Source organism: Lactuca serriola, chromosome 1, assembly GCF_051521515.1.
Source record: "Lactuca serriola cultivar US96UC23 chromosome 1, Lser_US96UC23_V15, whole genome shotgun sequence".
Lineage (NCBI taxonomy): Eukaryota > Viridiplantae > Streptophyta > Magnoliopsida > Asterales > Asteraceae > Lactuca > Lactuca serriola.
The window spans coordinates 100476484-100548572 of NC_136408.1; the positions used below are offsets into that span (position 1 = coordinate 100476484).

At 36.2% G+C, this 72089-nt stretch overlaps 4 protein-coding genes across 5 annotated transcripts; 2 read left to right on the forward strand and 2 right to left on the reverse strand.

Moving 5' to 3' along the window:
- Positions 1 to 22868: 22868 nt before the first annotated feature.
- LOC145096119 (cytochrome C oxidase assembly protein) lies at positions 22869 to 24406 on the forward strand. 2 transcript variants are annotated; one of them, XM_079033895.1, is made up of 4 exons: positions 22869 to 23034; positions 23534 to 23762; positions 23840 to 23966; positions 24069 to 24406. In XM_079033895.1, exons 2-4 carry the CDS (start codon positions 23563 to 23565, stop codon positions 24138 to 24140), a joined length of 399 nt encoding a protein of 132 aa, XP_078890021.1. In that variant the 5' UTR covers positions 22869 to 23034; positions 23534 to 23562; the 3' UTR covers positions 24141 to 24406. The 2 variants fall into 2 exon arrangements, with proteins under 2 accessions (XP_078890021.1, XP_078890015.1); XM_079033889.1 differs by having other exon boundaries at positions 22871 to 23036; positions 23537 to 23762.
- Positions 24407 to 24933: 527 nt separating this feature from the next.
- LOC145096138 (NAD(P)-binding Rossmann-fold superfamily protein) lies at positions 24934 to 27023 on the forward strand. The gene is made up of 9 exons (XM_079033909.1): positions 24934 to 25264; positions 25462 to 25574; positions 25714 to 25767; positions 25848 to 25932; positions 26037 to 26142; positions 26266 to 26352; positions 26450 to 26547; positions 26637 to 26746; positions 26854 to 27023. Exons 1-9 carry the CDS (start codon positions 24976 to 24978, stop codon positions 26917 to 26919), a joined length of 1008 nt encoding a protein of 335 aa, XP_078890035.1. The 5' UTR covers positions 24934 to 24975; the 3' UTR covers positions 26920 to 27023.
- Positions 26995 to 30082, reverse strand: SETH2 (UDP-Glycosyltransferase superfamily protein). Its single transcript, XM_079033902.1, has 9 exons — positions 29739 to 30082; positions 29005 to 29129; positions 28355 to 28927; positions 28111 to 28265; positions 27910 to 28000; positions 27706 to 27822; positions 27536 to 27639; positions 27325 to 27415; positions 26995 to 27238 (listed from the first exon to the last, which is right to left on the reverse strand). The coding sequence occupies exons 2-9, from the start codon at positions 29125 to 29127 to the stop codon at positions 27149 to 27151; spliced, it is 1344 nt and encodes a 447-aa protein (XP_078890028.1). The 5' UTR covers positions 29128 to 29129; positions 29739 to 30082; the 3' UTR covers positions 26995 to 27148.
- Positions 30083 to 55038: 24956 nt separating this feature from the next.
- On the reverse strand, positions 55039 to 58497 carry LOC145096146 (NAD(H) kinase 1-like). Its single transcript, XM_079033917.1, has 10 exons — positions 58278 to 58497; positions 57613 to 57760; positions 57398 to 57517; positions 57146 to 57321; positions 56941 to 57054; positions 56768 to 56862; positions 56512 to 56686; positions 56194 to 56272; positions 55676 to 55983; positions 55039 to 55509 (listed from the first exon to the last, which is right to left on the reverse strand). The coding sequence occupies exons 1-10, from the start codon at positions 58302 to 58304 to the stop codon at positions 55198 to 55200; spliced, it is 1554 nt and encodes a 517-aa protein (XP_078890043.1). The 5' UTR covers positions 58305 to 58497; the 3' UTR covers positions 55039 to 55197.
- Between the last annotated feature and the right edge of the window lie 13592 nt (positions 58498 to 72089).

The window sequence follows — 72089 nt, forward strand, 5'->3', positions numbered from 1 at the left end:
CTCTAGCTGGCGAATCCTTGTTCCCACTCCCAATCTTGCAGTACTGTTGAACTCTAACCGAACACAACCCGTGTGAAAACACAATTCTCTTGAACATCCGATGAACAATAATTTATGCACCTAACACCCGTAACTGACACTACCCTCTTCATGTTACCAATCTTGTCCTAGCAACGGTAGTGCCTTGAACTCCAAAGTTTTTCCATAGACAACTAACGACCCTACCCAACAATGATGGAACCACTGAATGCTGACTTCACTGGAGAACTATCACTCTACTACTGACCGAGTGTCCTCTAAATAATACTCCCGCACAGATCCCGACAAAGATCCGGAATGATAATGGTACACGCGGAACCCACTCCGCAAGATACATCCCTCTATAGGTTCATCAAGGACTTTTCGACATGCAGGATGGCATATATGATCCTTGATAGCCCAGACACTAGTAGAAAAACCGATCCGAGGTCTGACTTATCCAAACTCACTCACAATTCCAAAGCGATACATATTCCCACCATCCATCTAGTAGCAGTAAAAGATGACATACCTGCAACATCTGGAGGAATCCGAGTCACCTCCAGCTAATATCATTAACCCTGCCACACTTGTAGCAGCCTAAACCTTTGGAGTGACAAACTCCCTCGTGCACTTTCTCGTATGCATAGCACTAACTCCGGCCCTGCTGACCTTTCACCCGATGATCAAAAGTCATGGGTCTCTTCCCGGGATCCTCTACTATACGCACCTGGCACGAACCGCTCCTTCCAGGGTGTTCCAAATCGATGTCGCATCTGTAACTTCTTGGAAATCATATCCTTCAGGGTTTGACACCCTATCATGCTCACTAGCTCGCTTGCCCATGGCTAAGTTGCAACAACTGGAACATCCTCTATCCCCAAACCGGGTCAGTAACTCCTTCCTGAAGCTTCTCAGATTCTCCAAGACTCTCACTAATTCGAGTATGGATCCTGTGCTTTCAGTAGTACGGGACCAATACTACCTTCCACACCTATCCATAATTTCCTCATCAATCCTCCCGAATCCTCCAAGTCACTTCCCCAAAATGGTACTACCAAGTCTCAATCATCCTCACTACTAACCCACTGAAACATATCCTAGGCTTCCCAAGGTTCCCGTACCCACCCGGTCCTCAGCTGCTGAAAAACTCTTCATGATGCCAATTAACCACTACATAAATATCATCACATGTGATGACGCTCGGATAATACTTCGAGTAAAGGACTCATCCCTTCAACGGTTAGACTCAAACGAGAGCTGCACAATAGGGTCAAATCCAACACTCTGTGATTATTCAACCCCAGTCACATGTGACTTAACGTATTTATCTAGTAGTTAACTCCCATCACTCGAAGTCCCACAAAGCACAAAACAAGCAGCATTCAGACAAATGGAAAATCAAACCAAACAAGCCATTTAATCCTCTTACCATGAATCTATACTAGCATGTAATTCAAAGGCTCATACAATCAGGCATAACCTAAACAGGCTATCCTGTCACTAACTTATCAGTACTAGCATGCAAGTGTACGAGCACACATAATAGGCATATAAGGAATCCTCCTAGATCCTTAGCCCTAATCTAGCATGCAGTTCACATAATCATATCATAACATGTATGGGTATCTTGGGGAAAACTTACTTGAGCTCGGCTAAGTGTACACATCATACACTGTTTTCTTTTCAAAGTTCTGTTCCTTTTTCAAATTCTTTTCACTTATTTTTATAAAAGGGTTTTACTTTGGAATTTTTTCATACCAAGTCCTTAGTTTGAGTTCAAACACACTAGGGAGGATGCCCGAATCCCTCAAACCAAGGCTCTGATACCAACTTGTAACATCCCAAAATTCAAGGCCAAAAATTTCATTTTTAAATGAGTTATTATAAAACCAACAGTATAAGAAAACATCCATAATAACATATCATGCCAAAACCAGTACGTCAATACTCAAAACATGTCATCATAAAATCATATCAGAGTATAATCCAAAAGATCTCATGTTCGGAAAACATAGTGTGATGCGCTACGATCGAGCCGACTCCTTTCCTTTGAAAACGAAGTACCTGAAACCAAAACTGTAAACTATAAGCACGAAGCTTAGTGAGTTCCCCCATCGTACCACATACCAGAAAATCACATAACATGCATATACTGTCAGGCATATATGGGTGCCCGACCTACCCCTTCGGTCCTGTCGACCGGATAATGCCTAGCATATCTGGGTGCTAGCCTCCCCTTCGGTCCTGTCGACCAGATACTTCCTATCATATCTGGGTGCTGGCCTCGCCTTCGGTCCTGTCAACCGAATACTGCCTAGCAAATCTGGGTGCTGGCCTCCCCTTCGGTCCTGTCGACCAGTAACCGGGGACTATTTCATCCCCTACTACTACCACATAATATCATATCACATATATGATAAACTGGCTAGCATGGTTGGGTACCAAACTACCGCTTCGTCCTATCAACCGGTAACCGTAGACTATTTCACCCCTTACTACTACCACATAATATCATAACATGCTAGCACATAAATCATAACAAGTAGCATCAAACCTAGATGAATATCACAAAGACAGTCATCTCACATACAACTCCTATTAGTGGGTCGGCATTGTGGCCGTAGACCCACCGCTACAGGAAGGTAACTCACCTCACACTGTTAAAGTCCCATAGATTCAACTCCACACAGCTGAAGTCTCGCAGACTCAACCCCAGCTGTTGGATGATAGATTCCCGAACTGTCAATATCAAAACATCACCCAATTAATAATTGGGTTCCAACACATAAACATAAATACATACTTAGGCTAAATACTACTTTACCCCTAACTTAGCTTTACTCAAGCCTAAGGCCCAATCCAAAGGCCCAAAATTCAACTATGAGTCAAAGCCTAACACATGGCCCAATTTTCCAAATTGGGCCCAAACCTTTACAAGTCTTACCATAAGGCCCGACCATTTAGTCTAGTCCAACATTCGACATTCTAATGGCCCAATATCGCATAATCATGAAGGCCCAATTATGGCCCATCTATGGCCTAATTTTCCAAATTGGGCCCAACTCCTCATATGGGCCTTGCCTTAAAGCCCATTAATTATTCTAGTCCATTTGCTTGATCTTGGATGGCCCATTAATAACCCAATCATCAAGGCCCAACAATAAACCCAAGTGAAATTAGAGTTTCTCATAAAATGATGATTAGGGTTAAATTTCCTACTTAACCCATTAAGGACTTAATCCATTAAGTCCCACATGGGCTTAGGTTAATTTGCAATGATTAATAATTAATATTTTAAGTTATTAAATAATTCCCGAACTTATACTTTAACATCCAAAATATCCAACTTAAGGCATTTGGCTTCCCAAAACCAACACCTTGGTATATAATTATTAATTTTAGGGCCACTATTCATTCATTATTTTATTTATTTATTTAATAAATAAACGGGTGTTACATGCTAGCTATCTTTGTGATACTTGCATGGAAGACCATGGGGGGAGCCCATGGCATCGGATGTAAGACCATGTGGAGAGCCCATAGCTTTCCTATTAAAGACCATGGAGGAGCCCATGACACTTGGATGTAAGACCATGTGGAGAGCCCATGACTTTCCTATTTAAGACCATGGGGGAACCCATGGCACTTACGTGTAAGACAATGGGAGGAGCCCATGGCATCCTGGAGTAAGACCTTGGGGGAAGTCCACTGCATCCATATATGTTTATATGTATGGCTATGTGATTGACATGGTTTATATAGTTGATATCGCCGATATAGATTATGTGGTTATATGGATTGTGTGGGGTATGCTATAGGGAACTCACTAAGCTTCGTGCTTATAGTTTTGTTTATTGTTTCAGGTATCATCGGTTTGGAAAAGGAGGGTCCGTGAAACATCCCATTTGAATGTAATAATTTAATAATAAACCCGGAACCCCAAGAAGCGATTTTATTATATCATATGTTATTATAGTCAAAATCTGATAATAATTATCTGGTAGTCGTTTTCGGGAAGCCAAATGACAAGATTTGAATCTCCAGGGGCTAAAGTATAATTTTGGGATTTAATTTGTAAAGATTTATGGAAGCGGGGACTAAATGGAAAGTTTTGGACCTAACTTGAAAAGGGATTTGCATAGGAAGGGCCATTTGGTAACAATTGGATCAAATTTGAAGGAAAAACAAGATGGAGGGGCTGGTTCTGTCGTTATGGGAAAATGTTATAAGGGAGTCGGGGTATAAAACCCGCCTCTCAAACCCTAATCCTAGATCAGATATGATGCAACCGTTACCACCCTCTCCACCCTTGTAACCCCCCCCCCCAGCCGCCATTACCCTCTTCTTCCTCCTTCTCCGACTCTGGCGCCGCACCACCCGTTGCTTTTGTGTTTCAGACCAACAAAGCCAACCAATGACGCATGTAGCTGCTTGTGATGCCGTCGGTGCTATTCCAGCGGCCCCTGTCGACGAATCCCTTCCAGCAGGTGGTTGTCTCCGCTGCACCGAACTGCCGCTAGTTGTAAAGCCATTGTTGCTGCCATGGCTGCCGATAACGGAGCTGCCGACGACAAGATCAATAGCCGCCAAGTCGAGGACCAACGACGGATGTCATGGCTACTGCTGTGATGGGCACGACAACCTCCCTATCGTGAATGGCATTTTCTCTCTCTCACTCTCTCTCTCTCTCTATCTATCTATCTCTCTCGCTCGTGCTCTCTCTCTCTCTCTCTTCATTCCGTTCTGGCTGCTGCTAGCGGTGGTTGCCGTCGATAATGGAGCTGTTGTTGAACTTCTCGTGCCACCCCCGCCAGGTGGGTGGCTGGGCTTATCTCACGATTAGAATAGTGTGTGTTTTGTGTGTGTGTGATTGCCTTGGCCGAAGTCACAAGAGCGCCACCACCACCACCGTGAGATGGTGGCTGCCACTCTCTACCACCGTTTTCTGCCACAAGGTGGTGGTGGGTGTAGTTATGTGAAGTTTATTTTGGGTTATTGTGTGTATTATTGTAATTGGTGCTTGAAATAATAATAGAAAAATCCATAACCACCACCGGCCGCCGTGTCGGGTGGCGGTGTGCTTTGCCTTGTTGTGTTGATTCGTTTGGGATGCATGAAACCCTAGTGGGCCCAAGGAAACCCTAATTGACCTAATAAAACCTTAATGGGCCCAATGAGGCCCAAATTCACCTAAAAGCCCAACCATTTGATTAATGGGATAGTATTGGGTTGGAAACCCTAATTAGGGTTTGGAAAACCCTAATGCCATGAAACCCAAATTTTGGAAATTGATCGGGACACACACATGAATTATTTAATAACTTGAAATATTAAATAATAATCATTGACAATTTAACCTAAGTTAATATTAGACATATTGGACTAAGTCCTTAATGGGTTAAGTAAGAAACACTTAACCCTAATCATCATTTCATGTGAAAACCCTAATTTTGGGATTATGGGCACGGACTTATCGAGACCCACATTTGGGCCATTGGAATGGAATTGTGTATTAAGCCCAATCACACCATATAACTTATTTTGTAAAGTAAACAACTTAATGGATTAAGTCCTTAATGGGTTAAGTGAGAAACACTTAACCCTAGTTGTCATTTTATGTGAAACCCTAATTTCACTTGGGCCTTGAGTTGGGCCTTACTATAGGGTTTTGGTGGTTAGACTATTGATGGATGTCACACCCCTAAACCAAGGATGGCGGAAACGTCCGGGGGTGGAGGACTTCATGTATAGTATCATAACCACAATTTCAATAATAATTTAAGCAAACACAACCAACATATATATAATTGAAAAAGTTACATCACTTGTATAAATTACATGTTTCAAAATCAATTACAATATGTTGACAAAATATGAAAAGTTTGACGCCTTAACGTCCCATCCTCAAGAGCACTTGATTACCAGTTTAGTGATTTCCTGAGAATACAAGTTGTTTGAAAAGTGTCAACACAAAGGTTGGTGAGTTCATAAGTTTTTGCTACAAAACCTAATAGAAGTCTTTCTCATGTAAGTGTCGCGTTTGTTTCAGAAAAATCCGATATTTTCCTTAAAATCCGTATAATGTAGCCTTATGACCAAAGACCAAAATGTATAAGAAATCATTCTTACTTAGTAGAATACTGTGAGTTTGAATTGATATAAAAATTGAATTTAAATCAACATAAAACCTACTTAGGTTTTATAAAATCCCATAAACTTTATGAATTGTTATCTCCCTTTGTGAGTCACTATAATCATACTATGACTATGTGAACCTGCCACGATGTTTCTCAGGCGTCGCGAAAATGAAATGACATTTGTCACCCGTAGACCTGCAGGTCCCACTGTAGCTAGCAGCAAGGTGTGGGGTGTCAAACCCAATATAGATCTATATACAAGTATCACGTTCTCCCTCCAGGAGACTCTGATTATAACTACCAGAAATTATATTCCGCACTCGGACGTACGGAAAGAGAATGTCTCACAATTTAGGGTAAAAAGTTTACGTATAATGTGTGTGAGTGTAAACCTTTTCTGTATGAATGTACCCTTTTTGTATGAGTGTGTTATGTAATGTATCATAAACTATACCTATTATAGTTTATCTAAAACGTTTGTAATATGTAAGAACTCTTTTATGGAAATGTATTAGTGATATGAATTCATTAAACTATACTTTTTATAGTTTATTATACATGTTCTAAAATGAATGAATAATATTTATTATGAATGACTTAGTTTCAGTTCATGATGATAAACTAACAAAGAAACACATTCAATAATTAGAACTTATGATTATACACTTTACCCAACATAATACAAAGTGTTATGATATTTACATGCTGTTGGCTAACTTTAACCATTCTGCACTGTTTTGGAAAAATCATAGAAACATCATACGAAGTCAAAAACTAGATCCGTAAATTCTGAGAGTTCCCAAAATGTGTCTAGTTTACTCATAATTTTTATCACGATTTTTAATGACCTCCAACTTGGGTGAAAAGGTCCATAATCACAGACTGGTCCGGATTGTTGTTTGAAATGATAGGCAGTTTTGTAAAAATCACCATAAATTGTAGAAAAATCGTATGGTGATGTGCAAGTAGTCATTTTAAAGCTAAGAACTTGAAATATTTGCACCTCATACAGTTTTGAAAACAAAAATGTTTGAGTTGCCCAAAACAGTCCGTGAATGGAATTGAACTTTTCTGATGAAGGCTGTTAGAAAAGTTTAGTTATGTTCTTGGTGTTTTAACTTGTATCCCCCCCCCCCCTAAAAACTTGAGAAAACATGAAAATGTAGGGGTATGAACTCACCTTAAGTGATTTCAGTAGATTATTGTTGAAGAATGGAAGTGTTTAACTCAAGAACACTTAGAGATACCTTGAAGATTTTTGAGAATCTAACATCATAGTTATGGAGTTTGTGTAAGCAATCAATGATTTGAGTAGAATGAAGTGAAATAATCATAAGGAGGATGAATTATACTTACTAAGAGTGGAAGAACACTTGAAAATCAGCCTTGAATCTCGAATTTGGTGGAGAAAAAGTTTGAGAGAAAAGTGGTGTTTGATACTTAGTGAAAGGAGAGAAAATGAGAGAAATGAGGAGAGAGGATGTTTGTTCCAGCTCTAAAAACGTGGGAATGAGTGGAAATTGAGTGTAAGGGACATTGAAGTGACCTAGGTAAGGTGGGGAGGTGTGGTTGGTCATAGAGTGGGTGTGGGAGTGGTTGCTTGTTTCATAAGGTAAAGCAAAGTCAACACTCCACTTCTTTGTACTTTACCCACTAACTTTTATTATTTAAATAAAGATTTTCATGAAAATATGATTAAATTGTGAATATTTAGGGTTCATTATGTTAAAATATAATTTTGGGTGAAAATCCCACGTTAAAATAATTAAAAACGGGCCTTAAACGCAAAACTACGCGAAAACCGGGAAGAAAAGCATTCCCAGCGAGACCTCTCAGTCCTAGGCCGAGGTTCGGTCCTTGCTGATGCTGAGCCGGAAACGAAGGGAGGCGAGGAAGCGAGAGGAGGCGAGGAAGCGAAGGGAAGGCTCGGTCCGGAGATAAGAGGCGAAGATGGTCAGACCCGAAATGAGCCGAATGAACAGTAGCCTTCGGGTTCGGTTCTTCCTGGGCGAGGTTCGGCCCTGAGAGGACCTTCGGGTTCGGTTCCTCCTTGGTCTCGGGTTTGGCTCCTCCTTGGTCTCAGGTTCGGCTCCTCCTTGGTCTCAGGTTCGGCTCCTCCTTGGTCTCGGTCCCTAAGAGGACTTTCGGGTCCTAAGAGGCTTCGGCTCTTATAAGGAGGTTTCGGTTCCTAAGGTCCATTTTTCTCGTTTTTATCCCGTTTTAAGCTGTTTTTGACCCGGTTAAGGGTCGGGATGGCCCAAAAGACTATAAAAAGTCCAAGGAACTTTTGAGAGAGATTTGGGAGAGATTTCACATGCTTAGAGAGATTTGGGAGAGATTTGACATTCTTGGAGAGATTCCTCATACAAAGAGATATTTGAGAGAGCTAGATTTCACATACTTGGAGAGATTTGGGAGAGATTTGACATTCTTGGAGAGATTCCTCATACAAAGAGATATTTGAGAGAGATTTCTTATGTGACAATTGTGAGTGTTTGGCTCCACAACGCAAGGTTCTTGAGCCCCGTTAAGTCATGATTAAGGATCCTACACACTCCTGATGAGTATGCAAGATGGTTTTATCAGTTTAGTTCATTGATTAGCACTAAGGCTCAGGAAATTTTAACACAAGAACTTTTCCCAAGTGATGTTTTCCCATTAATATAACAAGTTATACATTATGTACATAACACAAACCCTAATACACAAGGTTTAATCGAGTTGACCGGTTTGACTTGATGACTTGACTTGACTCTAGACTGACGATTGTCACAATGGACCATCCAAGAACAAGTTAATGGACCAAAGTAATTAGATGGGCTTAGGATAAGGCCCATGTGAGGACTTGGGCCCAATTTGGAAGATTGGGCCATATGTTGGGCTTTGGCCCATTACTTGACTTTTGGGCTTTTAGAGTGTGAGTTGGACTTTGGGCTTGGAACCCAATTATTAATTGGGTATTGTTTGATGTTGACAGTTCGGAAATCTGTCAATCAGCAGCTGGAATGTACCTGCGGGACTTCAGCAGTGCCAGGTGAGTTCTCCTCACTATATCAATAGGGTCTAAGGCACCAAGGCCGATCCTTTATGGATTGTATTCGGATTATTGCATGTTATGCTTACTGATTTATATCCTGATAGTTAGGATGGTGATATGTTATGCTTTAGTGACCTGGTTGGGTCGGTATCCTGGTATATAGGATTATACTATGTTAGTGACCTGTTAGGTCGATATCTTGGTTATAGGATTGTTGCTATGCTTTTTGATCTGTTAGATCGGTTTGACTGTTATATATATATATATATATATATATATATATATATATATACATGCTAGTGTTATATGATGTCTATGTGCACATGATTGTCCTGGTTATAGGATGATGCAATGTTAGTAACCGTTTAGGTCTGTATCCCGGTTATTGGGATGTTGCTATGATTGGTGATCTGTTAGATCGGTTTGACTATTATATGAAATGAGCTAGCGTATGATATTTATGTGCACATATTTGTTTGATTGATGGTTGGGTTGAGGCGGTCCTGCTTTGTGCTGTAGGCCAACATACCCGGCGAGCAGTCCGGATAGGCTGTAGGCCCTGCGTGGCGATCCAAACGTGTCGAAGGCTCGAAGAGCAGTCCAGATAGACTGAAGGCTTGTGAGGCGGTCCAGTCAGGCTGTTGACTCATTATGCATGTTGTTCTGTATTGGTTATATGATATGGTTATGTTTGTATGGCATTGGTATTTTGGGGAAACTCACTAAGCTTCGGGCTTACAGTTGTTGATTTTGTTTCAGGAACTTCGGATGATTACGGGAAGGCAAAGGCGTGATCGTGCACCTCCTCGTATTTTCATGATTGATTTTGGGAATACTCTGATGTCTAAACTATTTGAAAACAACCTGTAATAACTTAATGGTTTTAAAATGTGTTAAAAAGTTTAAATTTGGCTTGAATTTTATGGGTGTTACAAGTTGGTATCAGAGCCTTGGTTTGAGTGAATTAGAGGAACACTCGTGTAAATCTAGTCTCAAATCAAGGAAAGGCTTTTAAAATGAATATTTTAATGGTTTTCAAAATAAGTAAAGGAGGATGCAGGGTGTACGATCAGCCAGAGCCAGTAAGTAGACCCCAAAATACCATACAGTTATTTGATTATGTGATATGTTAGAACAAAATGCTAGTACTAGGCTAGGGATCTTCAGGAATTGCATGATAGAATTGTCTGATTACATGATGCATGCTAGCCTAGGATTTCTTTATATGAGATTGACATCATTACTGTAGTTACTTGTGTATACATCACGGCTGTATATAATTAAGATCTTATAGCCTGAGAATGTTTGATTTGGCCTTATGTTCTATTCTTATTGATTAGGGCTTAGGGTAAGATCGAATATTCAAAAGTCTATGCGGTCCAGCGTTATGTATGGCTAGCATACACTAGTACTGCAGGGTTGATGGAAGTTTCATGGATGGGTGGGTTGTGTGAGGCCGGGAGGCTAGTTATGAGATATTTAGCATTCCTCTAGGAGTGAGGATTAAGCGCTTGCTATGTTTATGTATATTGTTAGGGCGTTGTGATGATACTTGAGACAAATATGGGTAGGTGTAGAAGTTAGTATGGGCCCGTACTACTGAAAGCATAGGACCCATACGCGTAGCAAGGAAGTCACAACCCCTAGGGTTTGGTTGGGAATTGGCTCTTTGTCATTATATGGGTTATCAGAGACCTTTCTGGTGTGTTACCAGAATGGTGGTTACGAGACGTCTTGAGAGCGGACTCGAGTTAGGATCGGGAGCTGGCAGCCAGGATAGGCCAGCATTGTCAGTGGATCGTGTCAGTGAGATAATCCGAGAGGAGATGATCGGGATTTGTCCGGGGTCAGATTTTGGAGATGTTTGGGTCTATCAAGACCGCCATGGTTGAATACCTTGATGAGCGCTATGTAGCCATTGATGAGACGGTTGCCGCAACAGCTTCAATAGCTGTAACGATGGCAGGGGGAGGAGCTGGTCGAGCTTTTCAGTACCGGGACTTGTTACTGGGACATATTCTGATGAGCAGAGGGCTACAGTTATCTAGGATCGGGAAGGCGATTTGTACTTGTTATATTTCTGCAGGTGAGCGGGAGAGGATAACACCTTAGTTTCTAGATTTGAGGCTCGGGGGTTTTGCTCGAGGCCGGATGTGAGTTGCGGGGACTCCGGAAAGGAGTAATGAGTGTGTTCAGTTGGAGTTATGCAACTGGAATTAAAAATGGTTTATTGACAGGATTGGAATGTCGTTTTCTAGGGCAAGGATTGTGCCCTTTCAGTTTACGAGCTCGAAGGATTAAGCAGGCTTGTGACCCCAGGATCAGGTTGTATTCTAACTCAGGGTTAGTTGGTCGTCGGGATTAGCGACCGTGGTTTAGCGCGGGTAAGCGCAGGTAGGTCGATGTGGCATAAGTATTTTGGAGGTCCATTTCGCCTTGGATCTCTTGTATCGGACGGTAAGGACTGATTGTGTGATATATTGCACTTTCGGGATTGTAGACTATGTCTTGGGAGTGGTTGTAGCCTGGTTTAGGGCAAAGGTTGTTTCAGCTACTGCAGGTCAGTTGTGGATGATTGAGCTAGTGAGTGAGTCAGGGTACGAGGCCCTAAATGATATGATTTCTAGAGTCGAGAGCGGGAGATTTGTTGGAGCACCTTGGGAAGAAGGGTATTATATGGGAGGTCTGTGGACATGGTCCTGCATGATGGTTATTCAACATTGTCAGGATTCAGTGGTTTTAGTAGGCGTTATTGATTGGCAGAGGAAAGCACCAAGGGAAGTAGCTCATTGTTGAGACATTAATTGGAGTATCTATCTTTGGACTTTAAGATTTGGGAGTGGGATCGTTCGAGCATTGGGGACTGTTGGTGTCCCTGGGATTCAGAACGTGTTCAGCTAGTTGTTAGAAGTGTGTGATCACTGGGGATTGGCTGGTAATGGAGCACTAATTGTTAAGAGTTGGTTGTATTTGGATCAATCGTTGGTAGTGAGAAAGATTGGAAATTCTCCAATTTTCATGTATGGTGGAGACTTAGTCGAATCTAAGTGGGGGAGAATTTTCCCGTGATATAGAGGCAGGATTAGTTTTGGAAATAGGATAAGTTTCGCATCATTGTCATGAAGAAAGACAACCTAAGTGGCTGTTTGGTTTGTGGGTTGTGTGAATTGGGAGTTCGGTAAAACTCCTGAGCATATGTATCACGTTTTCCTGGTGATTGATAGCAGAAGTTGAGAAACCAGGTTGGAGTTCTGGTCATGAATGGTGTTCAGTTCGAGTATTCGGCCGAGGGTGTGCTCGACTCTGAAGGTTATGGATTGATAGGTTGAGGTTTTTGATAGCTTCCAGGACTCGGCCGTACATTCAGCACAGTTGTGTGGGTTATTAGCATATGCGGTAGACACGTAGGTAAGGGAACAAACCATGGATTTCCGAGGGAATGGAAGATCGACATGAGGCCTAAGGTTAGGCCGGGGTTAGAGTCCACGAAATGGATTAGGAGTTCGGAACCTTAAGCGGGCGAGAACAATCTGCATGGGAAAGATCACCAGGGGTGGTCCAAGGAGATGTTCAATAGTTTAGAGTGGTCCAGATGACTGAAGGCCTAGTGAGGCGGTCCAGTCATGCTGAAGACTTTTTATGTGTTTGTAGATGTATGTGCGTGTATTGAGTATGTTGCTATGCTATATCAATTAGTAGGTCTGTTCCCAAGTATCGAACATGTTGACGGAGTAGGCTGAAGACTCCGGTATATTTTGGGTTGATCGGGGGTTGTTATTAGAAATCGGATAAAGTACAGTGGATATTGGTGATATCATCAGTTCGGAGTGTCTCATGGGATTAATCTGTTTGGATCAGGTAATACTCCAGTTAGGTGACCGGGAGTACATCTGAATGGGTATCCGTCAGTTTCAGGAAGGCTTGGGATTAGAATGTTCTGTCGTTCAAGCTCTGGGAACCGGATTAGACCTGGTTAAGCTAGTGATTAGACTGTAGTAATGTCACTAGAGTTATGAGGTCAAGGAAGCAATAGATTTCTTAAGATTGCTTGTGATGTAAGGCTACCATTAGTCATGTAGTAATTCCTTTTTTAACCGTGGATTTGGTAACGACGGGATTTGATGCATGGATCCAATCGGTTGGATCAAGAGGTTGTTAGAGCCGCAGTGACATGATAACTAGTGGCAACTAGTTCAAGGGAAGGATTTCATTCGGAGGTCATGTGAGGCAACTATGTGGGAGTCCTTTAGCTCCGTGACCGGGCCGGAACCCGGTATTTCAGATGAGTGGTACTCGGTTGTGATGAATCAAAGGATTTTATATGGGATGCAAAGATAGGTCCTTTGATTTCAAGTTATGGGTTAGAACCGAGTTATGTATATAGTGGTATTCCAATCTAACATATTCCATCGTTAGGATGACCGGACCCTATGATTGATTGGATATGGTGTGTTTGGTATTCCAACCCGCGGATTGATTGGACCAAACATGTGCGTGATATGAGGGTATTCCATCCTAGGGATGACTAGACCCGTTGTAGGCATGCCTGGTATTCCAGCCCGATGCTGATTGGGCCAGGTATGAGTATTTGTGCTTATGAGCCGGTTATTATATGTATGTGGTTTGGGAACTAAAGGATCACAGTTAGCAGTGTGGGGTTCGCGATTCTGTTTTTTTTTTTGTGGAAACCTCAGATTATCAGAAGATGTCACACCCCCAAACCAAGGATGGCGGAAACGTTCGGGGGTGGAGGACTTCATGTACAGTATCACAACAACGTGTATAATAGTGCTCAAAGTAAAAACAACCACCATAAATATAATTGCAAAAGTTACACCAAAGTATATGTTTACATGTTTCAAAAGCAATTACATTATGATGACAAAATAAATTTGTTGACGGTTTAACGTCTCATCCTCAAAGCGATGAAGTTTTCCTGTTTCACTGATTTCCTGAGAATACAAGTAGTTTTAAAAAGTGTCAACACAAAGGTTGGTGAGTTCATAAGAGTTTTGTTTGAAGTAGAAACCACTTTTCCTTGTAAAATCGATATAGTTTGATTTCCAGAAAATCCAATATTTTCTTAGTTAAGTATGAATAGAAATATTCCTATATGATGCATTAATGAACCCTAGAATGACCCGTAGAGTTCCTCTATAATCGTCCAGTGTATATAAGTTATATAAGATTTAAATTAGATAAAACGTTGAATATAGTGGGTCTGCCCTAGGTCCACAACCCAACGAGGAACAGGAGATGAGGCGGGCACCACCAATTCTAGGCCAATCAAGACTAAATTCTTATATGACTCAAACATATACGCTCAGCGACTATAGTTGAAGTCTAACAGTTTTAGATGAAGAATAGTTTGATTTCCAGAAAATCCAATATTTTCTTAGTTAAGTGTGAATAGAAATATTCCTACATGATGCATTAATGAACCCTAGAGTAACCCGTAGAGTTCCTCTATAATCGTCCAGCGTATAAAAGTTATATAAGGTTTAAATTAGATAAAACGTTGAATATAGTGGGTCTGCCCTAGGTCCACAACCCAACGAGGAACAGGAGATGAGGCGGGCACCACCAATTCTAGGCCAATCAAGACTAAATTCTTATATGACTCAAACATATACGCTCAGCGACTATAGTTGAAGTCTAACCATTCTAGAGGAAGTAAAATTTTAATATCATAATAACTTTGTATAGAGACCCGACACTTTGTATTTGTACCCCTTTTTGTATAGAGACCCGGTACTTTGTATTTGTACCCCTTTTTATATAGAGACCCGGTACTTTGTATTTGTACCCCTTTTTGTATAGAGACCCGGTACTTTGCATTTGTACCCCTTTTTGTATAGAGACCCGGTACTTTGTATTTGTACCCCTTTTTGTATAGAGACCCGGTACTTTGCATTTGTACCCCTTTTTGTATAGAGACCCGGTACTTTGTATTTGTACCCCTTTTTGTATAGAGACCCGGTACTTTGTATTTGTACCCCTTTTTGTATAGAGACCCGGTACTTTGTATTTGTACCCCTTTTTGTATAGAGACCCGGTACTTTGTATTTGTACCCCTTTTTGTATAGAGTGTGTTGAGTGATGTATCATAAACTATACCTATTATAGTTTATCTAAAATGTATCTAATATGTATGAATTCTTTTATGGAAATGTATTAGTGTTGTGAATTTATCAAACTATACTTTTATAGTTACATAATACGTGTTCTAAATGAATGAATAATATTTAATATGAATGACTTAGTTTCAATTCATAATGATAAACTAGCAAAGAAACACATTCAAAAATTAGAACTTATGATTACACACTTTGCTCAACATAATACAAAGTGTTATGATATTTACAAGCTGTTGGCTAAATTTAGCAATTCTGCCCTGTTTTGGAAAAATCATAGAAAAATCATACGAAGTCGAAAACTAGATCCGTAAATTCTGAGAGTTCACAAAATGTGTCTATTTTACTCATAATTTTTATCACGATTTTTAATGACCTCCAACTTGGGTGAAAAAGTCCAAAATCACAGACTGGTCCGGATTGTTGTTTGAAATGATAGGCAGTTTTGTAAAAATCACCATAAATTGTAGAAAAATCGTATGGAGTTGTGCAAGTAGCCATTTTAAATCTAAAAACTTGAACTATTTGCACCTTGTACAGTTTTGAAAACAAAAATGTTTAAGATGCCCAAAACAGTCCGTGAATGGAGTTGAACTTTTCTGATGAAGGCTGTTAGAAAAATTTAGTTATGTTCTTAGTGTTTTAACTTGTATTCCCCCCCTGAAAACTTGAGATAACATGAAAATGTAGGGGTATGAACTCACCTTGAGTGATTTCAGTAGGTAAGTGTTGAAGAAGAGAAGTGTTCAACCCAAGAACACTTGAAGAATCACTTGAAGATTCGAAGCTCTAACGCTAATATGATGGAGTTTGTGTAAGATATTCATGATTTGAGTATAATGAAGTGAAATAATCATAAGGAGGATGAATTTTACTTACTAAGAGTGGAAGAACACGTGAAGATCAGCCTTGAATCTCGAGTTTGGAATGGGAAAAGTTTGAGAGAAAGTGGTGTTTGATACTTAGTGAAATGAGGGCAAATGAGAGAAAATGAGGAGAGAGGATGTTTGTTCCAGCTCTAAAAACGTGGGAATGAGTGTAAATTGGGTGGAAAGGACTTTGATGTGACCTAGGTAAGGTGGAGAGGTGTGGTTAGTCAAAGAGTGGGTGTGGGGTGGTTGCTTGTGACATTGGATAAGGCAAAGTCAACACTCCACCTTTAATAATTCACCCATTTGATTTTTATTATTTAAATAATGATTTTCATCAAAATATGTTTAAATTATGAATATTTAGAGTTTATTATGTTAAAATATAATTTCTGGAGAAAATCCCGCTTTAAAATCACGAAAACGGGCTTAAAATGTTAAAAATATCAAAAATGGGCTAAAAGTGACAAAAATGCGAGTTCTGGCCGAGGCTCGGCCTTCTGGTGCTGAACCGAGAGAGAGAGGGAGGCGGAACCGAGAGGGAAGAAGGAGAGAAAGGAAGGAACCGAGAGGGGGAAGGAGAGAACAGAGGGCGCGAGACAGAGGCAGAGCGAGAAGAAGGGAACAGAGGGCGCGAACAGAGACAGAGGGGCGGAGTAGCGAACCGAGACCGAGAGAAGCAGAGCGTGAGGCGACAGAGGCAGAGGCTCGGTCTCTGGTCTCTTAGCCACCAGAGGCTCGGTCTCTGGTCTCTTAGCCACCAGAGGCTCGGTCTCTGGTCCTAAGAGGCCTCTCACTCCGGTTTCGGTTCCTAAAGCCTATTTTTCTCGTTTTCGCCCCGTTTCAAGCCGTTTTTGACCCGGTTAAGGGCCGGAATGACCCGAATGATTCCAAAAAGTTACGGGAAACTTTTGAGAGAGATTTGGGAGAGATTTCTCACACTTGGAGAGATTTGGGAGAGATTTGACATTCTTGGAGAGATTTCTCATACAAAGAGATATTTGAGAGAGGTTTCACATACTTGGAGAGATTTGGGAGAGATTTGACATTCTTGGAGAGATTTCTCATACAGAGAGATATTTGAGAGAGATTTCACATACTTGGAGAGATTTGGGAGAGATTTGACATTCTTGGAGAGATTTCTCATACAAAGAGATATTTGAGAAAGATTTCACATACTTGGAGAGATTAGGGAGAGATTTGACATAGAGAGGGATAGAGTGAAAACGATTGAGAGAGGATCCATGTGTGACAATTGTGAGTGTCCGGCATCGCAATGCATGGTTCGTAAACCCTGTTAAGCCTTGTTTAAGGATCTTACACACTCCCGATGAGTATGCATCATTGTTTTATCAGTTTGGCTCACCACGTACTACAGTTTTTAGGTTAAAGAGATCTAGTTGTACGTATTTTTCGATTTATGTTTTCTTATTAGAATAGTGGGTTGTTTAGTAAATACGGAACGTAAGTCCAGGTACACAAGGGTTAGTTGAGTTGACCGGTTTGACTTGTTGACTTTATTTGACTTTGAATTGACCAGAATTTGACGGTTGTCACAGAAGATGAGTAGCCAGTTGGGAGTTAAGTGCAGTGCATTCGACAATGATCCAGTGTGGGTAGCCTGTCAGGGAGCCAAACCATCTCGAGACTTCAGATTACGAATTGAGTTGGGCCTTCCTATATGGTTTTGGAGGTTAAACTATTGATGGACCATCCAATAACAAGTTAATGGACCAAAGTAATTAGATGGGCTTTAGGATAAGGCCCATGTGAGGACTTGGGCCCAATTTGGAAGATTGGGCCATATGTTGGGCCTTAGCCCATTACTTGACTTTTAGGCTTTTGGAGTGTGAGTTGGACTTTGGGCTTGGAACCCAATTATTAATTGGGTATTGTTTGATGTTGACAGTTCGAAAATCTGTCAATCAGCAGCTGGAGTGTACCTGTGGGACTTCAGCAGTGCCAAGTGAGTTCTCCTCACTATATCAACAGCATCTAAGGCACCAAGGTCGACCCTTTATGGATTGTATTCGGATTATTGCATGTTATGCTTACTGATTTATATCAAGATAGTTAGGATAGTGATGTGCTATGCTTTAGTGACCCGGTTGGGTCGATATCCTGGTATATAGGATTATACTATGTTAGTGACCTGTTAGGTCGATATCCTGGTTATAGGATTGTTGTTATGCTTTGTGGTCTGTTAGATCGGTTTGAGTGTTATAAATATATATATATATATATATATATATACATACACACATGATAGTGTTATATGATGTCTATGTGCACATGATTGTCCTGGTTATAGGATGATGCTATGTTAGTGACCGGTTAGGTCTGTATCCCGGTTGTTGGGTGATATGGGCATATTTAGCTATAAAATCCATGCATTATCTTAAGACTTTATGTTGTTTTTGTCTCATTTAATGAACAAAAGGTGCTTAATTAGCTTAAATATTTCATTTTTAGTATCAAAGACATGCTCGGATGGAAAAGGAAGCGGAACTGGCGATTGGACGCTTGGATCTTGGATTTTGAAGAAAGAAGGATGTTGTTGGACAGTTTGACCCCTCGTCAGTGTTTTGGCCATATCTCATGAACCGTAACTCCGATTGACGAGATTCAAAATGTTCTGAAAAGTAGACACAATTTCGGAAGACTTTCGTGTTTTGAGAAAATGCTGATTCGAAACGTACTCAGCGAGTAGGGTCGATTACTCGGCGAGTTGTATCGAACTTTCGCGATTCTGGACGCGCTGACTTGCCATACACGGGTTTTAAGTGATGTACTCGGCGAGTAGGTCACTGGACTCGCCGAGTAGCCCCTGTTTTGTGAAAATCTATATAAAGGGACTTTCAGATCGATACCCTAGCATAGAGGTGAACCCTTGGAGGCCAATTGTCGACTAAAGGTGCTGCTGGAGCGTGGGAAGCAAGGGAATCAACCCTACATTCAATTTTAAGGAGAATCAAGTCAAAATCAAGTTTACTCTTACCTAGTCTCTTGTTTGAACTATGTTTTTACCAATTGATTTCGTTTTTGTGCTTGTTTCTGTTGTAATCATGAGCTAAAAACTCATAACTTCTGTTTAGGTAGATGAATTTGTGAACATGGATTGATTATTTGATTAGGATTAATTTTAATTGGTGATTATGTTTTATTAAGCTTGTTAAAGAACCTTATGTGTTAACAATAACTATTCTTCTGTTAATAAATTAGTAATTAAGTTGTATGAACATCTCTTAGTTGCTAATTTCATATGATTTACGTGACCACATAGTTGTATGTCTAGGAATAACGAATGTGAAACTATAATTAACTTGAAGATAGGTAAGTTAATGTGTGAGCTTGTGTGATACACCATTAACAAGAGGTTAATTGAATCACCAATTTGATTAACTATTACAAGTCTTATTTAACCCGAATCAATAACTAGGAAATTCGTTGATTTAGACAACTGGTCACTGCTTGAGTTAATTTGTTTCCTAAGGATTAGTAATAGCGAATGTGGAACTAATCATCTTAGTCGGTAGCTAATGAGGAATTAATCTGATACATCGAAATCATCCATGGGAACAAATGAGTCGAACCTAAACAGAAGTCATCTTTATTATTGAATTTAGTTGATTTTTATTTGCTTAGCTCTTAGTTTCTTAGTTTAAGTTTTAGTTAATTGTTTAAGTTTCTAGTCTTGCAAAACTAGAGAAAACTCTTTCTCTTACTTGTTTTATTTAGATAATATTAGCATCTATTTTAATTGTTTACCGTTCCCTGTGTTCGATACCCTACTTACCTGAACTAAACTGCTAATCGATAGGTACCCTGCCTTTCGTGTGTTTGTCTTTGTGTTTAAGTTAGTAGGATTAAAACTAGTTGGTTTTACACACATCATTGGGATGTTGCTATGATTGGTGATCTGTTAGATCGGTTTGACTGTTATATGAAATGAGCTAGCGTATGATATTTATGTGCACATGTTTGTTTTATTGAGGGTTGGGTTGAGGCGGTCCTGCTTTGTGTTGTAGGCCAACATACCTGGCAAGCGGTCCGAATAGGCTGTAGGCCCTGCGTGGCGGTCTAGACGTGTCGAAGGCTCGAAGAGCAGTCCAGATAGACTGAAGGCCTGTGAGGCGGTCCAGTCAAGCTAATGACTCATTATGCATGATGTTCTGTATTAGTTATATGATATGGTTATTTTTGTATGTCGTTGGTATTTTGGGGAAACTCACTAAGCTTCGGGCTTACAGTTGTTGATTTTGTTTCAGGCACTTCGGATGATTGCGGGAAGGCGAAGGCGTGATCGTGCACCTTCTCATACTTTCATGATTGATTCTGGGAATTCTCTGATGTCTAAACTATTTTGAAAACAACATGTAATAACTTAATGGTTTTAAAATGTGTTACAAAGTTTAAATTTGGCTTGAATTTTATGGGTGTTACAGTCCGGATTGATCGCAGTACACATACCCATGCTTTCCGCATTGAATGATTTTGGGATGGACTCTGATAAATGTTTTAATTAATAATGTTCTGGATGTTTGGAAATAATGATATCTATGTGTTGACTATATTAAAAATGAAATTTTTACCTTTGATTTTTGGGTCGTTACATAATTACAGTAACTGACTTAGCTGTGCTAGAGAACATAAATTGTGATCATATTTGTGTTTATTTGGATTAATCTTACATAGCTTGTCTGCCTCTTATATCTCTGTTTCTATGTTTGCTAGTGTATGATCATACATAGTTTTACATGAATTTGAGAAAATATTAGTAAATTTGGACTAGAGTTGCTAATTACATAATAATATAATAACCATCATTAATAATCCATAATTAGTAGTTAACCATAAAGGAGAAGTGGATTCGAACTAAACAGAAGTGTTTTTAATATATTGATTAAATTCATTAGTTAAGTGATTGAGTTTGTTTGAACCCGCAAAATTAGATAAAGACCAATTTAACTTTTGCTAATTTTAGGTTAATTTTTAGTAGTTAAATTAGTTAATTAAATTTGTTTCTTGTGTTCGATACCCGACTTACTTTACTATACTATAAACTTACTAGATACACTACCTATAGGTGCATTAGTAGATAAGTAGTTAGGTTATAAATTTAAAGCTAGAAACTTGATATGTATTGCACATATCAAGTTTTTGGCGTCGTTGCCGGAGAACGGCTAATTTAGTTTTTAATTTATTTGCTTTAGGTTAATCGATCATTTTTGTGGGGTTAAAAAGTGAGACACATGGAAGCTATGGCTTTCTTCCCATTTTAAGAGGTTCGCCTGATCTCTGAAAAACCTATTATAGTGTAGCTAGATTCATCAAGCTCGCTGGAATCTATGTGGTTAGAAGCTTAAGAACTCAACCATTGATCAAAATTGAGTTATGAGATGTTTATTTCAATTGACCTTCTTACTAGATCTATCACTTCCCCTGCTCCCATCCTTTCTTTTATAGTAATTCATTTGATTCTGGACATACTGAAGCTGCTGGTGAACTTTCAGGCTGTTGATGGAGTTTGAAATATCATCTGCTTCATTGTTCTTCTTCTCATATAGAGTTTCAAACATTTCGATCTCTAATTTATGGGTTTCATTTTGTTTTCCAACATGCCAACGCCATCACCCTTCACCCTATGTTCTAAATTCCAACCAACCCCTTTCTCTTCTACCATCGCTAACCTAAAAGCATGAAATCGACAAGCATTACGTTAAATAATGACTTTTTTCAAGTCACGGAGGACCAAGGAGGCAATGGCCCTGGACGAGTTCCAATTTAGTGATTTTCAATTCTTATTTGGGATTTGAGACATACAATAAGGACGAAAGGTAGTGAATTGCGACAAAGAAAGAATGAGATTCGGAGTGTGAGAGAAAGTGAGTTTAAAATTACGATTATGGTGAGGGTTGAGGGGTAAGGCAATATCTGTGCTGCCAGGTTGATGACAATTGCTTATCTCATCGTCTTCATTGATGAATCGTGTATGGGGATGAATTGGTGGTCATATCTACAAATTGGTTGTTGTGGGGATCTACAAACCAACGTTTGTGTAGGGCTCAATACCTGAATACATAAATTAGTGCAAGTTGTATGAAGGAACAAGAACGGCGTAGTTTTATGGAAACAAGAGATGCAAGTTTATGTTCTTCTATATGTGTAGGGAAAAAAAGGAAGGGTGTGTGATGCAGGTTTCAAATGAAGAGTGAGAAGGGAGGATGAAGAAGGGTGGTGGTGGTGGAGATGGGAGTGTCCGTAGAAAAAAAAGCAAGAAGGGAGGCTTGTTTTCACGTCTTTAGTATATGGAAAGAGAAAAGAAAGGGCTCGTATATTTCTATTTTTAATAAAATTAATAAATATAAAAGGGCGTAAATAAATAGTAAGGAGAATATGATCTTTTTAGGTCTAATAAATACTAAGCTCATAACAAAAAAATATAAACTATTCGAGAGATCATATTCTCTCTCGAGAAAGAATATAAATATAAACTATTGAAGAGAGAATATGATATTTTTAGGTCTAATAAATACTAAGCGATTGTGAAAATTACCGGAAACCAATGGACGTGTAATTTACTTCATTTTTTATAAGTTTCCCTTCCCCGATTTATCAAAAACTCTATGCTTCACCTAATTTGTCAATTGACCAATATACCCATTAAACTAATAAAACCTTACCTTTATTGTTACGACTCCGTTACAGCGTCGCCTCTCTCCCGACTGCTCTCACGTCGACTCCCTCCCTGCTCGCCGCCGTATGCCGTCGCCGCTCCTGTGAAGCCACCGGAAGGAGACCTTCGATAGCCACAGCTACACCGTCGCACCCCACCCAGGTTCTATTTTTCTTCCTTTTTTTTTTTCTGTTTTCTTTTGAAATCGCCAATCTTGATATCTTGATACCAATTTCAAGGTTATCAATTAATGCTAGTGTTATTATGAATTGATGTTGGTCTGATTCCTTCCTTTTTTTTCTGCATTCGATAGCCACAACTTGTTTGCTGCTACTGATTTGCTACTTGTTTGTTGTTCATATATGAAAACTGTAAAGAAGGGAATGTGTTTGCTGATCATGTATGATATTTGATTGTGTACATCCTTCTGTATCTTAAATTAGATGCTTGAATTTGTGTTCTTAAGGCTCATATGTGTGATGGTTTTTGTCTTTCGATCTTATTTGGGATGGTTGGCCTCGCAGGCAAGCTGTTTGATCAAATGCCTGAGAGGGATGTATAATTGTATATAGTACTATCTTAAGATGCATGTTTTCACTGATCAATTCTAATATACATGTTTTATCAAAACTATTTCATGTTTTCATATTTTGTCATTACAGTACATGTCATTTTGTGGTGTTCAAGGATGACAACAATTGGAACAATAATGGATCAACAATCTAATACTACTAACAAACCTGAATCTACAAATGTTGCTAAAATTCAGAATTCAGCTTCAGGGTTCAAAAGATGGGGAAGAAAAGGTCCATTTATCAGATATGGGCTTCCTATGATTTCACTCACTGTGTTTGGAGCACTTGGGTTAGGTCATCTTTTACAGGGAAGGTGAGTTAACTCAGTTACTAAATCAAATAAAGTCATTACCTTTTTCCATCATATTGATGTCAACTTTTGTACTTTAGCAAGGATATAGCTAAGGTGAAAGATGATCAAGAGTGGGAGATTCTTGAAACTAAAAAAGCCCTTTCAAGAACAGGGCCCATTGAAGCTTACAAGCCTAAAAACTTGTCAATAGAGGAGGAGCTAAAGGTGATATTAACATATCCAATAAACTAATCCATTGGTATAACATATAATTTAATATAAATATAATTTCATTGAAGCTTATCAATGGGGTTATTTTGGTTGTAGGCTTTACAGCAGAGTGTTGACATAAACAACTATGAATATAAGAAAATTCCTAAGCCAAATGAAGGTACATGAGCTTGAAGGAATGAAGTCTAGTTCTTTTTCACTTTTCCCTAAATAAGCCACATATCTTTGAGCCTTTTTGTGTAATTTTGTGCCTTGGATACAGTGTTTGTAACATTTATAAGATGCATAAAAAGGAGTGGAACAAAACCTTTTTTTTTTCTGTTGAATTTTGGTGATGATGAATGTAATTTTCATGAGGTAGATGTTATTTGGATCATTGGATATGTGTTGTTATAGTTTTAAAAGCTTAGCATAATAAAAATGATGTTATTTTAGATGGGTAATTTCAACGAATAGTCTTGAAGTTAGTTTATCATGACATGCTTTCATGTTTATTACTCTATGTATATATAGCAATGCCATTAAATACAAATCAATCTTTATTGCTATAATTAGAAAGATTTTTCAAATATAAGTTAAAGAAATTGTAACCTCACATAATCTAAAGTGATTCGGCATGTCTTTCTCAAGTTATGAATTTATAAAATGTGTTAACTGGACAATAATATAAGTGTGAATTAAATGTTGCTAACATATTATTGCTTTTTTTTAATGAATGAATTAATACATCATTTGAATATGAATAAATAACTATTCTATCTTGATGTTTATAAGTGATCAATAACAAATAGTCATATCTACAACAGCCAAAAATAGTTAGATTTAACGTTCGATAGGCCAACGGTGAAGATAAATAAAGCTGTCTGTGTCATGTTTTTAAAATTGGACTAAAACTGAAAATTTAATCAAAAAACAGGTACCACTTCTGTAACTTACTCTTTAGTTAAAAACCAAACCATAACGACCACCCAAAAAAGAGCTCCCATCTATCTCTCACTCTTCCATGGCTTCCAAGCTATCATCACTCACTCCCATTACAGACCTTACAATCCACAGAAGCCCGAAATTCCACACACAATTTCTTCAAACCAGCCTTGTTTTCCGTTCCTTTTCATCATCATCATCATCGCTTCATACAAAACTTCATAGTTCAGAGCTCAATTCAAGGCGGAATTCATTTGTTTGTAGCAATTCACTGAAACAGGAAACAGTTCAGAATCCTACCGAATCTCCTTCACCTCTTACTTCGTCTAATAAGCTTGTTCTTGTCACCGGAGGCACCGGAGGAGTTGGTACGATTAATTCCTTTAACCTAGTGTTCTTGTTATTAGCATCGGTGGTTGTTCAATGTAATGATGATATTAATATTGCGCAATTTGCACATGTTTGGTTGCCTCGATTCAAAATTAGGGTTGAATTTGGACTTTTTTGGTTCGATTGATCGTTCTGAATCTTACAATTAGTGTTCTGTTGGTCTTGTTCTCTACAGGACAATTAGTGGTAGCGTCATTGCTAAATCGGAATGTTAGATTGCGCCTGTTACTCCGAGATCCAGAGAAAGCAAAAACCCTATTTGGAGAACATGAAAAGGAGAAATTGCAGGTATATTTTTTTATTTTTTTTAAGTGATATGTAAGAAATGAAATGGGATGCTAGTATTTATTTTGACTTTCTTCCTTTCTCATTAGTGAAACCAATTCAGGATATGAATTTTTTTTATTTAAAAAAAGGATTTTGGTAGGTGATGAAAGGTGACACTCGAAATGCAGGGGATCTTGATCCATCAATGTTTGAGGTTTATACTTTATACTCTCATTTCTTTTACTAATCATTAATTTTTATAACATTGGCTTGATTATATGTTTTGATTCATAGGGTGTGACTCATGTTATTTGCTGCACAGGCACTACTGCCTTTCCATCAAGGCGATGGGATGGAGATAACACCCCCGAAAGAGTAGGTCTGATATATGTTTAACTTTATACATATATAGTTTAACAAGTCCTTGACTAATGATTAAATACCTAAAATACCCCCTTCATTCTATCCCATTTGTGATTGAAGATTGGGAAGGCGTGAGAAACCTTGTGTCAACACTGCCTCAATCCTTATCAAGAATCATCCTCGTTTCATCAGTAGGAGTAACCAAGTCTAATGAACTACCATGGAGGTATGACATAACAATAACACTAACAGGTTTAACTGTGTTTGACATACATTAGACTGAATGCCCTTAATTGTAAGTTTGACTTTGACTTTGAGTTTGACTTGACCCTTGATTGATATGACTCAGCATCATGAATCTTTTTGGTGTTCTGAAATATAAGAAGATGGGGGAGGATTTTGTTCGTAACTCTGGCATTCCTTACACAATAATAAGGTTTGTTTGTGGCTTATGGGTTTTATTTATGTTTTAAATTTGAGGAATCTTTATAGAAATATACTGATAATGTAATATTATATTTTGTTGAAACTAGACCTGGTAGGTTGACGGATGGACCTTACACGTCATATGATCTAAATACTTTGCTCAAAGCTACAGCAGGAGAAAGACGAGCTGTCCTTATTGGTCAAGGTTGACTTGACTGACTCACAACCTTAAAAAGTCAAATTTAGTCAAAATTATTTGTTTGAAATTAGAGTTATTTGGTTGTGGTTTCCCAGGAGATAAACTGGTAGGAGAGGTTAGCAGGCTGGTAGTTGCTGAAGCTTGCATACAAGCATTGGATATAGATTTTACTGAAGGTCAAATATACGAAATCAATTCAGTCCCAGTGAGTAAAATCTAAAATCCCATTAAGTGGCTTTCTGTGTTAAGTCGTTCTTTTTCCATTAAGTCAAAAGGAATGAATTGTGGTTGAAGTTTTCTTATGGTTTACAGGGTGATGGACCTGGAAGCAACACAGAAAAATGGAAAGAATTATTTAAAGCTGCTCAAATCCAATAACAAGTGTTATTTACCTTGTTTGGTTATGTTGTAATTAAGTTTTAAAATTGTATATTGGTACAAGTTATATACATATTTATAAAAAATGTAAAGAATTAAAATTATTCGGTTGGTGGAGATGATTGTTTAACTTTTACATAAATGGTCCCCATGGTTTACACAAAATTGCAAGTTTTGTCAAGTTTTTGAAATCTTCACCTTTTCTTTTACAGATTATATATTTGTGAATTTAACTAGATACATTAGAGGGGTGAACTTGTGTAACACGATTGGATCTGCTTAGGTTTAAATCAGGAACCACCTCAACTTCCGTATCCGGCTACAAAAATTTACACAAATGCCATTCATTACCACAAAGCAAAAACCAAAACAGGGGTAGTTTCGTAAATTGACATGAAAACATACCTGCCACACTTGTAATAATCGCCATAAGATATAATCAACAATCATAACTAAACAAAAAAGCTTCCCAGCCCAAGCACCACATGTAAGATACCTACAACAAATTCACAATAAAATAGTGAAACTAAGTTATGCTTTATGTAAGAGCAAATTAAAACTTTGTGGCAAAAATTGAAAACATCAGCTAAACTCAGGGACTAAACATGTAATTTACCGAGAGAGTCTTTCCAAGAGGCTTTGATCGGGACATTTTAAGGCACGATCATACACAATCTCTGTTCTTTTGGCAACATCTTGCCAGCTGTACATTCCTTTGATCTAATAATATATAATTCAAATTATAATTTTTTACAAAAAAAAAATATTTATTTTGCAAAAACTTACACGAAGATGCATTTCTTGTGGATCAATTTGAGGAAGAATCTTGATTGCTTTTTTGATTGCATGAACCATATCACTAGGATCTGGCTTAGCAAGAACTATCATATCATCTGGTAGAACCTAAAAATCAACATAAATATTAAATTATTAATTATTCATTTTTTGTCCCACTTAAAAAAAAAACGAAAAATATTTTTGAATTCACACCTCAGGTACACCCCCAACACATGTACTCACTGTTAATAATCCACAACTAGCAGCCTCTAGTATTGCTATGCAGAATGCCTCTGTAAGAGAACTATCAAATAAAAATAATCATTCATTTGTTTACTATAGTTATAACTTATAGCATCCTACTTTCTAAATATAGAAAGATTTTCCAAAGTATAAAAATATAAATAAACATACCTGTTCAAGAATATATGACCAGAGTTCAAAACAGATCTCACTTTAGCATGTGGAACAGCACCTAACATATCAACTCTATCTTGAAGAGAATGTTTTTCCCTCATTTCTTCCAATCTTACCCTTTTGGGTCCATCTCCTCCAATAATGAATCGCACCTGAAAATATATATTTTGTGACATCAAAACCAAAATATAAGTTTTTGTTTCTTTTTTCACATAAGGGTAAAATGGTCATTTAAACTTACATTGGGGTACAAACGGCATATTTCAGGAATAACTTCAACCAATAAATCTGCACCTTTTCTATAAACCAATCTACTAATGACAACAATAACAATCGGATCCATAACAAGTCTTTCTGAAGCAGGTTTGAACATGGTTGTGTCTACAGCATTTGGGATAACAAAAACCTTTTCGGGTGGAAGCCCTGATCTTAAAACTGTGTTTTCTTTACTTGTATGTGAGACACAAATGGCTTGACTCACATCTGCTAAAGTAAATTGAAGTACTTTGTTCATATGAATGCTTCCAATATCAGCAAAACCATATAATGAATGATCAGTGAATAAAACTTTGTAGCCCATTGTTCTTGCATGCATTAAAGCTTCATGACAAAGAGTTGAAAAAGCTTGATGACCATGGATTAATGAGATGTTTTCACGAATGATGATTGTTCTCACAATTGGAAGTGTTCCATAGAATGTTGGTAATGTGTTTTGCATTAGAAATGGTTTCCAAGGGACATAATAGACTTTTAATCCGTTTGTCATGTATCTTACCCCTGAACGATTTGCATATGCATGAGTCATGACCACAACCTGAAAAAGTAAAGTGATTGATTGGTTTGAAGTTTGAAGTTTGAATAGAGGTGATGAATTTATTAGATTTTTCTAACCTTGTGGCCAAGTTTAAGCAAGCATTGTGATAAGAGATAGATGTGATTCTCTACACCACCGAAATTTGGGTAAAAAAAGTCTGATACCATTAAGATGCTGTGTTTTACATGGTTGGATTCCATAGCTACAAAGAAAAAAGAATTGTTTATCATCATCAAGTTGATTCACAGATATGCAAGTATTAACAGAGTATTAACCAAAATTAGTGAGGTTGAGATTTGATCATTCTAGCTAATGTTTACAAATTGGACCAAGTAACGTCATATTCTATCTACATCCTATCAATAATTTCCATGTTTACAAGAAAATCTCACTCAGGCATATCAACAAACAGTTCATACGCATGTAAAATACAAAGTTTTCACATGAATCAGTTTGATGCAAATGAACTGGAATTGATTGGAGTTTGATAAAAAGAAATAAAATTGATGCAACAAACCAAAACATAAGCTCATGAACCAACAAGCCAAATTCTGCAACAATTTATCTAACATAACAATGCTCCTAACCAAAATTCTGCAATATTAATCTAACATGAGCAAAATTCTGCAATAATTTATCTAACAATCTGAAATCTGAAATCAATTAACTAACAATGCTCCTAACAATCTGAAATCTGAAATCAATTAACTAAGAATTTTATGAGAAAACAGAACTGAGAACACTGATTCACATTCACCGAAAGAGAAGAGAGAAATAGAGAGAACTAAGATTCTGATTTCTGAGAACATACCTGACAGCGCTGAGCTGATTGGCGATTCCAGGCTTCCAGAGTTCCAGCGGGGAGAGGAGCGGTGATCAGTTGATCACTGATCAGCGTCCAGCGATAGGCAAATGGCGAAGGAATAAGGATCGAGCGAGGTTTAGCACTAAGCGGGAAGGACTAACGAGGGTAGGAACGATGAGTCGATGATGATGCCAAGAGTCGCCAAATGATATGCAGCAAATTTGGTGTCGACAACCAGTGACGTACTGACGTTGCTCCGTGGTTAGTGAAAATGGCGATGGCCGAGAAAAAATAAAACTGCGATCGCTGCTCACTGCAAAAGTTGAATTTTGACCAAAAACATTGGTCAAAACTCAAAACCATACGTTTTAAAACACACACACAAAAAAAAATATAAATAAATAAATAAATAAATAATACGCAAGATTCAATCCAGATAATAAACATTTTATTTATTGTATTTTGGAAGAATCATATTAAAATTTCTACTTGTAACAACAAAAATATTGAAATCTGACAGCATATTTTAAATAGGTGAAAATTTGTGAAATGACCAAAATGGAGGGGCTATTTGAAGAAAATGATTAAGAATTAATATATGTCGACTTAAAACCATACTTCATGAAAGAAACTCGGATTTTACTTTTCCCTTTTTACCCATTTGCTTCAAAGCACAAATTGAAGACTTAAATCACTCATTCCAACATTATCAACATCGGAAAGAGTCTAGACTCTATTCCCTTGAAGACCAAAACATTTACTCAATCCATTTACGGCTTGCTATCCCGATATCTGAAACATCGTAAAACTAAGTGTTACACATCTTTACTTTTTTTTAATAGTGTGTGAAGCCGAGCCCATTCGTTTATGTCGAAATTGTCTTATTGATATTTTATAATTTTTAACTTTTCATTTGTTTCAATTGTTTGCTTTATTCCTTCGAAATTTCCAAATTAGGTGTGATTTAGTGGTTAGAAGTTGGATAATCATGTGTGACTTATATTGTGTAAGCTTTTTTAAACCTGTTTTTTGTTTAATTGGTTACACTGGAGCATTCTATTAGTTTATTTTAAAAAAGACTAAATCTAATTTTTTTACACAGGGTAAAAAAAAATAGATACTTTTTTAACATAGTACACCTCTCAATTTTTATTTGTTTACCTTTTTGCTAACACCCAACCCAATGAATACCATCTATGATAATAGATACTTTTTAAACCTTTTTCTATTAAATTGTTTTACCAAGGACCATTTCTAAATTTTTATTTACACAGGGACCAATTCTGAAAACTGATGCTATTTGTTTACCTTTTTTGCCACTGATTATTGTGCGTCTAAAATTCCCTTGGTTTCCTCATTCTGCCATTCATGGATATATGACCACATCAAATATGACGAATAACAGCTTTTATGTTAATTCCATGTGATGTTCGATACAGTTGGTGCTGAGATGTTGGTTGTAAATAAGAGTGACAAAGCTGCCATTTCACTTCAAAAAGATGATGTTGTGACTTCATGTCAGAGTCCTAGAGGTAATTTTACCATTTTACCCCTTTGCATACCATCCATATCCTTCATCGTCTCTCTCTCAATTAGATTGATTACTACACTGCTTCCACCATTCTTCCAACCCTTTTCATTTACCGTTTACCTTACCATTAGCTATTTTGGTCCTTTTCATTTACAGTTTACCTTACCATTACCATATAGTTATATGTTTAATCATTGACATCTTTGTTTATGAGCACCAACAGTTCCAATTGGGGGAATATTTGCTCATTTTTGTATAAAACGACATGTGAATTTTAGTTATGGTAATTATTTTAGTGGAACCAAACAAGAAATCAGTTTTAGGCTTCCATTTGATGTTGGATTTAAGGTATATAATAATACTTTTTGAATTTTTCTTTTTAGGCCAGATTTCGTAGAAACCAAAATAATATTTCTCTAATTCATTTACCTGTTAACGTCCCGAATCTGCTAACCATTTTATTAAAAGGGTCGGGTATGGATTATCACTGATCTCATCCATTTATAACCCGCCCCGTATAAATTTTAGAATTATACGTTTATATTTTATCATGTTTAAAGTTTAATTTTAATTCTAATTGAAAGTCCAAAGGGGAAAAGCCAAAGACCAAACTATTTTTATTTTTACATAGAACTTGAAGAGTCAACTTCTAGATGGTTTATTAACAAGAATCATGGTATAATTTCATTAATATTTCATCACGCAATCACTACTTTCATTTATAAATCAATAAAGTCATTATCAACTTGAAGAAAGTTTGCAATTGCTATTCTCTATCACCGCATTCGACCTTTAAATATCAACCGAAAGTTATTACAATAGTGAATTTAATTCCAATCGAAAGTCCTTGAGTATGTAATGTGTTTTCTAAATAAACATTTTTGTTTGATTATTCAAAAAACCTACGGGTTATGGGGCGGGTTTGGATATCTATTGATTCAGTGGATAAGGGTATGGGTTTGATTATTCAAAACCCTACGGGTTACGGAGCGGGTTTGGATTAGATTTTGAAATTTGTTAAACGGGTTTGGATCAAGGTCGATTCGCTTCAAACCCGCCCCATTGACAGGTCTAAATTTGGTTGATGATCCATACGTTGCCGTCAATCATGTCAGACAAGAAGGGAATGAACCAGTACCCATCAGGTTCGTGATTCGTCCCAATCCACCACACATATTTCGTTTTTTGCGTATCAACGAATCTTCCATGGAGGAAGAAAAGTACCCGGTCATGGAGCTTGGGTGTAACGAATCATTGTTGGTGGTTATGGTTCGTGGTTGTTGCAATTGGCTGCTTTATTTATCTTTAGCACAAAACCATAGTCGGGATCTCGGCACCACTTTGGTTGTGGTCAATCCTCTAAGGAAAGAATGTTATCAATTGCCACCCATCGATATTAGGTTAGGTAAATGAAAGTTGATAAATGGTGTGGAGGTTTGTTGTCCCCAAAAGTCAAAGACAACATCAAGGAAGTCAGAAGATTTCTTGATAGGCTCATTTTGATCAAGGTAGTCATAGAGGAAGTAGTGATGAACGTGTGTGTGCTAGTTTGGAAGCGGTGGAAAACAAAGGTTTCAGGAAGTAGTTGGATGATATGGTTGAAGAATCCAAGAGGACCAATGATTTCTCTTGGGTAAGACTTTAATGAGTATATAGGAAGAGAGTCTAAGGGGGTACCATATGGGTGTTGCTTTTGGTACTAAAAACCTAGAAACATCGTCTGCTTATTGTGTTTTCCTCTACATATGCTTTGGTGGTCTTAGACATGCTCTTCATTTCTTCGGTTCTACCTTCTTCTTTCCAAGGGACCCTTCGACGAATGAATGAAGTTATGCTATGATCATACCTAGATAGAGATGATAGTTTTTCTATGATGTCTCCAAGTTCTATGACGACTAATAACCTTGTCTTGTGTTGTCGAGCATTTCTTAAAAAAGGGATTCGTATTTGATTACTTTGCATAGTTAGGGGCATTTGAGTCGAATTAATTACCTCGTTTAGTGAAATATACCTTTAGGTGTGTAGAGGTTGTATGGTGTTTCCAAGGGAGAACTATGTTTTCCAACATAATTTTTGGCTTTAGACGTTCACATGAGGAGGATATCTTAAATAGGGGTCAAGAAAGATATACCAATGATTCTTTGATTTTCATTAGAAAGAGAACATCATAGGCTTTTAGGGATAAGGCTGTTATTGAAATATGTATTATTCATCAAGCAATTTTGTAACTAGATCGGAATAGGAAAAAAAATATACACAGAGGCCAATCGAGAGACAAATGTAGTACAATTGTAGTGTTAGGTTGTTTGAGTGAGATGGTTACGATGGGAATGTGATCGTCATGACGACCAATAATGGGGTTACCTTGGAAGGCATTGCAAATGTAGGTTTGTTGGATTATGGTGTATGGTTTAAAACATTTAAATGCAATGGAAGCAATTAGCACCTAAATCCATCAAGATTACAGATTCAATGATTTCTTGCAACTAAAAGAACCAGAAGGTTAAGATCAAAAAGCATACATTTATTGTGTATAATGCCTTCCCTTTCTTCTTGTATGATTAGAGATTGTAAACCAAAGATCATTTTTCGTAATTGCACCTAAAGACCACAATCCAATAATACTTGACAATTTCTTGCTCTTTCATTTTAGCAAAATAAAACCCTAGCTACCTAGGAGAGAGTGTTGGAAAGAATGTCCAAGGTTATTAACTATTGTTACTATTTTTAAGTCAAAATTGCAAGAATAGTCCCTATGTTATGTCAAAGCTCGCAAGTTTGGTCCAAAAAAGTTTGGACTCGCACTAGTGGTCCAAACTTTTCATTTTGTTGCGAATTTGGTCCAAAATTTTCAACTTTTTATAAAGACAGATTTGCACATGTCATTTTCCTTTTCCTTTTTTTTTAATTACTTTGCTATTTTTCTAAATAAAAAAGACAAAAAAACACCCACCCACTCTCTCTCCCTCTCTCTCTCTCTCTCTCTTTCTTTCTTTCTCTCTCTCTCTCTCTCTCTACAAAACACGTCTCATTTGTTCTGAGAAGAGGGTTCCGTCGACTGAGGCTTTTGTCAGAACGTCGTTGTTGTCGTCACAGATATGAAACGTCGTCGCTACTATCCTCACTCCCAAATGACGATGGTTGTGAGAGTTTGATAGTTTCATTTTATTTACTTCTTTTTATAGTTTTTTTAGCAAATTTCATTCGCATTTTAGTTAATTTCCATGCATATTTTCCTTTTTGTTATTTTTATGACCATTTCGGGTACTTTCTAGTTTCTTGAGCATTATTGCAGATTTTATGGAGACTAGCGGAGCAGGATTTTTGGGAGGCGATTGGACTTGAAGAGCAATGGGGATTTTGTGCTTGATGGTTGTGGAGGTGATTCATGGAGTGGGCTTGTCAATTACTTGAACGTGTGGAAGTGTTGAACTTTAGATTTGAAAGGGCACGAGAGAATTCTTGGGTGTGAAAGATCGATGTTTAGGAGTTTGCGGAAGTTTTGAGTGATGTGGAGAGACAAATTGGGCTCAAATTGAAGAAATATTGAAGAAAAATGGGCTAGAAGCTGATTGGACTCTAACTAGGCCAATGGAATAGCTGTTGGGGCCCAAGACATAAAGGAACCCAAAAACCCATCAAAGTCACGCGGCCCGCATAAGATTCCCCGCGGCCTGCGTGGATTCCTAACAAGGGCAATTTCGGGATTTTACTTAGAGCTCTATATTGGGAAGGTTGGTGTGCCTCTTCAGCCTTATCTTGGAGGTCCGAGTTTGACACTTTCTCTCTGGAGTTTGGAGCACTTTTGAAGGCCAAGAACACCTCAAGAACATCTTCTTTTCATCTCTTGATTCTTGTCAAATGTTTGGTACAATCTTATCTTACCTTGTTTACTTGAGTTTAGCCATGCTTGGCTAAGCAAATCTTGATTGACTTTTGTTGAATCCTTTGAACTTTTGTTGAATATTGAAGAATCCATGAATTTGCTCTTAAGTCTTTATGGAAATGTTTATGTTTTAATATATTATCACTACTTGTATGTTTTAGTTCATGAGTTCAAATGTATTTGTGGTGATTAGTTGGCTAATTTCTTGATTAAGTAAAGGATCCTCAAATTAGCAAGCAACAAATGATCTTTGTATTGTTTTTGCTTCACACAATCATAAAAACATTTCCTCCAACATGGTGGTGAAAGCAATTGACCCCTCTTGGATTTGGTGACTTTTTGGTTCTTAATGCTAGTTGACTTTCACTAATCACATGCTTAATGGAAATTGTGACTTTGACTAAGGAAATTGTTATGAGCTTCTCTAACCATTTTAACAACTAAGAAAAGTATAGGTAATCTCAAGCTTCTTGGATTACTATAGTCAAATTAAGGATTTAAATCAAGTATTGCACCATTGGATTCTAATGATATGTTCATCAAAAGTCAAAGTGAGGAAACCTTAAGTCAACCATCTCTTCCTTATTAATTTTACATCACACTCTTATTTTTGTTGCAATTGTCTATTTTAATTATAGTTAATTCTAGCTTGTTTTAAGTATTTCAAAACATCAAAACCCCTATTTTTAATTTATTGTCATTTTCCAAGGATTTTTACAAAGAGATTTTTCATAGAGTTATCAAATTGAACCAATCTCCGTGGATTCGATCCCTTTACCACTATACACTATTTTAGTGTGTAATAATTAGGGTTATTAATTTTGTTAGCCTCGACAACCACTAGGGTTTTTAGATATGCTTCATCGGTGTCTCGTCGTGGCGGCAAGATTAGGGTTTCGTTGGTTCGTGCTTCTTTTCCTTCGACTGATACTGTTGCAGCTAGATTAGGGTTTAGGGTAGCGATTGTATTAGGGTTCTTATACCTAAGTACTTGTGAAGCCTAAGGTGTAACATATTAGGGTTTTTATACCCAAGTTCTTGCGAAGCCTAAGGTGTAATTGCCACTGTCACCTCCATACAGGCTACGATTTCGTGTTTGTGGCGACTCTGGCTCCAACGACGTTTCAGGTGACTCCAACGACGTTGAATGCTGAAATGAAAACGAGAAGGGTTTCTTGGAGGTACACCTCTGCTGAAACAAGAGGACCTTGCTAGGGTTTCTTGGATTGTGAAGTTGCAGATCAGGAAAAATGTGATGTTTTATTTTTTAGATTTAGAAAAAATATGTTTAAATTCATCAGATGGTGGTAGTTCTTGAGTTTCAATTTGAAATTGTAGATCTGGAATTATATGATAGGGGTGGAAAAAATATGTTTGAATTCATCGGATGGTGTTGGTGGTGACCGACGGTGACGGTGACGGTGGCAGTGGTGATTATTGTTGACCAACAGTGATAGTAGCGGTGGCGCTCGTAACTAACGTTGGTAGTGATAGCATAACCAGTAGTTGTATGCTAGAGAGAGGGTAGGGTGGGGTAGGGATGGGGGTAGTATTTTTTTTGTTTAAATATGTAAATTATAAAATGTATTTAAATAAATAAATAAAACTAAAAAAACAAAAAGTGAGGACAAAATCCTCATTATAAAAAAGTTCAAAGAAAATTGGATCAAACTTGCGAGTTTTGACATAACACATGGAACATTCTTGCAATTTTGTCTATTTCTAATAAATAGTAAGGTCCTCTTGGGTTGCCTTCAAGACTCAAATTAAGTAAAATAAATAAATAAGAAATTAGTTTATTAATTATTATGGTTTAATAATTAATTATAAACTAATTGGAAAATATTTTGGGGATTAATTAAAGGTTTAATTATTTAAAAGGTTGAATATCAATTAATCAATAATTGATTATTCAAGAGTCTTTTAGAACCCTATGTTAGATTAGGGTTGGACGAAATCTGTAACACCCCTCGATATGGCCTAGTTGTAAAATGATTTTCAAACAAAATGTAAAATCTTTTAAGTTCAAAAGTTTCAAATTGATGCAGAAAAGTTCAACGGTCCCGAAAAGTTAAATAAAATTTTTAAGCAGCAAGGTTGTTCATTAGGTATTATAAAAAAGGTTCAAGTTCCCCATAAGTCGGTGCCTTCTAAAATTCATGTTATCTCCTAAGCACCAAGACTCTCAATCTGAACATACATTCAAAATAAGCTGGATAATGAAATGTCTAGTGAGTTACTTGAGGATCAACTCATTTTGAGTAAGTAATAACAATCCCAATACTCGAATTAATTGTAACGCCCGCAGATCCGGGCTAGTCAATTTAGAGGCAATAGGGGTCGAAAACGACTTTTTGACAAAAAGATTATTTAGAATAAATAATCTTAACCAATCTGTAGAATATGTCACAAGGTTTCCGTACATATAAAGAACGCTGAAATCCGAGTTATAACGAAGAAGTTATGACCCGTCGAAGTTTCGCGTCGGAACCGGCACGGCGCCGGGAAGCGTAAATAGTAAATTTATGATATATAGAGATTTAGCCTTAGCGCTCTAAACAAAAGTCGTATAATATGTTAAACTAATAACATCGATAAAAAGAACGCCCAAATCTGACTTCGTATGAAGAAGTTATGATTTTTCGAAGTTTCGGATTAGCGGTGTACAGCCCGAAATTCGAATTTTAGATCGATTGATTTTTAGCCGACACAACCTAAACAAGAATCGAAGATCTCGTTATTAGTAGCGTAACGATAAAAATACAGACGAAAATGGACATCGAATAAAGAAGTTATGAGATTTTAACGGACCAATCCTGTCCTGGCCTGTTAAAAATATAACTTTAAAAATAAAGTCAAAATTAACCAACGGAGTCTAAACGAAAGTTGTAGAGTATGTCTCCACCTACGCGTGGATATAAATAACGTCAAAAACGGAGTTCGTATGAGCGAGTTACAAATTATAGTAGTATATTTACGTATTAAAATAAAGTATAAATCATGTATACGTACACATATATATACATATGTATATATCATTAGAAAGGTATCGACGATGCGGTTATTATAAAACTAATGTTGAGTTCTTTCGACATTAGTTTAGTACAAAGATCATTAAATCCATTTAAAATAGTATTATAGAGGGGTGTTTAGTTGTTTATATAACTAAAAGGTCATTAAGTAATTATGGAGGGTAGTTTTTGAAAATTCAATTAGTATAAATAAGAGCCTTGGGCTCTCATATTTCTTGCACCATTCTCTTGATTCAAGAGTCTTTCTCTCCTTATCCCCCGAGCATTTCGGTCCCTCGTGATTCGACTTCTCTTTCTGTAGTTTTAGTATAGTAAGGTGAGCGCTGAAGCGCTGCACGAATCTTTCTTAGAAAGATTCAGCGACGAAGTTCTGCCCCTGCAGAGCCCGACTCCTAGCTAAAATCCCCTTGAAAGTAAGTTATGTTTACCCTATTTTAAATATAGTTTATATTTAAAATTAGTATTGTTATTATAAATTTATAATAAATATTTGGGCTATTATTATGACTTATATAAGTGTCGTTATAATATCTTTTAACTACTCGCGGTACGGGGAATCTGGTTTAAAGGGCCGCATAGGGTTGTTGGATTTCAGAAGTGCTATACGCCAAAATGGTCCTGCCCTCCGGTGTTTTATGTCTGGCCCCTGTCTGTACATAGTAGTTGGAAAGTATTGTTTAAACGCTTATATAATAATAATAATAATAATAATAATAATAATAATAATAATAATAAGACTAATAATTAGTCACGGTAATATTAGACTAAAATCTAGTGGTGATAATACTAGGTTTCGTCAAAGGAAATTATTTTAAAGAAAAACGAAGCGCTGTCCGAGTACCGAGTCACCACCTTCTCAGGTGAGTGCATAGTTACTTTCAGCTTACACATAGATATGAAGTATTTTATATAAATTACGTGTTGTGTGTGTATATTATCTGTATACTTGCTATCTATGCTGGATGAACGTTTTATACATGTTTTCAATGATTTAAACTGTATATGTATTTTATATCTACAAAATGTGTTGGGTAAAACATGGGTAGATGTATTAGTTGCTGTGTGATAAAATGAAATAATGAGATGCCTCGTTATAGATGTTCTTGATGATCTAGTCATCTAGCGGAGTATAGATGACGACCACGGACTATTCTAGACAGTCCAGTGGAACACTAACAGGCTCGCAACCTGTAGGTGTTTATTCGAACTTTGTGTTTAACCGAACTGTGTGTTTATTCGAACTGTGTGTTTATTCGAACTGTGTGAACTGTGTGCTCACCAGATATACTCCATCCCAATGATAGTCCTTTGACTAGGTCCCTTGTGTTAGATGTTTTAGGGACGTAATGCGAGGATAACGGGAATGAGTAATTGGGTTGATTGTTTGATGTTTAAAAATAATAATTATATTATTGTGGGTTGAAAACCCTATGTGCTCACCAGGTTTCCCAACCTGACCCACTCAGTTTATTTTTATCACAGGTGTTGATATGAAGTCACAATACACTGAGAGATTTAAAGAGATGTAGATCACTAGTGTAAATAATTGTAAGTTCTGTTTATGCTTATGTTTCTGTATTAACGATGACATCCCAAATGTTTTAAAATGAAATAAATACGTTTCATCGGAAATGTTTTAATAACGTATTTACCATGTTTTTCTGGGAACAAATTCCGCAACATTTTTATAAAATGAAGTACTCTGATTTTTATAAAGCATAAACAAAATCGGTCTTTTCTGGCCGTGAAAATGGGGATGTCACATTAATCCTCCCAAAAATTTATGATTAACATTTTAGTTGAAAAAGGGCAGAAATATTATATTCCAACAATGTCAAAAGATAGATAAGATTTTCATGCTAAATGCAATGTTATGCATGCATCTATTCCCAACCTCATGTCAATCTCAAAGTCCAACTCACAAGTTGATGGTCGGATGTGAAGAACATATGACAGAAGAAATTGTATGATTTACCCATACATTCACAATCAAGGAACCAAGGTGTAGAGAATTGTTATCGAGAATTAAGATACGAAACAATAGATTTGAATGATGAATGATAAAGAACACACGAAGTAAATATTAATCAGATCTCGTTTTATTAAGACTGATTACAGAGTAAGCTGAAGAGAGTTTTTGTGTTTCGATATCGTTCTCTCTACTTCAAGCCTAAGTCCCTATTTATAGGGAACTTACAAAAAGTATACTAAGTCTTATACTATGAAACTTCGCATGCTACACTTCGCATATAAAATAGACTTAGTAAAATAACATACAAAATGCGAATCATTACAAGACACACTATTCGACTTTTACAACTAACATCTACATTCTCCCCCTTTGTAAACAGTCGATACAATTCAACTTAAAAGCTTTTGAATTGCAGAGTGAATCGTTCTTCGCACTTCTCCATACCAGGAGATCACCTTCTTCAAGTCCTTCTTGTCACCTTCGTTATTTTTCTTGCAATTATTCATACGTACAATGAAGTGCGTATATTGCGAAGAATTGTATCTTTCAATCTCTGAAGCTTTGAACAAGAACTTCTTCAGTTTGCCCTTAGTGTCTCTTCCCGAAAACACCATGCCGAATGGTTTAAGGCATATCTCACCCACAACATACTTCGACAAAGCTGATTGAGTCAAAGTATCTTCCCATGGAACTTTCACTTCTCTTCCAAGCACATTCGCTAACTCCTCATCAGTAAGTGCAAGACAATCGAAGTAGTTGTCGATATAAGTCTTCACATGTGCGAATCTGACTTTAAAAACATCTGTTTCTGAGCCTTTAAGTTTGTTCTCTTCCATGTGCTTCAGAATAAGAGCTACTTGAATGAGATCGTTGCAGTTCATCAATGGAAAGTCAGCAACAGTGAAGTCGTATTGTTTGTTGTCTGCCCTGATGACAAAATATCGAAAATTTTGAAGCATGTCTTCAAACAAAACATCCTTCTTTATCGTGAGCACCTTCTTGATCTTCATCAGGTACCAGACTTCATCAGGATTCTTCCCAAGAACAACATGAAATCTGATTTTCATGTGAGTGTAGTCATCCGGATTATCGAATTTCTCACTGATCTTGTATTGAGCCGTAATGAACAACATTTCATTAATAGGGAAGTCCAGCTGACAGTGATCTGAGTTCGCAATGTCGTAACTTCTTTTGGGCTTCTTCTCGAACTCATACATCTCCCTTCCTACAACTTTAGACTCTATCGTTTCGTAAGAGTAAAGTTTCGCAGGATCACCTTTGTTCATTGAGGGAGGATCACTTGCTCGTTGTCTCATTATGCTCTGGACTTGTCTCATTCTTTCAAGCTCAGCCTCAGCATCAGCTTTTATCTCTTCTTTCGACTTTTCATACAGGATGCCCTTTCCTTTTCCTGTTACATCTTTCTGAGGTTGAGAACTCGAACCTCCTTCATTTCCTCCAATAACAATTCCCTTTGAAATTGTTTTTGTAGTTATTGTTGTTGAAGAAATTGGTTTAGTAGGAATTGGAAGAGTTGCAACCAGTTGAGTCGAGATGACTTTTCCCACTGTTTTGGCATCAGCTTCTTTGCTTCGACTTTTCTTTCCCCCTTGCGCCCCTGTGAAAACAGGTGGAGCACCCTTCGGAAGTAAAGAACTGAAGTTTGAAATCGGAGAAAGAGCCTTCTGAATGGCTTGTTCTAAAGTGTTAATCTTTAGAGACAAGAATTCGGGAGTAAGGATTTGCGAAGTGGAAGATTGCGAAACTGCTGATTTGATCTCCGTAACCAATTTGATCAGGTGATCAAACTTCTCCATGGTAGCAACTTTGTGATCATCAGCAACAGGAATGTTGTTGAGTTTGTGGATTTGAGGCGAAATTTCCACAACCTGCTTGTGAAGATCTTCCTGTCTTGTATTTACTGCTTGAATATCCTTCGCAAAGTCAGACTTCAACTCCTGAATTTTGAAGTTGACGTCCTCACGAACTTTCTTGACGTCTTGTACAAAAAGAAGATGTCTTTCTTTTGTAGCAGCTTTAAAGTCTTTAACTGCAGACGTGAAATTATTCCCTTGTGCTTGCACTCGGAGTTCGTTATTTTTGTCGGACTGATCGACTTTCTCCATGATTCTCTTCTCAGCCCCTTTAATCATCACATCCACCTCCATTGCTGAGATTGAAGACATTCTTCCAGAATTGGCTTGCGATTGGATAATAGCCTTCAATTTTTGATTGAGTATTTTGAACTGCTTTCCTGTCATCAGCATATGATCAGGAATGTCTTCTTCATCGGAATCAAACGAAATATCATCAAGAACACCACCAAAAGCACCTCCTTCGATTTCTGGATCAGACGTTTGTTGTGAAGGTGTAGGATTTTTAGGTGATTGGGATGGAAAAAGGGTGGTGAATGGGTTTTGTAGAGCATGATCGAAAATGGATGAAGTGGTGGATAATGTGGTGATAGGTAAGGATGTTTGAATTGTGGATGCAACACTCAGGATAGGTGCCCCCGTATCAGATACGTTGACAACCATATCCGAAATAGGTACCTCCTCAGTAACTGACTTGGTAAGAACTATTTCGAGTGGTTGGGATTGAGAAATGGTAGTTGAAATTTGCGAAGGTTGAGAGATTGGTAAAGAAACAGTTACCATTGTTGTGACAGGTGGAGTTTCAGGGACAACTTCTTCGTCTGATGATTCATTGCGAATCACCATCTTCCTCTTCTTGCCCAGCGTGCGTTGCATATTTTTCACAACGTCTTCTGCCCTTTGTCTTTTCTTTCCAGGAGATACTGGAGCAGGAATGCTGCGAATAGTAACTCCCTTACTACTCACCTTTGCCTTGCGAATTTGTTTTAACACTCCAGACTTTGAAGGTAAAACATCTTTCTTCACTACTTCTTCTTGAATGGTTGGTGAAGATGAACCCTTCGCAGGTTTCTTGCTCCCCTTCTTCTTCTTCGATGGAGTAGCTACTTCAGGTAATACACCCGACTGATCAGCTGTGTCAATGTTTCGCAAATACCTCACCAACATTTTGTGAGTGGGAGACACTTTGCGAAGCATCGCATCCGGAATGCGAGCTACCCAGGTGAATATGGCTTCATCATCTTCTACCACTTTGGGAAATTGGTAAAGCGAAAACTCAGCAACTTCGACATCTGATACGATCGGAATTGCTTCTTTCTCGTAGACTTTCTCCAGGACCAGACTCCAGTACCTGGCACAGGATATCCCCTTCTCCGAATTCGTGTTTTCCGGACTTTTAACGAATTCCTTCCAAAGCTGAGTCGCATAGTCGACATTGATGTCATAGTAGATACCCATTACCATGGCATACACTTCGACTCTTCCTCTGTCTAAGCCGACTGATCTTCCTGTAAGACACTTTAGGAAAATTCCAAACAGAAAATTCCAGATACATGGTAATCCCGACTTCCGGAAATCACTAATCTTTTCCAACTCCGGTTGATGTCCCATCTCATTGAACATGTGGATGATCTGGGAGTTTACAGGTTTAACAAAGGGTGGGTTGTTGGGAATCTCCAAGAACTCCACGAAAAAGTTCTTGGACAGTTTAACCCTCTTGTTGTTGATGAGGTTGAAGGTAATCACATCCGCCGTGTGATTGTAGGAAGCCGTGGATGCAGCACGTGATAACCAGATCATCGGAACTGGGAATGACCGGAACATGGCTGTTGATAACGGTGATCGTTTCAAAGCCACGATGAGCATCTTCAATTCTTCTGGATAAGCGGATACATTGGGATCAACTTGATAGTTTGTGCTTTGAATCTTCATGAGGGATTGAGAAAGGACCTCATTAGTGTTTGAGTTTGTGGCTGCCATTGTTAGGGTTTGAAAGAAATTGGAAGTTTATGATCAAGATGAAAGCTTTGAAGGTTTGTGAGAATTCTTGTTTGCGTAACCGTACACAGTGTTCTTCATGCCCCTTTTATAGGTTACTCAAAATTTGATTTGAAATTAAAGCGGGATGCATTTAATGTTATCCGATGTGGCACCTTGAATCTCGGATCATTGCTGTAAAAGATTACTATGCAGCAAAAAGTAACTGTCACATCTCCTCGAAAACCGGATAGAATACCAACCAATTTTAGTAGACAGCCTGTCAAGTAACCGTTATAGAATCCGAACCAGTAAAACCCTTCGCATGGAAGCAAGGCTCTTTCACTTTTGGGATTTAAAGCGAAGTCATATGCCAGACTTGCGAAATCATCAGTCTGAGTTGGTTTTACTCAGAACCTCAAGGATTTCGTGTGTGCATTGTGCCAATGAAATAATATAAGAATCAAGAAATTTTTGGAATGTGGTGATGTCAAAAAGTTAATTTGACATGAATGCAGTAAAACCCCAGGCAAAGGTTGCTTCGTTAATTATCAAGAAAGATAATCAACAACTTGTGTAGTTTCTCGTGAATTACAATCGAATACTTGTAAAGAAGTTTCGAAGGGCTTCTTTTAAAAGTCATTTTGGGTTGGTTTGAAATTTCATTACATATCAGCCTTAACATAAGGTGAGAAATTGTAAATGAAATTACTTGTTTGACCAGTGTAGTCAGTGACAAGTTGGCGTGTGAAATTATTTATCATGACAAGAATTTGCGAATGAAACTTACATTGAAATCATATTCAAGAGAAAATTTGTTTTGGATCTTGTTGTGTAACAAATATTCTTGGTTGTAAATATTTGATCAAGACCACGCATGCGAATTGAATATGATTTGAAGTTTCGAAATTTTTTATACTGAAACAAAGGTTTCGTAAAAATCTGGAACAAAGTTCCCCGTCAATTCCTTAAAGGTGTATGATTTTTGGGTTTCACTTTCATCACGGACTCATGATGTTAGATCTTAAACACAGAGTTGTGATTTGTCTAGGTTTTGATTGGTTTTACCAAAGACCTCAAGGACAAATCTTTTCAAAAAAATTTTGAATTTGAAGAACAGTTTGGTTTAAAAAGATTGGTTAAGAAGCAAAGTGTACCTCTGTTATTATGTGGACAAAACAGAAAACTCTTAACTCATTTGAGAAGAGTAAGGTAGCTCTTGTTGATTTATGCGAATACAAGCCTTATTGGGTAGAAATGTTCATGAGATAATTTCATCAAGGCTTTCATTTTTCACACATAGAATCATTCGAGGCTTGAGGTCTACATACAGCAGCATGCTTCTAGGGACATCCTAACTAGTTTGTAAAAGAAATTTAATACCTCCCCATAGAAACACAAATGTATGACCTCTTCGCATTGTAGCCCTGTGTTAAATTCTCAACACACAGTTTAAAGAAAGAAGAAAACAAATATTTTTGTGATTTTGAAATTTTTCAAAAACGAAAGAACAAAACAAATAAAATCTTTTTGTATTTTTGATTTTTCAAATTTAAAGAACAAAAAAAATAAAATCTTTTTGGATTTTTAATTTTTCAAAAAAAATAAAATCTTTTTGGATTTTTGATTTTTCAAAACTAAAACAGTATGCGTAAACCTTACCATAGTGATTATGAGTCAAATGCGAAAAACTGTGGTTGCGAAGCCATGCGAAGCCTTCTGAATGAACAGTAACCTCTGAATGATTTCGACTCTTAGCTGCTGAACAAAGCTTTTACTCTTGTGTTGACAAAATTGAATTCGCATTAATCATCCTCAAACCTGCTAAAATTCGAACAAATGATTTTTCATCAAGAGGTTTTGTAAAAATATCAGCAAGTTGTTCAGTTGTTTTGACAAAATGAATTTCAATATTCCCATCTTCCACATGATCTTTAATAAAATGATATCGAAGAGCAATGTGTTTTGTCTTTGAATGTTGTACTGGATTGTGACAAATGCGAATTGCACTTTGCGAATCACAATACAAAGGAATCTTTTTCATGTGTATTGCATAATCACGAAGTTGACTCTGAATCCAGATAATTTGCGAAGTACAAGCAGCTGCATATATGTATTCTACCTCAGCTGTTGATATAGCCACACAAGTCTGTTTCTTTGATTGCCAGCTCACTAACTTTCCATCCAAAAGTTGACATCCACCAGTCGTACTTTTTCTGTCCAAAGTACATCCTCCTAGATCTGAGTCTGAAAAAGCTTGAATGAAGAATCCTGTTTTCGCAGGATACCATAGTCCTAAAGAAACAGTTCCCATGAGATATCGAAAAATATTTTTCACTGCGGTCAAATGAGGCTCTGTTGGATTAGCTTGAAATCTAGCACAACAACAAACCGAAAACATAATATCAGGTCTACTTGCAGTTCAGTACAATAAAGACCCTATCATGCTACGATACAGTGTTAGATCAACAGCAGGAGCATCTAACGAAGGAGTTAGTCTTGTTCCTACTGCCATAGGTACTCTGAGCTTTGTGCTATTTAGCATTCCAAACTTTTCAAGCAAGTTCTTCGTATATTTTTCTTGATTGATTAAGATTCCTTCTCTGTTCTGCCTTATATTTAAACCAAGAAAATTATTAATTTTTCCCATCATGCTCATTTCAAACTGACTTTTCATTAAATTTTCAAATTCAATTGACAATGCTGGATCAGTTGAACCAAAGATAATATCATCAACATAAATTTGAACAAGCATTAGATGACACCCAACTTTCTTGCGAAATAATGTGGGGTCAACTGATCCTTGTTTAAATTTAGATTGTTTCAAGAAATTTGTAAGTGTTGCGTACCAGGCCCTTGGTGCTTGTTTTAACCCATATACAGCTTTGTCAAGGACATACACATGATCAGGATACTCACTATTTACAAACCCTGGTGGTTGTTCAACATACACTGTTTCTTCGAGTTTCCCATTTAAGAATGCACATTTAACATCCATTTGATAAACATCAAAGTCTTTGTGAGCTGCATAGGCTAAAAATATGCGAACTGCTTCAAGTCTTGCAACAGGTGCAAATGTTTCTTCATAGTCAATGCCTTTTTGTTGCGAATAACCTTTTACTACTAGTCTTGCTTTATTTCGAATAATATTGCCATCTTTGTCGGTTTTGTTTTTAAAAATCCATTTTAATCCAACAATTGAAACATCAGAGGGTTTAGAAACTAATCTCCAAACCTTGTTTTGTTCAAATTCTGCCAATTCAGATTGCATAGCAACAACCCAATCTGAGTGTTCCATAGCATTCTTGACAATTTTTGGCTCTATTTTCGAAATAAAAACATTAAACATGCAAAGTTCTTGGTTTGCATTCAGTACCTCATTTTTCACACGAATTTGAGCTCTTGTCAACACACCTTCTTGTAGATTTCCAATCACCTGTTCTTTTGGATGATTTCGTGTCCATTTCTCGAGTGGTGGAAAATTTGGATCAAATTCTAATGGTGCATCTTCAAACATATCTTCATTTTCAGATCCTGCAACAAAAAAATTATCATTAACTTCATGAAATTCTTCATTATTATCAATATTAATTGTCTCTGTTTCATCATGCTCCCCCTCAACATGATTTGTATCTTGATATTCTTGTCGATTTTGCGAATGCTCCCCCTCAACTTGATGTTCTTGTTGATTTTGCGAAGGCTCCCCCTCAACTTGATGTTCTTGTTGATTTTGCGAATGCTCCCCCTCAACTTGATGTTCTTGTTCCTTGTGAATATCTGATGTGCTTTCACAAGTTATCGTTGATTCATCAGTATGTTTTGAAGATTCTGATGTTTGATTATCATGAGCATTACTTTCTGCATCAATGGCCCTGTCAGGAATTCCAAAAATCAAGTCATAATCAAAATCATTGATTTCAGAATTATCAATTGGATTATGTGAATCTACAAGTATTGGTTTATTATCAAATTTACTATCAGTCTGTTTAAGATAGTAATCATCAAATGTTAAATTGAACGTTTCTTCAATTTTTCTTGTTCGTTTGTTTAGCACTCTGTATGCAACTGAATTCTGTGAATATCCTAAAAAGATGCCTTCATCAGCTTTAGCTTGAAACTTGGACAAATTATCTTTTAGATTCATGATAAAGCACCTGCAACCAAAAACATGAAAGAATTTTACATTAGGTTTCCGATTATTGATTATTTCATATGGAGTAACATTAAATCTTCGATGAATGAATGATCAATTTTGAGTAAAACATGTTGTGGACACAGCTTCTGCCCAAAGATATTGAGGTAGATTCGCATATGTCAACATTGTTCTGGCGGCTTCGCATAGAGATCGATTTCTTCTTTCAACTACACCATTCTGTTGTGGTGTATACGGTGATGAAAAATTATGCGAAATGCCTTTGCTTGTGAGAAAACTGTCAAGAGTTTGATTTTTAAACTCAGAACCATTATCACTTTTAATTTTTCGCACATTCTTCTTCAGACTAACTTCAATCTTTTTGATAAAATCAATCATCGTCTGAGCAACTTCAGATTTCAACCTGAGAAAAAACACCCACGTAAATCTAGAGAAATCATCTACAACAACTAAAATATACCGTTTTTTGTTTATTGTTGCAACAGTTGATGGTCCACATAGATCAATGTGAAGAAGTTCCAATGGCTCTACTATTTTTGAATCTATCACAATCGGATGACCCTTTCGATGTTGTTTTCCTTGTTCGCAAACTGCACACAAAGAATCATTGTCAAATTTCAATACTGGTAATCCTCGAACTAAATCTTCAGTTACTAGTTTATTTATATTTCGAAAGTTCAAGTGTGACAATCTTCTATGCCAAAGCCAACTAAGATCATTTGATGCTTTTGATAGTAAACACACAGCTGGTTTTCCCACAATCGGTTTGATGTCCAGTGTAAACATATCATCATATCTTTTGGATTTGAGGAGTATTTCATTCGTCTTGATATTTTAAATGATACTACCTTCTTCATTGAATACAACTTCATTTCCAGTACCCACAACAAGTTGTGATACACTTATCAAATTATGTTGAAGTCCTTCAACATATGCCACTCTGTTAACTGTGAAGTTTCCATTTGTGACTTTCCCATATCCTTTCACTTGACACTTGTGATTATTTCCAAATTTGACAACTCCAGCATTTTCCAAGCTTCTGTAATCTCGCAAATTTTCTTTCATTCCAGTCATGTGACGAGAGCAACCACTATCAATGTACCATTTCATGTCATATTGCTCGTCACATATCACCTGCATTTATTGAAAAAATTTAGGAACCCAAGACTTTTTGGGTCCATCATTAGTAGAATGAAACAAATTTTTGGAATTTAAGAACCATGTTTTCACTTTGTTTGTAACTGAATCAATTATATCAACATCATCAGTTCTAGATTTTGAAATATAATCATTCAATAATTTTGGATTTCCATTAATTGTAATCTTATCCTTCACAACATTCGCATTTTTGATAACTGGTTTCCATTTTTGAACTGGAACTTGCGAATTATTAGATGATGTACTCTCAGTTGAAGAATTATTTGTGTACTTATCAAATGCACTTTTGATTTGTTCTTCTGAAAATTTTCCATTTTGATATTTCTTTCCTTTCCCTTCAAACCAATGATTGAACGTTCTAACATCAGATTTTCCTTTTGAATATGAAACTTTGGTTGTTTTCGATGCTGAAGGATTTGGAAAATTTGGTTGTTTTGGTGAAAATTTCATTTTGACTTGAGTTGAGTTCTTCAAAGTTGATGAAGTATTCGTGAATTTGCCAACATTTTGAAACTTTTGATTATTTGCAAATTTTTGCGAATTCTCAAATTTTCGATTGTTGTCATATTTGCGAACATATGGAACCTTGTCAACAGAGTTTATTTGTTTATGAAAACTTGATGATGTTTTTGAAATTTGTTCTTTTTCATCTCTTGATTTTTCCTTAGACACTACTTGCCAGAATATTGCTTTTCTTGCTTTTCTTTTTGAAACATTATTTTCTGTTGAAAAATTTCCAACCATCAATTTGAATTCATGAGAATTTAGTTTCACTTCAACCTTTGATTTTTCATCTTTTTCAAAAACTTTGTTTGATTTTTCACCTTTAACCACCCATTTTTGTGTTGATTTTTGTTTTTGAAACACATAAGGATTTTTGGTTAAATTGTGTTCTTCTGTGCTTTGATTTGCGAAAAAACCTTCAGTTGTGGACTTTTGATTATCTTTTTCAATCATTTTATTAAAATCAGGATGAACTTTCTCAGCATTTCCAGTAGTGACAAAAACTTGATTTTGAAAAATTTTGTTATCAGTACATACAAAATTTGGATATACCACAGTGTTGGTTTCCAAATAATGTGCGCCTTTATCATTTAAAATTTTATCAAATTCTTTTGTATTTTCAAACACTTGATCAACTACAATCCTTTGAGGTGTTTCAGTTGAAACTTTCTTTTCTTCTTTATTTACATCTGTGTCATCAGATTTCCAGCTTTCAACTTCCACATTATCAAACATACAATGTTGCGAAGTTGAAGGTTTATCAATTTCATCCTCTACTATTGAATCAACTATTATTTCTTTACCTTTGATCTTAGATGTGATATTAATGATTGACAATTGAGAACAATCAACCTCTTCTTCCTCTTCTATTTCACTGATTTCACTTACATTATCAGAATTTTCATCAATATCAGCATAATTCAACTGTGAGGCAAGAGTTGAATTTTCAGATTTCTTTATGATTTTCACTTGTTCACTCTTTGTCAAACTTTCATTGACAATGTTAACCAATTCATCAGCATTCAGAAATTCATCAATTTTGACAATACCATATGCATATCTATCATCAGGTATTTTGTCAAATTGAGCAATTGTGCTTTCGCAATCATAAGAAACAACATCAACTTTTTCACGTTCATACTCAAGAAAAGGTAAAAGTTTTCTATGTTGTTCTTTGCTAATATCAGAAGAGTGATGTAAAGCTGTTAATTTTGCATACAAACGTTTTGTAGAATTACAGTATATGTTTCTCTGTGCTAGTAATAACCTAACATCGTTAGTAAGATTATTCCTATCACAGTCTATATTTTTGACTTGTAATTCCAATTTTTCAACTCTGCTCTTCTTTATTTCTAACTCTCTTCGTGTTTCACTAAGTTGCATATTTAATTTCTTAGCTTCATTACTAGCAGACACAATAACAGAATCAAAATAAGCCACAGTATCATCAAATGAAACAATTTCAGCATCATAAGCAGATAAAGGAATATTAAAAGATTCAAGAATTGTACGTACCTTGGTTGTCATGGGTGATTTGTCAGTGGATTTTGACACAAAACATCTCCCTAAAATGTTCTCTTCGCATTCCTCAAAGCTTGCGAACATTGCTCCATGTGTGGGATGCCTCATTTCTTCATCATCAGATCCTGAAGACCAGATCTGATAAGTTCCACTCTCTTCTTCAGTAGTTTCTCCCTTTGCAACCAATGACACTCCTTTGGTCTTAGCTCATAACTCTTCAATCTTCTCAGAGTAGTATGCTTCATCTTTGACTTTTTCTTTCTTCTCTTCTCTCTTTCGCAACATGCAGTCAGCTGCGAAGTGATTCGCACCATTGCAATAATGACAATAGATTCCTGAATCACCTTTCAACTTTTTCTCTTCATTCGCATTTTTCTGTTTTTCCTCAATTTTCTCCATCTTCTTCCTCTCATCCCCTCCAGTCCTTGTGGTAACATTCTTCGCATCATTCATCTTTCCTTTTGGATTAAAAGGCTTTTTGAAAAACTTTTTAACTCTGCTATTTGAATAGAATGCTACAGCTTCATCATCGGAATTCATCAAAAATCCTTCATCATCTGATCCATCTTTTTCATCATTTTCTGATACCTTTGAAACTAGAGCCAAAGGACCACCAATAACTAGTTTTGATTCTTCATACATTTCTGAGACCTCAGATTCATGTGTTTTCAGTTGATTGTAGAGATCATTCAACTTGGTTGAATCAAAACTTTGTTGATTCTTAATCATCATGCTCACACTTCGCCACTCCTTGCGAAGTCCCATAATGAAACTTAAATTGAATTCCATGATAGATCTAGTGATACCATACCTATTGCAGCGAAACACAAGCTCATTCAGACGATCATAGTAACTTTCGAGAGTTTCTGCATCCTTTTGTCTGAAATCCTTCAGTTCAATCAGACATTGCTTCACAGAATTGATCTTTGTCTTTTCGCTACCTTGATACTTCTCTTTTAGAGTATTCCAGATGTCTTTTGCTGTTTTACAACTACGAATGTAATTGTAAACCACAGGAGGAAGAGCACCTCTTAGTTCCCTCATGCACCTCTTTTCATTATCCTTCAGTCGTTTTCATTGATCTTCAACATCAGGAGATCCAGTGGATGGACCAATTTGTTGAACATTTGCAGGAGCTTGAACTGTTCCATCGATACAATTCCAAAGTTCTTCATCAATTCCATTTAAGTAATCTTCCATTCTATCAGCCCACTGATCATAGTATTCTGGAATCAACATCGGAATTTTGGTTGAAGAACCAAGCAAATGAGAGAAAGAAGTCATTGTGTTCATGTTGAAGTTCGCCATTGATGAACAAAAAAATTTTCTGAAAACTTGAGAACTTGATGAATTTCAGAAATCGATCAAACGAATTGATCAAAAATCGCTAATCGAATACTCGACTTAACAATTCAAATGCAGAATCAATTCAAATCTGAAGATCAAAAGTGATTTTCAAAACCAAAATTGCGCGGAAAATTTTGTAACTCAAAAAGCAAATGATTCTTATACGAAAATCAGATCTAAGCAGTTTGAATCCTGCTCTGATACCAATTGTAGAGAATTGTTATCGAGAATTAAGATACGAAACAATAGATTTGAATGATGAATGATAAAGAACACACGAAGTAAATATTAATCAGATCTCGTTTTATTAAGACTGATTACAGAGTAAGCTGAAGAGAGTTTTTGTGTTTCGATATCGTTCTCTCTACTTCAAGCCTAAGTCCCTATTTATAGGGAACTTACAAAAAGTATACTAAGTCTTATACTATGAAACTTCGCATGCTACACTTCGCATATAAAATAGACTTAGTAAAATAACATACAAAATGCGAATCATTACAAGACACACTATTCGACTTTTACAACTAACATCTACACAAGGGCCATCCAACCAAGGCCAGACGAGGGGTAGCAAGCCTCTACTCGTGCATGTGAGGATTATTTAGAAATCTACTCCCAACAACAATGACAAATGTCCAATTGGGTACCTAGGAATCTCAAAGTGACACTCATCCTAGAAGAATATATACATATAAATGATGAAAACATTTTCCCAAGATTTTAACTCTTTGGCTTATCAAAACATTTCAAACATCACATTTCATGAATATACAATTAGGTCACTTAATAATAAACGGGTACATAGAGTACCATGCAATGAAAATCAAGTAAAACTTATCAAATAGAAATGATTAAGTAGGGTGTATGTATGTTCTCTATAACTCACCTTAGCTTCTAGCTTCCTACACCTACTTCTTTCAATGGTAAATTACTATAATGACCAAATTACCCCTCTAATATTTTTATCATTTAGATCTTCCTCATAAGTTTATTTACCTCTAATTAGCTTTATATATAAAGTTTGAGGGCAATCAGAGGTCGTTTACTAGGTTTTCTATTGAAAAAAAATACATATAACAGAACACTTGACACGACCCGTGTCAATTATGCCTATTTTGACATGCCCCCATGTCAACCTTGTTGTACACCCATTTTTCCAAAAGTTTACTAAAAGCTTTATAAAATGCGTTTTAGACCTCCAATGGCCACCAAACTTCATCACAAGGTTATTATGAACATAATAAAGACTATTTACTTCCCTTATACTCAATTAAGTCCTAATGAAATCATTAAGCCACACACATTAATTTGACGTAATCTATAAAGCTTTCCCAATGATTTAAGCATCAATTAGTCATTAAGCTACCTAATATGAATAAGTACTCGATTCACCAAATAACTCAATGTCTGTAACAATCACCTCCTCCATGAACATAAGTTTAAGTAGATTTATATATGCAATTATGACAACCTTCTCAACATCCCGATCCATAGAGTTAATCTTAAGGACATGTTTTCCTTCTTTTATTCCTATTTTGCATTTTTTGACACTTACAAAATGAGTCTTTTATTAAAATAAGAATTAGAACATTGAAATTGAAGAATCATATTAAAATTTCTCATTGTAACAAAAAGAACATTGAAATTAAATAGCATGAGGTAAATAATTAGTGGATGACAACATTATCCACTTATATGTCAAATATGTAAATAATTGGTATATGACAAAACTCGAATATCAAATATGTGTAAGAGTATATTAATTATGTGATTTTATCGGTATAAATACCATCATTATATATATATATATATATATATATATATATATATATATATATATATATATATATATATATATATATATATATATATATATATATATATATATATATATATATATATATATATAAGACATCATTTTAATACATTCTTGATTCTACTAAGTTTCAGTTTAACTTTTAATACATTCTACTAAGAAGTTTTAGTTTAACTTTTAATACATTCTACGAAGAAGTCTTCTTACGTTCTTATGTTGAATTTATAACACTTGATACATTCTAACAAACTGTTTCATCATCCATTGGAATATTTTGCCAAATGAGAAAAATGTTAAAACTTTTTTTATAATAAAAATATTAACTTTTTTAGTTTTGTAGCAAACTTGTCTCCCATGTGACGGATTTCATTATTTTTCCAAGATTTTGCATAAACGTTACTTACCAAAATAAAAGTTGATGATTTGCTTTGATGTTTTATTATAACTAGATAACTTGTTTTTAACCTATTATATATGGTGAATACCTAAACATCTATTCATATATTTTCCTAAACACTACTCCATAAGAACTTGATTAAGAAATCCAAAACTATCACCTTTACCATTGCCCACATAAAATTACACCATAAACTACATACACTTTTGACTTGTCGGATTCGCTTAATAAAACCTTATGATCGACTTCACCACATCACATACAAAAACCCTAATAAACCACATACATATCATATCATCACGATGATTCTCGAGGTCCATCAAACGATTGAGTCTTTCTCAAATTCCAATGTAATCCATCATGAATACTATGCAAGAAATCATTGGTGGAATCCCCTTGACAAGCTGTAGGAACAGGCCAAATAGACATGCTACACACAAGTGCATCCCCCGGAGCTAATTGCTTCCTATCTTTCCCATCAAATGAAGCCCAAGCATGACCTCGACTATTGAAAGGCACTTGAATCCTAAGTGTCACGTATTCCGGTAATATTAGAGGCCGAAAAGATAACGAATGTGGACAAATTGGTGTGAATAAGATCCCAGGAACCTGCATAGTTGTTGACTGAGTCAGATCTGATTAAGTCAATGTTTGATAGTTGCTGATTGAGTCAGATCTAATTGAATAAATAAGACTCAACCCTAAATCTGACCGAGTAAAAGGCATAACAAAGAGGCTTTTAAGTATGGTATCAAACAGTCTGAATCTGACATACCTGTGGATGGACCATTGAGCCTCCGGCTGCAAGTGAATAAGCAGTGCTTCCGGAAGTTGTTGATAGGATTAAACCATCGCCTTGTACGCATGTCACAAAAGAATTATCACAATAACATTCCAAATTTGTAAGAAATGATGAAATCCCACGATCAATTGTAACTTCATTCAAAACAAGAATCGGTTCTTCAGTCTCATATTCGGTTTTAGCCGCTTCACGGATGACGTGGCACTGCAACCGATGTCTCAGTGTAATGCTAATCGGACCTTGTAGCATCGATTTCAAGCATTCTCTATAGTGTTGGCTATCTTATTCATGTTAAAGATACTAACAAATAACAATGTTCTCTCAATAAATGATGTTTAAAAAATATTTATAAGACTTAATGCATTTCCCTGACTTTCTTTATTAAGTCGTTCTTTCTACAAGGGAAACAAACACTCATATATATTGTTATAAGTGATTGAATATAAGGGTAAAATGGTCATTTAATCTCATTTCAGACGGTTTAAGGATACGAAATGGAGTCATAAAACCCAAGGAACCCAAAGAAAACGGCACAATTGGAGGGACAGGTCCTTTAAACATTGATGCAGCCTGCAAAAGATTTAAAAAAGAAAAAAATTGTAAAATTATCTAAAATGTCAATTTCATATTAGAAAGTAGAAACCACACACAAATATCGATATTATGATTATTATCCAAGTATATTTCTTTGCACATTCAATTTTTTATAAAACCTATCTTTCTGTACTTTTAGCATTAGTAGGTCAAAGTCAAACACAAACTGTAAGTCAAAATCAAAATACATGATGACATGGCACCAAAAGACATACCCAAAGAACAGTTCCATCTCCACCAAGAGTAACAACAAGATCAACTTTCTCATGAAGAAGCAAAATTCCATCATCTTTCCATGTTTGCACAAAGTTGAAAAATGGTGACTCTGTTACAAGATCTGTTCTTACTCTTGGTTCCACATATATATTTAATTTCTTCTCCTTCAACCACCTGAAAATTTATTTCTCATAAGTACAACTAATACAACAATATATTCATTCTATCATTCATAATTTCATATGCTACTACTACCTGATCATTTCTGCACAAAGAAATTTAACAGAAACTGAATTTGGTTTTGTCAAAATGAGCACTGTTTGTGGAGGAGATTCCCACTTCAAACAAATCTGAAATAAAAATTATCAATTAAATCAAACACCAGATACATAAATTCCAATATACATATTAATAAAAGTTATCAATACCTGTTTACTACTTCTTTCTGCTGTTGTTATATTCCCCTTTTCAAAGGAGACAACATCATGCTTATGTTGATCATTCTTTTCACCTTTACAACACCAATGTAGCTTGAATGATGCCTGAATCATTATTAATCAGTTAATTAACTACCATTATATAAAAGGAAACTTTTTTTTATATCACTGATTGAAATTCACAAATCACAAGTACCTTGCGTATAAGTTTGCTATGAATATTGGAATAAGAGTTATTCTCATTGTCACGAAGAACCTCATGAGAGTAAATTCCGTTTTTGCCACTATGTATTCGCGATTGTTCATCCATTCGTTTAAAGTTTTCTACTTTTTTTTCAGGAAAGTTATCCTTGAGGTCTACAGATGCTGGAACTGAAATGAAATGTAGAAAAATGTTAATTAGAACATGATTAGAACATGATCGATTTGATTAATATTTATTGTTTACCTTTATTTTCCAACTGCAAATTCCGTTGTCTTTCAAGTTCATATTTTCGTTTCCATTCTGATGCTTCAGCTTGAGCAGAAGCTTTCCCCTCTGCTGCTCTTCTTAAAGCCTTGCTAACAGCTACAGATTGATTGATTTAGGATAAATCAGAAGGATTATTACTAACAAATTAATAAAAAAATGAAGCATCTTTGACGATGGAAACAGAATCATACTTCTCATGGCTTCGGAAAACTCCACAAGATGATCTTCAATCCCCTGAACAAGAGGCTGTTCGATAATTTCCATTACAGCTTTCTTGGAGTTCGCGAGAGACAGGGAATCAAGAGAACCATTCTCCCATGGCAAACTAGATGCATTGCCCTATTTAAAAATGGCATACGAGACATGAACATAAGGAAAGGAAATGAAAAAGGTAGAAGATAATAAGTAAAGTAAACAAAAAAAAAGGCATAATAAGTGTGTTTGATGCGTTTATTATCTATAAAAATCAAGAAGAAAGGACAAACATGTGGTGGGGTCTGTTATCATTTGGCAACTATTGTTCTTCTGTTCTATCTTGTTTGTATAGTACAAACTTTGTAATAGAAGTACAGTTTTACTAACATCAATTTTGTTTTCTTCTGTTTATGGCTGACTTTCCAGCCAAATTCATCGACTTGGAAACCACAACCAACAATACTTCAGTAACAAGATGAAATCCAAAAATGTCAACTTCAATCAGAATAGCTTCATCCCTAAACGGGATTTACAATTCTTTTCAAAACTCGAAACAATGACCGACTTCAACGAATAGAAGAACGAAGGAGGACATGCAAAAGATATGATTACATGAACCCTAATTGGAAACAACGTAACGTCGGAAGGGAATGAAACTTACATTAGAGTTGAAATTCTCCGGCGCCATGGATGTGCGATGAAGTGCGATAGATTTGGTGTATAGGATTTGGGGAATTTATAGGTGGATGGAAGGTATTTTGGGAAACTAGTTGTTGGGTGTAGGTAGGTGGGATCCACTGAAGATGAAGAAGACGCGTGGAGTCGTGGATGAGGAGAGGAATGAAATATGGGAGTCGTTCCCTCCCACACATGTAGGAGGAGGTGGAGGGGGAGGAGGAGGAGGAGGGAGGAAAGAGACACGGTGGTGGAAGTCAACACCACAAAATGTCAACATCGGCGAGCGCGTCAGACGACGACTCATCCGAGTCATGACTCAGACTCAACCATAATATAGCATTGATTATTTACTTTTTTCTTCGAGTCAAACATTTATGAGTCAAGTCAAAGGGTTCAATAATTTTGTACATTTCGTCTTCGTTGATTGAATTTTTCGATTTTGGTTGCCATTCCTACACCGATACATAATATGAAATGTCGGGTATTCACACATACGTATACTACAACGGATACAATCATACAAATGTAAAATAATTTAAAGGTGTTTTTATGCATGTAGACATATATAGTCATATACTTAGGAGTAACACATAGAAATATAAATATAGAGTAATGCATATACACATATAGTCATATCCTTAGAGTGAGTTACACAATTGGTCATTGTGGTTTGCCCAAATTCACTCATTTGGTTCTACTATTAGATTTTCTATATGATCGGCCCCTACGATTTGCATTTGTTGCATCGGAGAGGTGGTCTCTGGTCCTTATGTAAAGACCATCTTACCCTTTTAAATATGTTTTTCTTTTACTTTTTAGTTATTTATATATTTTAATATTGAAGATTTAAAAAATCACTCCAGCACAATTAACTCCGTATTTGCCTTCAAAAAACCATTTCACTTCAAATTGTTTGATTTAGCATACACGATCATGAAAATTGATCTATTGGTTTGGTTCAATTAAAAATTAAATCAATTTGGTTTTAGGATATACCCTTTTTGATAATTTAGAGTGAATCTCCATTGAAGTTAAGTTGTAATTTGATTTGAAATTCTTATGGATTATAGAACTAATCATGGATTACTTGGTACATTAATTATTTAAACCATCATAATTATGATTTCTATGAACTTAGGAACTATGTTTTTGTCCCTGCTTATTTTGTATGAGCAGATGATGTTGCAAGTTGCAATAGACTCAACAACATAGCTTGGCAAAGGCCTCTCATGTGTTTGTGTCCGAAGAAGTGAAGGTGACTCTCACCATCATTTGATTTGATTCATGTCCAGGTACAACTTTAAACATGTTAAAATGATTGATTTGTGTGATTTTTTTAGCAAGTTTAGATATGATAAATTGCTCAATGCAATGAAAATTAAGATATAACCCATGTTAGGCAACTAAGTATAGGACTTGGTAGATTAATATAGAAAACATTACAATATTAATAAGTTTTCTATCTTAAATTGCCGGCTTATAATGACATGGAGACCGAAGCAACCAAAATTTTTTATTTCTTCACCACCATCGGAGCAACCAAAAATAGAAGACTGAACTACCACTAAGTCTTTTATTTGTGGTTGCTCAATTGGAGGTAAAGAGTGGTAGCTTAGTCTCCTATTTTTTGGTTGCTCCGATGGTGGTAAAAAATGGTAGCTCAGTCTAGAAATAAAAAATATATATATATATATTGATAGTTTTGGTCTCCATGTCATTATAGGGTGTGTTTCGACCCAAATAACATCTCTAATTACCATCATGCATTTCAGAAATAGAGAGGGGATGGGGTGTGGGTGGTTTTTTTAATTTTTAATTATTAAAATATAAAAGTATTTGAAAAGAAAAGAAAAAAACAGATTAAAATGGATAAGATGGTCTTTTCATATGGATTAAGATGCACTAAATGCAAACCATTGGGACGAGACATGTCAAAAATCAAATAATAGTACCAAATATATGAATTTGGAAAAACGACGTGGACCAAATGTTTAGTTTACTCAGAAAGATAATATGTTCCAGAAAAAAAAAATTGATTCTTATATTTATTACGATATTTTCAAATTTAGTTTAAAGATAATATCTTCTAGAAGAAAAACGTATGTTTGATTGATTCTTATATTTATTAATATATTTTCAAATTCAGTTTAAAGACTTCCTGCTATAATTAAATATACCACTTTCCACTTTTTATTTTTATTTTGTACATCTTATTCTATATATAACTACTAGTTTGCTTAAATGATACTAATAAATTACTGATAGCATAATAAACGAAACATTATCCTCAAAAGTCATTGGTTCATTTTTGAAATCTTGAGAATTAAGCTTGTATATAAGAGTATGAATATATTCGTTTAGTAACTGTATCAAAGTTAACTCAAATATATTCGTTTAAATGGGGTATTTTATTATGAAGATGATCACTTTGCATTAAAGTTGTGGAAACGCTTGGAATAAAATGTCATTTACATTAATGAATAGAATAGATTTGACTTTTCTTGTTCCACCTTTTCCTCTCATAATTCTCTTCTTTAAATGTTTTATTGTCACGTTTTTATTTAAATTATTCCATTAAATGATATGTTTTTGTGGTTTGTTGTTATTTTATGGAGTTCAAGAAGCTTCTAATTTAAAATATTGTCTCTTTTGACAAGATTTTGATGTGAATTTTCTCCCGATTTAATTTTGTTGGATGTAGGGGTGAGCAAACCCGAACCAAGAAACCGAAAAACCGAAAAAAACCGACGAAACCGAAACCGAATCAAAACCGACGGTTAGGGTTTTAAATTTTTAAAAACCGACTTTTCGGGTTCGGTTTCGGTTTTTACCCAGAAACCGACCCAATAAACCCGAGAAACCGACCCTCTTTAAAAACCGAGAAACCGACCCATAAACCCGCAAAACCGATGGTTTTTACTGCCCATTTTATTCTATATATATATATATATATATATATATATATATATATATATATATATATATATATATATATATTATATTAAAAAAATAAAGATCGAATAAAAGCAGCCCTTCGTCATTTCCGACTTTCCTCATTTACATTTTGCCCTACCTCGCTACTCGGCCACTCGCAATCGGCGCTCAATCGATCCCCCCATTCGGCCATTCCCGCAAACGGCGCATCTCCGAGAGACCAAGACTCCATTGAAGTGAAGAAGCTCGTCACTCCTCAGGCGGCAGGCGCTCAATCGATCGCACACTACCCTCGAACGATCGGCAGTCGCACACAGACGAGACCTATAACGGAGCCCCAAACCTCCGGCGCCATCAACGAGACCTGCAACTCCTCTGTATCGTCAAATACGGTAAATGCTTTTTCTAAATTCATGTTCAATTGGCAATTGCTGCTTGCTACCATCGGCAACAACCCAAACCCAAAAAACGCTTACGACCCAAAATACATAGCAGTAGCAGTAGGCAGTAGCACCAAAGACTCTTTGGCAAAGAGTTTCTTTTTTTTTTTTTTTAATTTTATAATTGTTTAAGTTCTTCCTAATTTTTCTGATTTTATATAGAATCTTCAATCTTGTGTTTAACTGTTTATGTTGTGACTTGTGAATTTCAATTGTGTGTTGTTGTCCGGTTCATATTTTGCCTGATATGTGTTTGGATTTTATATAGAATCTTCAATCTTGTGTTTAACTGTTTATGTTGTGAATTTCAATTGTGTGTTGTTGTCCGGTTCATATTTTGCCTGATATGTGTTTGGATTTTATATAGAATCTTCAATCTTGTGTTTAATTTTTCTGATTTTATCAGTTTTCCTGATTTCTGATATGTGTTGCTGTGAAATGTTGATATGAGTTTCCTTTTGAATTATTTAACTTATTGCTCCATTTCTGGAAAATGGGTTTAAACCCAAAACCCATGGGTTTAAACCCATAAACCGTAAGTGTATGGGTTGAACCCAAGAAACCGAGAAACCGCCCAAACCGATAACAGAACCCGAGAAACCGAACGGACCAGAAACCGATGCCATTGGGTTCTGAAAACCAGAAACCGATCATTTACGGGTTGGGTTGGGTTGGGGTCCAAAACCGACCCAAACCGACCCATGCACAGCCCTAGTTGGATGTAATCCTTAAAACACTTGTAAAGTTTCAAACCTACCTTATGTTTTGAAATATTATTTTTTCAGATAAAACTATAAATTTGGTCTCTATAGTTTGTCAATTTATGTGGTTATAGTCCATATGGTTCCAAAATTGTAAATTTCGTCTTTTTTCAACAGATTTTAATTTTTTTTTGTCCTTGGAGATAACCGATGTTATCTCTTACCCGTTAACATGCCCCACGTAAAAATATATTTTTAGTTTGCGCTCAAGCTCTATGTTCTCCAATATAATTTGAATTATTTGAATGACACATGTGATTTCACCCAACGTATCTCTTCTTCTCCTTATTTTATACGCTTAAGGTTTGAAAAAAAATCAAGCATGACTATGTACCTCTATGGAATATACTATTGTGAAAACTTCATGGATAATGCTCAACCTTGGTCAACGTTTTTTTTTTGCAAGTCCAAATCAAGTAAGTCTATTTCTAAAACATTGTGGGTTTTTCTTATAGAGCATTGGTTTTCTTACTCATGGACAATGCTCAACCTTGGTCAACGTTTTTTTTGCAAGCCCTAATCAAGTAAGTCTATTTCTAAAACATTGTGGGTTTTTTTTATAGAGCCTTGGTTTTCTTACTTATGTCCTAAAGGTTGTTGTTTATGAAATCATAGGAGTCAAGGGGTGGATTTTATGGATGGGTTGACTCACCCATGTGTGCAATGCCAATAACGATTATCCCTAATTTTCTTAGAAAAACTAACAGCTTGGAAATCCATCCAGTCATTGTGTGTTCAAACGATTTTAAGTTGGAGATTTATTTGTTCTATAGTTGGGTTTTGTTTGTTGTTATTGTCGTGGGGTGTATGCAGGTGATAGGCATAGGTTGGCTGTTTTGGTTGTTTTTGGGAAATGATGAATTTTGATTTTGTGAAGGTAACCTATGATCATATGAATTGGGCACATGAAGGTATAAATATAAGGTTTGTACTTGTGTTAATGGTAATGGAAAAAGTATTTTCTAGATAACAACGTTTTTACTAATGGGTGTTTCTAAGACAGTCAGTCCTATAACATCCATAAAATTCATGCAAAATTTTAAACTTTTAAAATCAATCCACAATTCATCATTGTTTACAAATTAGTCCCAAAACAGATTTAATATCAGATTTTTCCCCAAAATCATAAATCAACCACGATAAGGTGTACGATCAAGCCTTCTCCTTTTTGCGATCATCTGAGGTACCTGAAACATAACTCAAAACTGTAAACCCATAGCTTAGTGAGTTCCCCCTAAATACCAACATAATACATATAACAATAACAAACGACATGCAAACCGAGTCTTTAGCCTGACTGGACCGCCTCGCAGGGCCTACAACCTATTTGGTCCGCTCCCGAGCCTTCGGCATGACTGGACCGCCTCGTAGGGCCTACAACCTATCCGGATCACTCGTTGGGCCTTCGGCTTAACTGTACCGCCTCACGGGGCCTACAATCTATCCGGACTGCCCAGGGTATCTTGGCCTTCAGCACAAAGCAGGACCGCCTCAACCCAAACAACTATAACATGTCGACATACATATTACTTGTTGTTGGATTAGTGTCTAAGTCCATAACTATTTTGGTATGTACTTGACCCGATGGTGCATGGTCCTTTTGGGTTGCCTTCACCAAAGCAACTTGATTGGAGAAATGAATAAAGAGAGAGGATAATATGATTTATTAATATGTTATAAGAATAATATATTAAAGGAGAAATCATATTTGTTTAATTAATATTGGTCGATAATTAATTAAGAATTAGTTTTGTGATCAAATGTAATTAATTAAACTAGAGGGGCTGATTTGTAATTATGTGATAGTTACAAAATAAGGTAAGGATTATCTTATAAGTGTGGTGAACGAATTTAAGGTTGGAAAGCCTTAGAATTCGAGTATGATAAGGATTCAAGAATTATCTTATTGGTTGCTTAATGGATAATCAACTAGATAAGGATAATGACTGAAACCCTATCTCTACACCTATATAAACAACCCCAAGGTCATGAATTCGTGTATCCCTTCCCAAGAGGTCCCAAATACGAATTCTAACCTCCCTCCTCTCTCTTTATACCTTCTCGACTTGCTTATGGTGTTTGTAAGCCATTAGAGGAGTGACACTTGTGACTCTCTGCTTTCCAAGGTCGATTCAAGGAGGAATTGGATTGTTATTGCTATATAACAATCAAGGTATGTTCTTAAACCTAATTATATGTTAATATTGATTTCCATATGCTAGAATTAGGGTTTATAGTCTTGGATTCAAAGTATGTACAATAGAGAAACCTAGATCCAAGCATTAGGGTTTGTATGAGCACATAGGATGTCTTATGACCAAAACCCATCAGTGGTATCAGAGCCATGATTGGTTTCTATTGTATTGATGCTTGATGTAACTGAAAATCGTGTTTTGTCCTCACTGTTCGACCTGACTCGGCGAGTCACTCTTGGACTCGGCGAGTCAGCCCTACTCGGCGAGTTCCAGAGGGTGACTCGGCGAGTCGGTGCGTCAGACAGTGCTTATCTCGGGATTTCTTGCTGTTTTTGCATTGGGATAATTACCTTATCATGTTAGATTAATATTAATCCGATTATATGATATATTTGACTATAATTTTAATCTAATTGAAGATATTTATCAATTAATAGGATAATTGTTTCCTTATAAGATAATTGATTAATTATTTTAAGTAAATTGATAAATTATTTTGCAAGAAATCATCAAATATGGATAATTATGTGATTAAATGTTAATTTAAATTATTTGTTATTTGATCCTTATTGTTGTGAAAAGTCTCATATTTGGCCCTTTAGGTTTTATAGTTTAAATTTGAACCCCAAAAGTTTTGTTGTTTTGAAATTTAAATAGTTGAAACCCTAATGTTTTGAAAAAGGTTTCAAAACTTGCCCTCAAGTTTTGGAATTTAAATTTTGATTAAATAGTTTAATTTTGATGCATATTTAAATTCTAAACCCTAATGTGTTGAAATGTTTCAAAACTTGCCCTCAAGTTTTGGAATTTAAAAGTTGATTAAAAGTTTAATTAGGAATGTTAAATTCTAAAACTCTAAGAAGTTTTGAAAAAGTTCAAATCACACCCTTATGGTTTTATTAATTAATTAAGGTGTATAATTAAAAGAGATTTAATAAATCCATTAAAGTTTAGGTTAACCATTTAATAGAATTAAAAGTGTAATTGTTAAAGTTAACCACATAGTATTTTAAAAGTTATAAAATACACCCTATACTATATATAACATGAAAAGTCTAACATTATATATATATGTATAACTAAAAGTCAGTCTTACCGTTAGTAGGCCTCATTCACGAAGCTGGTCTATAAGGGGTGTTTAAGGAAATTGCCTATAAAATGGCGATTGAATGGGTATCCACTCTTACCCACCGCACTCTTGACTAGTGGAGGGTCGTTAGCCGAACGGGTAGGATAGGACGAAACCTTCCACTATAAGTATAATGAATTATCAAGTAACTAAATGTTTATAAAATTCCCAATCTTAGTTACTTAGGCAAAAGTGAATTGATGCAATTCCATGAAATTACACTTTGTGCCCTTGCGAAGACGTTAGTGGAGCGTGTGTGGTTAACCGGCACACTAAATGGGTCTAAGCAAAGGTAGCAAAGGGTGACTCAATGTTTGTCATAGTTCGGTGGAGCGTGTGTGGTTTACCGGCACATCGAATAGGTGATTGTAACATGTGAGGGCACCATGTAGTTTGCATGGTTATTCACACCCGCTTTGTGATCCTCGGCATCCCAGTCACAAACAAGAGGGGCATATCGAGATATAAACATGCCATTGAAAGTTCAATGTATCTTAAAGGATCTAGGAGTTTTCATAGATTTAAAACTTAAATTTCTTTTTCGTTTTTCATGGTGGAAATTAGTGAATCGTCATTCACTTACCTTCAAATATTCTGCAATTAGGGTTACGGCATCCCTCTCCCGAGTTGTAGAATATTGTGTTGGGTCCTAGCCTTAGTATCTCATTTGGGTGATTTACTAAAGACTCCATCAATCAACTAACTTGAATTTGTTTTTCTCCCGTTTTGTAGATGTCAAAGTTCGACAACTATGGTCTTCCCAAATCCCGTGGAACAAGCATTCCACGTGAAGATGATATTCCACGATTTAATCGAGGAACGAGAAATCATGCTTCACTTCCTCCTCCTCCTCCTATTGTTCTCCCCAACCCACAAGATCGAAGAATTGAAAGGTTCAATATCACTAAAGCCCTATTGGAAATGAAACATGAAGATGGTAAACCCGTGTGTGCCCATGTTCTAGGAATGAAATCACACATTGATAGGTTGAAAATGTTGGGTGTGTCATTCCCAGATCAGTTGGCTGTAAATTGGGTTTTGCAGTCACTTCCTGAATCATATAATGAGTTCAAAAGAAAATATTATATGATGGATCATGACGACAACCTCATTGACCTAACTTACATGCTCATTGCTGCTGAATCAGAAATGATTTGGCGAAGCAATGGAGCGTATTTGTTGGAAAAGTCAACCAACCATGCTTCCGAGGACGTTCTAGGAGAACCGACCTGTGTTTGCTGCCAAAAGAGAGGGCGTTGGATACAAGTCTGCCCAAAGAGCCTGAAGAGTCCAGAAGATGGGAGAGTCAAAGAGTATGGCTGTGCTTCAGGTAAATATCCACTATCTAACTCAATTAAGTTCCTATTCATTGATTCTTAATACATGATGTAATAAGATTGCATTTGAATGTTTTTGTAGGGTCGGTGAAAAGAAAGGAAGCTTGATAAGAGAAAGCAAGATGAATCTAATCACAAGAGATGGATCTCGATCGCATGGACTTGAAGATTAGATTTTGAGCTTAGAAAGTTATGATAAAGTTGTTAGAAATTTTCTTTTGTTCCTAGTTTTCAATGGATTTTGCATTGTAAGGACAAATTTTTTCCGCTGCTTTTATAAATAAAATAAATTTTGTTTGACTTATTTATTTAATTGCTTTTTCCTTACAATGAAATCATTATGAAAAACCGATGTTTGAATATTTCTACAACGAATGGATATGATTCTTGTTTATGTTATTTATGGAAATGTCAAGAATTCACCAAATAGGGAGAGTTTCTCATCGCCCAAAATTTCAATCGGACAGAAATTTGGAATCATGCGACTTGGTTGCATGATGAATGAGAAATTCATATTTGGAAATTAGATCAATTTGTTGACAAAGTGTCAAGTGAAGGACTAGGAGATCAAGTACACAAAGTAGTGTTGATCAAGTTCACCATAAGAATACAAAGATATTCGTCATGATTTACTAAAGGCTTAGTAAATATGATTATACTTACAAGATTAAGTGTAATTCTAAATTGATTAAAGGGTTTAGATCAATAGTAGCACGAATAAGAAGAATCAAGTAGGCAGAAAGATAAAAGTTTTTCCATTATAAGAAGAAGGGAGAGTACCTTTTATGCTTTATGATAGGTCTTAATGATTAAGAACCATATCTCAATTGATCCTCTAAGTGAGTCTTAGTACAATTGTATGTCCAAGAAGAGGAATCAAAGAATTAAAGAAATGGTTAAATCAATAAGTCAATCATACTTCGTTCCAAAACAAGTCTTAAAGTTAAGATTGTGACAATGAGTGAAAAGTATTAAGAAGGTTTAAAACATTCATTAAATGTGGTAAGTTGTGATGTCTTAGATAAGACAAAGACCAACTAGGACCAATTTATGAAGAGTTTTGATAAAAGCTACACTAACTCTTGAATATTTGTTTGTCAAGAAATGTTTTGACAAGAGAATCTTATATGTCAAGGAGTCAGTGGGAGTCTAAATGGTCTTGAAAGATTTCAAGAACAAATCAAATAAACCTTATCGATCATCACTAGCACACGAGTTGAGGTTTACAACCTATCGTGTTGACATTATATTGATTCTGTGCCAAATCCAATCGAGTTAATTATGCATGTGAGTTCTATGAGTTCTCATTTTGAACGAATAAAAGGCAAAGCACCTTAATCAATGAAAGGTACATTGATAAGAAAAGGTGAGCCGCTTAACTACTTGGAAGACATGGTGGGCAGCTGTGCTACCATAAAGGCAAGAAATCGAGATCAAGAAAGTTCGATCCATAAGAGTTTGAATTTGTCGTAAACCTTGGTTTTGACAAATTCACATGGATAGGAACAAATACACTGTTTAAATCTAAGTGTCATAAGATTTCTCCTTCATGAAAATGATTGTGAGGAAATGCTTTCACTAAGACAGATTTTAAGAAGATAGTGATTGTAAAATTGCATTCTCGAATTCAATTATGGTTACGGCATCCCTTTCCATAATTTGAATTGTGAGGTTTGGCAATTAGTCTTAATTGTTTAGACACACATATGAACTATCGAAGGCAAAGGTGTATAAGTTCAAGAAGCATTGATAAAGGATTATCAAAGCACTAAGTATTAGAAACATGAACTTAAGAAATTCAATAAGTATTGTTTTCTGAAAGTTAAGATGTTTATGAATACATGTCGAAGCTAGTGGGAGCATAAGTGTTATGTTTTATAATAATCATCATGATAGTGGGAGCATAAATGTTATGATTGTATGATTATTGCAAGGTTAGCAATATTAATTATAGAAAACAAGAGTCATACTTTGCAAAGTTATAAGAGTTGAAAGGTTGTTTTGCTATAATTAAGGGAGAGAATATTATGCTTCATTTCAAATCTAAAGGATTAGGTTGAGAAATGTTAATAAAATTTAGTCAAAGGTACAGAGTGTGTTCTTAAAATTTCGATTATGATTACGGCATCCCTTTTCACAATTCGAATTTTGAGAACATAGCAAATAAAACATTATGCGTCGTGTACCATACGCTTCGGGTATAGGATCGATTGCAAATGCTTAATGTTTGACCATTCTAAAATTTTCCAAATGTCGAGCGCATTTAGAGGGAAAAGGGACTAGAATTGGTTTTGACTAAAACAATTAAACAACTATCAAAGGAAAACCCAAAGTTCGACGAGGATTGGTCGCTTGTGAGTATTGGAAAATATGGAAATGTTTCCATATTGGATGGACCGTATCGACATCATTACGAATAGATAAGATTCTATTAAGAATGAGTTGTCATATGGAACATATGGAAGTGTGTCCATATTGGGAATTGAATATTGAGAAATCTATGACTAGATTAGAAACTTCTATGCAAAAGGATGTTCAAAGAATGTACTTTGAGTGAGAGACATCACGTCTATGGAATTGTTTTGTAACAATCTCCGATAGAGGACTTTGTAATATCATTGGCAATAGTCTTTATGACTTTGGTGCAGTGACATTACGAAAGGATAAGTTGCATAGAATGTTAGAATCTAGCATATTCTATAAGTAACAAGAATTTGATATTCTTTAACTTATGAAAAACGGATTTGGAGTTGTGAAACGAGAAGGATTGGAAATGTGTTCAATGTGATCTATTTCACAAAGTAAGAACCATAGGTAAACATTGTGTGCATGCTAGGAGCATGGGATAAGTGTTGGAATTCAAGTAAGAAGTTGATTACCCGAAACGACAAATAATGAGTAATCGATATGGTGATAAATAAAAGGAGTTTTATTTATACTCAAAGGTTTGAGGCCATATGGGATTAGTATTATTCTTGTGTTTCACATTTGCATGTTTTGACTTCCAGAATAATTGAGTTTATTAAGAATAATCGAATTATTCAAACGGGCCACAGTCGTTCATATGTTGGAAGTAGATATGAATAAAGACTGTCGTGAATTGGTGTGTGGATTGTCTAAAAGAGTATTAGACATAAGCAAATGTTTGCTACAACGTTCATGAGTGCTTATGAATGAGATTTGAGCATTGGATTAGACCCACGCTCACTTGGATCACTCCATGGATTGTATCACGAGTGATTGGTGAGACGATAACATCTTATATTCTTGAAACCGAGATGTGTGAGTTGTATCTTGCAAATCGGTTACACATTGATAATATGTAAACGCACCAGTAACTTGGTGTTATAAAACATATTGTTGTGTGTGATTCGGTGCGTGAGTACAAGCAAGCATTGTATCAAAGTTTATCCGTTCCTTTTATCCAAAGTAGGATAAAAGCGATATCTTTGGGCCCCTCGATGGTTTAGTGATGACAAACGTAAATGCTCGGCCGGGCTAGGGCTAATTTGATTTGTTCAATTAGTCAGTCGTCATAAATCAGAAATCGAGATATAGTACAAAGAGAATGATTTGAAATCATATCTCATATGATATCTAGAATGGAGGAATATATGATCCCTTATCTAAGGACACGCGTATTTGATATGATCAGAGTTGACAGCGGCTTTGGAAAGCTACGATTGCGGATCGGGATCCGAAGTCATATGCATAATAGTTGTTAGACTTATCCAAGTGGGAGACTGTTGGATTAGTGTCTAAGTCCATAACTATTTTGGTATGTACTTGACCCGATGGTGCATGGTCCTTTTGGGTTGCCTTCACCAAAGCAACTTGATTGGAGAAATGAATAAAGAGAGAGGATAATATGATTTATTAATATGTTATAAGAATAATATATTAAAGGAGAAATCATATTTGTTTAATTAATATTGGTCGATAATTAATTAAGAATTAGTTTTGTGATCAAATGTAATTAATTAAACTAGAGGGGCTGATTTGTAATTATGTGATAGTTACAAAATAAGGTAAGGATTATCTTATAAGTGTGGTGAACGAATTTAAGGTTGGAAAGCCTTAGAATTCGAGTATGATAAGGATTCAAGAATTATCTTATTGGTTGCTTAATGGATAATCAACTAGATAAGGATAATGACTGAAACCCTATCTCTACACCTATATAAACAACCCCAAGGTCATGAATTCGTGTATCCCTTCCCAAGAGGTCCCAAATACGAATTCTAACCTCCCTCCTCTCTCTTTATACCTTCTCGACTTGCTTATGGTGTTTGTAAGCCATTAGAGGAGTGACACTTGTGACTCTCTGCTTTCCAAGGTCGATTCAAGGAGGAATTGGATTGTTATTGCTATATAACAATCAAGGTATGTTCTTAAACCTAATTATATGTTAATATTGATTTCCATATGCTAGAATTAGGGTTTATAGTCTTGGATTCAAAGTATGTACAATAGAGAAACCTAGATCCAAGCATTAGGGTTTGTATGAGCACATAGGATGTCTTATGACCAAAACCCATCACTTGTAACAGCCCAAAATCTCAAGTATTGTTAAGTTGCATTTTGGGGGTGTTTTAAAGGGGAGACTCGACGAGTTGGAGCCAGACTCGCCGAGTAGGGTCGCAGGTTTGGTCGCGGGTTCACGACTGGACTCGACGAGTCCAGATATGGACTCGGCGAGTCGACGCTGTTCAGCGGAAACCCTAGCCGTTCAGTATTGGGTCGTATATAAGGGTTATTATGCCGTCATTTCGCGACTTTGGATCGATTGGGAAGAACCCTAGGCGACTGGGGCGGCTAGAGCAAGTTTGAAGGCCATTGGTGACCTTGAAGGAATTGTTGTGCAAGGAGGAGAAGGGTTTTGGCTAAAGGAACTGCAGGGAGTTCGAGTTCTGAAGTTTGGGGACATGGAAGGTACATCATTCAGGTAATAATTCGGATTGCATTCTCCTGTGATTGATGTGTATATAGATTTAGGGTT

Coding starts and splice junctions, on each gene's coding strand:
- LOC145096119 (XM_079033895.1), top strand. CDS start 23,563: ATGACAACAATTGGAACAATAATGGATCAACAATCTAATACTACTAAC. Junction 23,763..23,839: donor GGTCATCTTTTACAGGGAAG/GTGAGTTAACTC, acceptor TTTGTACTTTAG/CAAGGATATAGCTAAGGTGA. Junction 23,967..24,068: donor CAATAGAGGAGGAGCTAAAG/GTGATATTAACA, acceptor TTTTGGTTGTAG/GCTTTACAGCAGAGTGTTGA.
- LOC145096146 (XM_079033917.1), bottom strand. CDS start 58,304: ATGGCGCCGGAGAATTTCAACTCTAAT. Junction 57,322..57,397: donor TTTGCAGTTGGAAAATAAAG/GTAAACAATAAA, acceptor ATTTCATTTCAG/TTCCAGCATCTGTAGACCTC. Junction 56,687..56,767: donor CTTTGTGCAGAAATGATCAG/GTAGTAGTAGCA, acceptor ATAAATTTTCAG/GTGGTTGAAGGAGAAGAAAT.
- LOC145096138 (XM_079033909.1), top strand. CDS start 24,976: ATGGCTTCCAAGCTATCATCACTCACTCCCATTACAGACCTTACAATC. Junction 25,265..25,461: donor CGGAGGCACCGGAGGAGTTG/GTACGATTAATT, acceptor TGTTCTCTACAG/GACAATTAGTGGTAGCGTCA. Junction 25,768..25,847: donor TTGATCCATCAATGTTTGAG/GTTTATACTTTA, acceptor TTTGATTCATAG/GGTGTGACTCATGTTATTTG.
- SETH2 (XM_079033902.1), bottom strand. CDS start 29,127: ATGGAATCCAACCATGTAAAACACAGCATCTTAATGGTATCAGACTTT. Junction 28,266..28,354: donor TATGCCGTTTGTACCCCAAT/GTAAGTTTAAAT, acceptor ATATATTTTCAG/GTGCGATTCATTATTGGAGG. Junction 27,239..27,324: donor GATTATTACAAGTGTGGCAG/GTATGTTTTCAT, acceptor AAATTTTTGTAG/CCGGATACGGAAGTTGAGGT.